Raw genomic sequence first — 66,829 nt, forward strand, 5'->3', positions numbered from 1 at the left:
TAAGCTAGTTTTCTTTCCTAGCTTATCAATGCAAAAACACTACTGCTTTTTTTTTTTTTAATGTTTTATTTTTTTTTGGAGACGGAGTCTCATTCTTTCACCCAGGCTGGAGTGCAGTGGAATGATCTCGGTTCACTGCAACCTCCGCCTCCTGGGTTCAAGCCATTCTCCCGCCTCAGCCTCCTGAGTAGCTGGGATTACAGATGTGCACCACCATGCCCGGCTACTGTTTGTATTTTTAGTAGAGACGAGGTTTCGCCATGTTGGCCAGGCTGGTCTTGAACTCCTAAGCTCAAGTGATCCACCCACCTGGGCCTCCCAGAGTGCTGGGATTACAGGTGTGGGCCATTGCGCCTGGCCAGTACTGCAATTTTAAACAATTGTAGTACTTTGCCATCATGCAAAATAAATTTGATATCCTGTTTCCTAACCAAAATATACATAATAGTAATGCATTATATAAAATATAATCCTAAATAGTCAAGGGATAAAGTAATATAGATCTTTCCCATAAAACACTTCTGAAATATTTAAAATTTGAGTTAAAAAAAAGCATCCACTTTATCAAACACCTTTTGGAGTCTATCTACGTATTATACTGTGTAAGTAACGCTGCTATATCTCGCTTATAACATACAGAGGTGAGACTCAGGATTGAGAAAACATACGATATAACACTAAAATAACCAAGTAATTCTGTGTGCTCTACAGTTTCATTTGAAATAGGTGGGAAAAAGCACATCTAGTCATAATAACTTTCATAAGGCAATCAGTCACTGTTAATGCAATTTAAAAACAACTGTGGCAATTTCTCTAATTTGTTTTTGACATTTCTTTTATGTTCTAGACATCGTGGCATTTTTATTCTTTCTATAAATGTAGGTCATAAAGTTATTGGTTTCATTTACACAACGGTTCACACCTCCACCTCCCTACCACCATCAAAGCAAATAAAATGGAAAGCTTGGTAGACTAGATTCAAGTTTAAAGCACTAAAAGTAAAAACAAAATCACACTTAACACTCATTTTAGGAGATGAAAGGTTTACTTAGAAATTGCAAACATTTAGCAAAGGTAAGACAAACACTATTTTCCATACTCTACAGAAATACAATAATTTATATCTGGCTTGGTACATGGTCACATAAGAATAAATCTAATGGAAAAAGAATATTTTATTCTACTTTTCTGACACTTATCACAGTGTAATAAGTGCCAGTAAGTCCTGGAAGACAGCTGCAGAGGAAGATTAGAATCCCAGGGCTGTTTGTTAATATACATGATTATATTGTAAGAATAATATAAAAACAAAATAGGTAAGATATACAATTAACATGCAATTTAAGCTATATTATTTTGAAGAAACAGGACAGAATTTAGTGAACGCAACTTGAAAATTTGTTAATAATGTATTATAATCAGCATGTCACAGTATTTTACATGGTATGGAATTATTCCTCCTTAAATAATGCTTGGCAAATTGGAACAGGTTGATCCTACTTCTAGAGCATATTAAAATGAAGATGAAGGAAAACAAGTGGATAATTCTATTAGATGCTTTTCTAACTATTTTGAATTTTTAAAGTACCACAATTACATGCCTACCTCACCATCTCCAAAGTTAAAATAAAGCCATACTTTGTACTCTATGAATCTGTACTGTCCGGTGTAGTAGCCCTTAGCCATATGTGACTATTGAGCACTTAAAATGTGGCCAGTCAGAATTGAGATGTGCTGTGAGTACAAAATACACTCAAATTGAAGACTTAGTATGGAAGAAAAAGAAGATAAGGTGTTTCATTAATAATCTTTTATATTGATTACATGTTGACATAATATTTTTAATATACTGGGTTAAATAAAATGTTATTAAAATTAATTTTGCTTGTTTCTTTTTTAATATGGCTACTAGAAAATTAAAAATTATGTTGTGGTTCACATTATATTTCTGTTGAACAGTGTGGATATAGATAATCTATAGTCATTATATTAGCCTTAGAATTTAGCATCATACTTTAAGCACTCTGGGGTACTAACTCGAACTCCCAGAAACCCATAAGCACACTGTGCATATAAATTATTGCAAAATTCACTCTTATCTCTCTGCAAGATATGCATTTTAAGTGAAAAAAGAATTCACAAAATATTGAATCCTTAACAAATGTCAATTAGTATATGGAAAGAGCTAAAGGACTTCAATGTAGACTGTTATACTGGGGAAAAATAGATCAAGAACATAGCAGTGCAACAGAGGGAAGACCGTTAGTCTCTTCAGTAAAGTAAGTTAGCCAAACTTACCTTTAATGGCCAAGGCCTGACCCTGCACTACAGATTATATACGTAACTTTTCCATTTAAACATAAACTATAAGAAAATCTTAAAACAATATTGATGGCAGCTAACTTAAATTTTCAAGCAATGTAAAATTAACAGGCGTGGTGAATTCTAATGGCAGAATATAGTAGCTGAGAACTTCTTTTAAATGAAAGCTCCTCCATGTTAAAGTATGCAATTGACTAGTGTCCAAAAAATTCCAGTAAAAAAAAAAAAATTAGACACTATTAAAAAAATCATAACTGGCCTTTGATATTTTTTCTCCCTCTCCTTTTTAAATCTTTTGTAGTGTAAAAATATTTGGCATACTTATAATACCTTGTCTTTTATTTTTTCTAACTCAAAAACAATAAGTTAATCTAAGAATGCATTCCATTATTTTCCTAAAAACAACATATGCCAAAATACAATACTCACAGTGCTCACCTCAGTCAGCAGCCAGCATCATAGTCATGCATCAAGAACCTCGCCAGGAGGCAATGCCTAATTACATTTGTACTATACACTCTGTTCCTCACAGTTCAGGTAGGAATGTTTATTTGTGTTTTATAAAACTGTTTAATCTTTTTACATTAGGTAAACTCTGTCAAAAATGCTTTGAAAACCACAGATTAACAGATGTTGAAACTACTATATCATTCATAAAAAGTTCTCCCTCATGCCAAAGATGTTGAGAAAATAAGCAGAAGTTTACTGTAACTTCACATTTTACCATTACCACTCTTAAGATGCTAGAAACAAGTAAGATTTAAGGAAAAATAAAAAGAACCTAAACCCCGACAGTACTGGATATACCAATACAGAGACTGATTGCAGAAGACTACAGTAGTTCTCTCTAGAGTTCAGCCAACTGCTTAAGACATTTAATTACATTTATTAATATGCCTTGCATAAGAAAATACTACTTTCACATCTCCTATCTTTCAACTATGTTGTGTATAAATAATATTTTTATTACATGTTACTAACTCCAGCCTAAATAAGCCTCATAAATCATGTCAAATGCTATAATTTTAAAATTCCACACATATATTACTCTACAAATATACTCCTTGGTGAAAAGATGTCAACAGTCTCCTTTCTGAAAGCTGTTAAGTTTGATGTTAGATCAATCACTGACTAAGCATTTATTGAGCATCTACTATAACTGTACCCAGTCTTCAACTAATAAGAAAAAAATACCTGCTCCAAATGCAAGATGATATTTGTAAGGGAGGATAATTTACAAACTTTTCTAATAGAATGCTCTTTGAATCAACATCTGAACATATGAAATTATGTGACAAATAAACCTAAATTTATTACGTATCACCTTATAAAGATAAATAAGCAATCTAAAGTGTGCTGCATAGTACCTTGAGGAAAGTGACTGCCATACATAAAATTAAGGCTGATTCCTTAAAGGTATGGAAGAAAAGCCAGAATGTTATTGTTTGTAAACGACTAAAGACTTAATATGAAAAGTTTACATAACTATCTGGTTAATTTGGGCGAATGAGCACTTATGTTAGGTTTCTACCTTTGCTGGAAGATGTTGCTCTAATAAAGAAAACTGCTTTAAATAGGAGCACTTTTAGCATACACAAAAATAAAAATCCTTTGTAAATTTCACTTGCAATGTTGTGCAACTGTATATCTTTGCCTTGTGCATTTCAAACTGATTATGTATTTTATGCAAAATGGTATATTTTTCCCAAAGCTGAGAATATGGACAATGATGATAAGACAGTTAAGCTACTTTTATCTTTCTAGCTTTTATCAACTCTGACTTGTTGAATTCCTACAATGTGCAAGGCAGTATGCAATGTGTTGAACATATATGACGTCTACACATACAACAGAGGGAAACTGAAGTCTTTGGAAGCAAAATAGTTGTCAATTTGAAAACCAACGGTAATCATTTTCCTCAACAGTATTTCTAAAAGTTGAGAATGATGTCAACTGAAACAAAATATAATTATTCCCACCTCTACCAAAGATGGAACTGTAATACAGAAATCATTTCCTCAGAAGAAACAAGAATGTTCATACTAGAGCCATAGGGACCAAAGCAGCAAGATGAACAATGAGGCAGTCACAGAATATCTACTAGCTACTGTACTGGTAATAGTTTATAAAAAATACAATCTATACTAAAATTTAAGAGCTAATAATATATTTAGCATATTTTTGCCTTTGCTTTTTGCCACTGAATATAAAATTTGTCCTAAATTTACTAAATCTTCTACACCCTGAGGAATAACAACAGACTAATAAAAGTAATGTCAGGGTTAGCTTTCTGGACCATTCTATTGTCCAGAAAGCACAAATTATATATAGCTGATATTCTTGGAAGCACAAGGTTTCATCAGCAGACTAAACTACTGCCCTGTATTGTTCTTAGCAAAGAGTTTGGTTTTACAGTGTTAACATGGCCTGGTGAGAGTAGAGAAGTCAAAGTTGGGAGCCTGAGGTTTCCTCTCCCACCTAAGATCCACAACTGATACACTGGTTTTCTGTCTTCACCATGAACATGGCGTATTGCTGCCCTTTAGGAATATATTATTCAACAGTTCTCTGTAAAAGCACTTTGGAATCTTTAGCTATATATTTCTATGAAATTATACTTGCTATCTTGAAATATGGAATTCCTATCCCTCCCTTCTCCAGATACAAACAGATAAAATGATACATCTAAAATTTCATCTATGCATTTACTTCTTTTCCTCCAATATCTGAAAGCAAGTACTGTTTTCACCCTTTCAACTATATTACATTATGCCTGAATTTGAGAGGGTAGGAAGGTCCTAAAGTAAGGCAAAGGATTCATTTAGGACAATGTTCTAGCCTTTATTTTAGGGCAGAGTGCCACTGTTTCCCGTTGGACGCAGGTTTCAGGCTATCTATTTGTGCACACACCATCCTCTAAATGGGATGCCTCCAACCCCCAAAACGTTAGTTGCCAGAAAGAAAGAACTAAATCTTGGTAGGGTGCTTAAAATGATAACTAATGGAATAATCAAAGCATCCTGCCTGCTTATATCAGTCTCTCACTGAAAGATAAAATACTCTATGGGGCCATGCCTAGCGATGGGAATAAAGAAAACAACGGGCCACAATCAACTGTTTGATAAAACTTCCATCCTGTTTTCTTAAACATTAAATATAATCTTGCTCCCAAAAAAGTAAGAAAGGCACTCAAATTAACACAGTCCTATAGTTATTTTTTAAAAGACACTATGTGACAATAAGGAATTCTTGGGGTTGATTTTTCTTCTTCATTAACTTCCCAGTGCCTCTACACATCTCTCCATTAACTGGGAGCTTATTACAGAGCATACCTCGGTGTGGGGAGGCAGCAACACATAAAGTGCTAGGGTTTGCACAGTTCTATTTGAGAAATTTATTCAAGACAAAAGGTTCAGTTGTTATCAGGTTCAAATTTTCTAGCACACTTTAAATATCTTTAAGTTTTAAAATATAATTTTCCAATAGCAAAATAATAGTTAGCTTAAAATAGCTTTTTAGAAAAAAAAATCATGTTACTTCCCCTTACAACTAAATCTTTAGCATCTTCTATAACTCAGGGGAACTAGGGTAGGGATTATTAGATTGTTATACAGTAGGTGGTATCTGCCATCTTGTGCTGTATAAGAGAAAATTATTAAACTGATAATTTGTTTGCTTCAATATTAAAAATTCTTTTTACATGCACATACATGTGTGTGTGGCCCAACAAGAATAAATTGGCATGACCTGAACATACCTAAGTGGCATATGATCTACTATGTAGTTGCTTTCCTGCAAACTACTGCATAAAAATCCAAAAACTTTTGTTTCCATATCTTGTATCACATAAGCCCTTATTTGAAAACTTAAGTACTTTTTAGAGATAAGCTGTATGTATTTAACCCAACTAATAATTAAGCCTTTAAGTGAGAACTGTACCATAGGAATAAGAAATATGACTGAAAGTCTGGGCCCAGAGTTTCTTAAGACGTAATAAAATGCTAAAACCTAGAGAAGACAAAGGGGACATTAATATGTATCAAATCCCTAAGCTTACAAAGTGACTCACACAGATTTAAGAAATATCTGAAAGAGTCACAGTTCAAGTTGCGGGGAAAAAAGGAGAAGCATAAAATGATGATAAGTGCACAGGTACAGATCAGTAAGTCACTGAAATCAAAGAATTTCTTCAGATGACCAAAAGCAGTTCTGCCTCTGTATGCAGGATCTGTCCTCTAATACCACAAATGAACAGAAAGTGGTGTTCTTAATGCAAGTGGGTTCTTCAGCTCTACAATTTTTAGTATATGTTATAGTACAGTTAATTGACAATTACAGAGCTGCATTTCTTGGCTGGGATTTAACAAGTTTAAACAAGGTAATGAAATGAAGAAAAAAAAAGTCTAAATCAACTTATTCTATAGGCGATAGCGCTTCCCACGTATTACGAAACTAGAAAGCATCATTCATTCACAATCCATTGCACTAATCCATCAATTTCTCAATCATCACTCATTCTTATCACTCCCAAACAATCTTTCTCTTCTTCTGTTAGTCATTCATTAATTTAATAAATATTTAATGAGTCCTCACAATGTGCAGGGCACAAGTAGAATCTGAAAAACACCGTATTGCCAAAACAGGTACACTAAAGTACACTAAGGTACACTAAAAGTGGGGTGAAGGTGGTGGTGGAGACAGTTACAGAGCTTAATGCTTTTTGCTTGTCAGTAGTATTCTTCATCCACAGTATGGTACGATGACCCACTGTTCTTTCAGTGAAAGTTTAATGAAATACATGTCAATAAGCCATCTTTTCCTTTTAACAATTAGTTATACAAAAATAAGTGAAGACCAACAAGTCCCAGAAAATAGACACATCCTTTCTACTACATGAGCTCAGTCAAAGACATTATCATGCCACAGCTAGCGGTTTTAAATATTAACCACTTAGGAAAAAAAACAACCATATAGGGCAATATTACGATTTTCTGTGAATGAACAATTAAAAAAGGCAAACTCTAGAAATAAAGCAGCACACAAAAGTTACATACTAACAGTATCCTTTGGATATTTGTATTTTTGCTCTCTACTTAAAACTTTTAGGAAGAAACCAAGACATATTAAAGGACTGCACGGCTTCAAAAAAGAGTGGGTTAAGAGCCTTAGAAGATATGAAAATAGTTAACACCAAAGATGGGCAAGATCATTGGTGGAAGGTACACAAAGGCATGAAGCACTATAAAAATTCAGCTAGTGTTTCACAGGGTACTGTCATTCATTTCCTGACATTTTTTCACATCAAAGCATAATAAGCCCTATCACTCAAAATGTGAAAAATGATTTTTAGGAAAAAAGGTAATACTGAGTTCGGCCAGAATCTGGCGACATATTTTAGTGGAATGGGTTTAACCACCCATGTCTTCTCTGTGTAGTTTGCCCCCAAACCCTCACAGGAGCTAAAAATCATAAACTTATGATTTTATCCATAGAGGTCTAGGTGGACCTTGAGGTATTTGATTCAAAATATGCTTTGTACACAAAGGGCCATGGAATTATGTTCTTAATGGTATTTTTTCATCTAAATAATATAAAAGCTACAAAAAGGTAATTTTTGACTTGAGAGAAGAACATATTTTGTCTACTGGGGCCAGGCTAGACAACGTTTCTGGCATTCTTAAGTCTTACTCACTTAAACAGTCTGCCACTCAACAAAACCATGATGCCCAACAAAAGGACATATTTCTGCTTCTTTAAGGCAATGTACCTAACTCAAGTCCAGGCTTTCTGTAACAGTGAGACAGAGAGGTTTACTTTCCCTACATCTTTATCCCCACTTTACAAATTACCTAGCAAGTAAAAAGCACAACAGGCAAAGCATGGTTGTCACACTCATTTCTGCCACTATTACTCACATTCTGCACAGAGATAGGACAACTGACAGCTTCTATCATTAGGGAAACTTTTAGAAGGGCCACTCTTGTTGATATTTCTGGTATATGAATGTATTTTAGATGAGGTATGAAATTTATTGCAAATAGGGGGTAGAAATCTTGAAGACACACTCCTGAAGTAAGAAAGGAAAGATATACAAAAATGACACATGAAAGTGACAAAAAATATGTAATGGATTGGCAAAACAGAAAGTATATGAAAAGAAGAAACACAGACCATTTACAAAAGGGCAAATATAAGAAAGCAGACATTACGTGGCCCATTCCCCACCCTCACCCCACCTACCTGAAAAACTCAGCCCTTGTTATTGAAAACATAAGATACAGCTATAATGTGGATACTTTGGTACCTCATCCCTGATTAAGTTCAGTATAAAAGTGTTTTGTTTTGCACATACTATTCCTTCCCCTGGCATTTGCCAGTAAACTTTAATAGTCACTTCATGATAATTTTGTAGTTTCCATAGTGTATCCTCAATAATTTAGATTTTTAAAAAGGAAGATTTTTATGGATATATTTCTTTATATATTTCTCCCATTTGTCATAAGTAAATGTGAAATTAAAAAGTAGTAATAGCTAAAAACAGCATTCCAGGTTTTTAGAAGAAAAAAAAATCAACTTTATAAGGAATGACATGTTTTGGCATATACCAAATTTGAGGTAAAAATAAGCTCTCAAAACTAGCAATAAAAATAATTTTTCTTTACTGCAATTACATAAACTCTTAAATTAGTTTTTTTTTTTTTTTAAATAACCACTTAAAAAACGGATTACATTGGAAGCATTTTTTTCATATAAATTCCAATACTTCTGACTTTGGTAATTGGGTAGAACAGGCTAGAGAAAGAGAACTAGTTTATATTTTTACACATTCACCCATCTAGCCATTTGATTCTCAAAACAATTACATCAAGTTATTCAGCATTCATACCAACATTCTTAAGTTGAACTGCAACATAAATGTTTATTTTCAACTTGTTTTAGAGACAGGGTCTCAACTCTGTTGCCCAGGCTGAGTACAGTGGTGCAATCATGGCTCACTACAGCACAAACACCTGGGGCTCAAGCAATCCTTCTGCCTCGGCTTCCTGCGCAGTTAGGAACACAGGTGCATAGCACCATGCTTAGCTATTTTTTTTTTTTTTTTTTTTACTTTTTGTAGAGATGGGGTCTTGCTATGTTGCCCAGGTTGGTCTCAAAGTCCTGGGCTCAGGCAATCCTCCTGCCTAGGCCTTAAATTTTTAATTTTTAAAAGAATTTGCCTATGCAGCAATTGGACTGAGGTGGGTAGAAGTGTGTATGTGAACCAATCAGGAAAACCAAATGAGAAGCCCCACTTACAGAAATACAAAGGGTGAGAAGTTCAACAGAAAATTTAAGACACGTTGTTTAGCACGAAGGAACTATACAACTATTTTATCCCCACAGGAATGCCAGTTATTAACAAAATAAATAAAATGAAAGATTTACTATGGACTTTCAACCTAAAGATGAAGAACATATGGTTAGCCAATAATAGTAAACAGTTCATGCAACTATGTAAATAATAAAAGAAAGCAATATTGCACTAAAAGGGGAACTTTGTAGGACTAATTCACCTCTTTCATTGACTCAAAGTAACCAGCCATTTCCTGTATGCACTGGCAAACCTGGCTTGCTCCACGTTCCGACAGGTGGACAATACTTGATCAATGAACCTGTGCTCCATTTCTAGGCCTAGAGAGTCTGAAGCTGGTGTCCGCTTCAGGCGTTTGGTTTCCTGGGAATAGCCTTGCTTGCTAGGGTCATTCAGTCCATCCACTTCCATTGCCTGAGACAGTTGGGAGCCTGCTGGGATAAGGTGCAAGTCACTCAAAGTCCCCCCAGAGCTGTCTGCAGGTGACAACTGGGTCATGCTGTGAGGAAACCTACCATTTAAGTGATGCTGAAGGTAGAAAATATGCCGCCTGCGATAGAGAGGGGAAGGAAGAGAAAAAGAAAATCACATTTTTTTCACATTCCAGAAAAAAAAGTTTGCAATTTCAAAACATACAGTATTCAGTTCACTGTCCACTTCATAACCCAGTTATACAGGGGAAGGAGGAAAAACAGTAGCAATGATGTTCCAGGATATTTGGACAAAGAAAGTCTTATAACCCCAGCTTACAGGTTTGTTTGTGAGAAAGAATACGGTCCTAAGATTTTTCATAAGCATTTACTGAGATGACAATGACTTGGAGATGGTACTCTATGGTAACTATAACATAAAACTAGAAATATGTGATAGTCTTATTTCTGCTACAAATTATAAATATAAAACAAAACCAAAAACGAACCTCACTGATATCCTGGAAGACAAGTGATTCAGAAATAAGGGGATTGAACAGTTCCTTTAGAGGCTGAATCTGTGGCCTCTATCAAATACTTTAATAAAAATAACGTATCTGTTATAGTGGGTCTTATTCCCTAAAAGTCAACGAACTTTACCCTAAATCCATCACCAACTACAGTTTTAAACATCCACATGCACTGGGGATGTGCTGGGCTCTGAGCAAAACATGTTAAAAGATACAGTTCCTGTTCTCCCTTTGAGAAGACCAATTCTCCTGCCCTTAGAACCACCTAGAATTATTTGTTAAAAATGAAGATTCCTGTGCCTAATCTCCAAAAACTTCAATTCAGTGGGGGCACATCTATGTACAATGAACTGTATAAGCTCTAGGTTGTTATATCTCATCATTCACATTAGCAACTCTAAGCCCTTAAAAGAGAATTCTATTCATTTTCCTTGCATATTCTGAAGCAGACAGGGAGCATATAATGTACCAGTTTTACAAGGGGTAAAACATAAAGGCTAGATAAGCTGCCTAATGACAATGAGTCAGCAGTAGAAAACTGGCCTATGTAATACAGGCACAACTAGTTTATATTATGCTTTGCTCTAATGTGCTTTGCAGATACTTTTTTTTTTTTTTTTTTTTTGAGACAGTCTCGCTCTGTCACCCAGGCTGGAGGGCAGTATGGCACAATCTTGACTCACTGCAAGCTCTGCCTCCCGGGTTCACACCATTCTTCTGCCTCAGCCTCCCAAGTAGCTGACTACAGGCGCGCACCACCACGCCCAGCTAATTTTTTGTATTTTTACTAGAGACGGGGTTTCACTGTGTTAACCAGGATGGTCTCGATCTCCTGACCTTGTGATCCACCCTCCTGGGCCTCCCAAAGTGCTGAGATTACAGGCCAGATACTGTATTTTTTACAAACTGAAGGTTTGGCAATCTTGTGTCAAGCAAGTCTATCAGCACAATTTTTCCAACTAAATGTGGTCACTTTTTGTCTGTGTCACATTTTGGTAACATTCCTAATATTTCAAACTTTTTCAAGATTATTGTATCTGTTATGTGATCTGTGATCAGCGATCTTTGATGTTACTACTATAACTATTTTGGGGTGTCACAAACACACCCATATAAGATGGTAAACTGAACCAATAAATGTGTGTGTTCTGACTGCTCCACCAACCGGCTCTTCTCCCGTCTCTCTACCTCACCCTAGGCCTCCCTGTTCCCTGAGATACAACAATATTGAAATTAGGCCAATGAATAACCCTACAATGAACTCTAAGTGTTCAAGTGAAAGGAAGAGTCACAGATCTCTCACTTTAAATCAAAAGCTAGAAATGATTAAGCTAAATGAGGAAGGCATGTCCAAAGCTGAGACAGGCTGAAAGGTAGGCCTATTGTGCCAGTTAGCCAAGTTGTCAATGCAAAGGAAAGTTTTTGAAGGAAATTAAAAGTGGTACGCCAGTGAACACACAAATGATAAGCAAAACACAGTCTTACTGCTGATATGGAGAACGTTTTAGTGTTCTGGATAGAAGAGCAGATCAGCCACAACATTCCCTTAAGCCAAAACCTAATCCAGACTAAGGCTCTAATGCTCTTTAATTCTAAGGCTGAGAGAGGTGAGGAAGTTAGAGAAAAAGAGTTTGGAGTTAGCAGAGATTGGATCATGAGGTTTAAGGAAAGAAGTCGTCTCTATAACATAAAAGTACAAAATGAAGTAGCAAATGCTGATGTAGAAGCTATAGCAAGGTATCCAGAAGACCTAGTTAGATCCCTGATGAGGGCAGCTATACTGACAAGAGATTTTCAATGTAGATGAAATACGCTTCTATTGAAAGATGCCATCTAGGACTTTCATAGCTAGAGAGAAATCCATGCCTAGCTTCAAAGTTTCAAAGGACAGTCTGACTCTTGGTAAGGGCTAATGTAGCTGGTGACTTTAAGTTGAAGCCAAGGCTCATTTACTATTCCAATAATCTTAGGGCCCTTAAGAATTATGCTAAGTCTACTCTGCCTGTGTTCTATCAACAGAATAATGAAGCCTGGATGAAAGGACATATGTTGACAGCACGTTCATTTAAAGAATGGTTAACTGAATATTATGAGCCCACTGTTGAGACCTACTGCTCAGAAAAAAAGGATTCCTTCCAAAATATTACTGCACACTGACTATGCACCTAGTCATGTGGGAGCTCTGATTGAGATGTACAGAAAGATTCATGTTGCTTTCATGACTGCTAACACAGCATTCATTCTGTAGCCCATGGATCAAGGAAAAACTTCCACTTTCAAGTCTTGTTAAGAAATATATTTCATAAGGCTATAGCTGCCACAGATAGTGTTTCCTCTGATGGATCTGGGCAAAGTAAATTGAAAACCTTCTGAAAACAGTTCACCATTTTAGATACCAATAAGAACGTTTGTGATTCATGGGAGAAAGTCAAAATATCAACATGAACAAAACTCTGAGAGAAGGTGATTCCAACCCTCATGGATGACTTTGAGGAGTTCAAGACTTCATTGTAGTAAGTCACTGCAAATGTGGTAGAAATTACAAGAGAACTAGAATTGGAAGTGGGGCCTGAAGATGTGACTGAATTGCTTACTCATGAATTTCTCATGAGAAAACTTGGATGGATGAGGAGTTGCTTTTTATGGATGAACCAAAATAAAAAGTGTTTTGTTGAGATAGAATCTACTCCTGGTGAAGATGCTGTGAAATGAACATTGTTGAAATGACAACAAAGGATTTAGAATATGACACAAACTTATTTGATAAAGCAGCAGCAAGGTTTAAGAGGACTCCAATTTTGAAAGAAGTTCTACTGTGGGCAAAATGTTGTCAAACAGCATCACATACTACAGAGAAATCTTTCATAAAAGAAGAGTCAAACTTCACTGCAATCTTATTTTAGGAAATTGCCACAGCCACCCCAACCTTCAGCAACCACCACTCTGATCAATCAGCAGCCACCAACACTGAGGCAATACCTTTCACCAGGAAAATACTGCAACTTGCCAAAGGGTTGGATGATCATGAGCATTTTTTAGCAATCTAGTATTTAATTAAGATACATACTTTTTTTTTTTAGACATACTGCTGTTGCACACTTCTTAGACTACAGTGTAATGTAAAAGTAACTTGTATATGCACTGGGAAACAAAAAAATTGTGTGGCTTACTTTATTTTTTTATTCACTTTATTGCAGTGGTCTGGAACTGAACCTGTAATATCTCTGAGGTATGCCAGTAGCTTAAAAGATCTATCTTCTCTCTTGAAAACGTGAAATAAGTGACTTGGTTTTAAGAGAAAAAGAGCATTCTCTACTAATGAAGGTGCCAAAGAGGGCAGATAATCTTTTGTTCTGAATATATTTAGTAAGGAAAAGCAGCTGACCAGGTCTCCTCAAATAACCTGTAAGACAGACTGGACCGGAGAAAGAAAGAAATCTCAATAACTTTAGAAATAGGCAATTTTAAAGAATGCCTACCTCCTTCCTGCCAAGTGCAGGCAAGTCTTTCATTTACAAATACAATGCTATGGCCTAAAGTAGAATCTGTATTTATGAAGATGAAGATGTCTCCAAATAAAGGAAGATCCAAAAGAAATGAAGCTGGGAAGGGGTCACATACGTGACTTCATTCCAACATACTGTCAAATGTACTCACAACTGAAGTTGATAGGTTGCTAACCCTTTTTCACTCTTTGCTACCAGACTTTTCCCTCTCTCAAAGATAAATTCTCTTACACTTTAAACAAAAAGTGTCAAGAGATTATACTTCAGGTAAGTTAATTTGCAGACCATCAGGGTTGGAAAAATGATGAAGCATACTTTATTCTCGGGGTCTAATCAAATCTCAATCCTGACTGTGCATCAATATTATGTGTTGAGCATTTTCTCAAAAAAAAAAAAAAAAATGCCAGGCATGGTGGCTCACGCCTGTAATCCCAGCACTTTGGGAGGCTGAGGCAGGTGGATCACCTGAGGTCAGAAGTTCAAGACCAGCCTGGCCAACATGGTGAAACTCCAACTCTATTAAAAATACAAAACTAGCCAGGTGTGGTGGTGAGCGCCTATAATCCTGGCTACTCGGGAGGCTGAGGCCGGAGAATCTCTTGAACCTGGGAGGCAGAGATTGCAGTGAGCCGAGATTGTGCTATTGCACTCCAGCCTGGGCAAGAAGAGCGAAACTCTGTCTCAAAAAAAAAAAGAGAGAGAGAGAGATGGCAGCAATTCATCCTAGATATGATAAGTATTAGTATCTCCAAGGAAGGAGTCCAAAAACTTTTGATTCTGTTTTATTTTGGAACACAAGTTATTCTACTGCACAGTCAAGGCTGAATATCACCATCCTAAGCTGCAGGGAGAGATCTACATGAGGAATCTCTTATTAATGATGATGATGATGATGATGAGATAGTAACACAAAACCTCTTGTATTCACTCAGGCAAAGCTCCACAGTCAGATGACCATGTTTACCCAAGCAGGCAGGAATCAGGTGTAACAAACACCTTCTGCAGCTCTCATGAGGACACGCATAGTTTTGTGTAGAAAATAGATTTTCCCTTTTCTTACCTATGACACCAAAGGGTTTCATGTCCTGGGTAGGAATCAATAAGATCAGTGCTGAATTCAACTTCTTCTTCTAGAAGATGGTAAAGATTAATCCTTGGTTCCTCTGTTGAAACTGCTGCTTCTTCATCTTTTGGAAGAACTAGCGCTGGCTCACTTTTCAAAGGATTTTGCTCCGTCACAGAACTGTCTATCACAGTTTGGCTAATCAAAGACTTTAGCAAAAACTGGCGGTAGTGAAATCCACTGTGGTCTGAAACGTGCATAGATGCCCAATGTTTAGTAGAAGACAGTTCATCAAGAAGAATCTTGTAAGAAGAAAAAAGGGAAGTAAGAAGAAGAGTTCCCAAAGGTTCTTCTTTCTCCATTATTGCCTCTGATTTCTCTTTGATTTGTTCCTTTTTTGACAAGACCATCTTACCAATATTTTGTACGCAATGTCCAGCACAGTGCTCTCACTTAGTGGAAGCTTAATACATGCAAATTTTCTCTTCCCCATATAATAAGTGATAGATTTTTTTTTAAGATTAAAGAATTTAAGAACTCATTTGTCATCCTTCCCTTAGACCTTGACTACTCACATTCTGATTGATACACACAGAGAAGGAAAGACAAATTCTAAAATAATGATGAGCATTAGGGTATTCATTTACAATGCTGACGTTAAAGGAAAAATATAAACTCAGATTATTTTCATATAAACTTTATTTTACATTTAATAAATGTGTATAATATCTAACTTATTATGTCTTCAACAATAGGCTCAGTGAAATTATTTGTCCTTCAGTATAAGTGCCATAAGGGCAGAGACCATGTTTGTCTTGTTCACTACTTAATTATAAGGGATTAGTAGAAAAACATGATGCACTAATAAGATTTTTTCAAGAGCTCGTGACTTTAACTATTTGTCTCAAACTTATTTAACATTAATAATAAATGAGTTTTAAAAGAAATGAAATAAAATTCAGCAGTAAATTGTTTAAATCTTTGTGATACCAATATCTTGCAAACTGAAGAATTTCAAATGAAATGCTTTTTTAAAAAGCAGCACTTATGCAAAAATAATTTATTTGAGAGTGTCTTGGACAGGTAGCAAACATATATCAGTGAAAGGTATATCAAGTGCCTACCACATTCCATCAGAGGATTTTCAGACCAGCTAAGGAAAAAAGATATACATTTGTGAACAGTTAACAATATAGACAGCATAATGCTAAATGTCACCTTCACCTGTCTGTCAAAGGTCCCAGACAAATGCCTTCTCCTGTACCATGATCTTTTTTCCATTTCTTACACCATTTTTCTTCCCCGGGAATATTTCCTTTTCCTGAACCCCCATAGTACTTATGTATGGCATCACATTTATTAAAGAATTTCAGTGCATCTCTTCATTCCCATTAAACTCAGTGAGTGAGGGCTTTAAGGTATTTATTCATTCCTATTTGATACTTCAATCCTCCTATACCTACTGACATCAGGGTGGATAAATAAATAGTTTATGAAATGAATGAATGAACAATTTAATAAATAAGGTGAATAGTATAAAGGAGTAAGATTACTTCCAGCCAAGATAGTCAAGTTGTATCAGTGATATGTTTTAAACATCTCCTTTAAGTTCCAATGAGTTTATTCACAGCCACCTAAATTTATTACAGAGGTTAGAGCTGGCAAGTCTCTGAGAAATGGAAAACAATATCTTTATTTGATTTTCAAAGGTGAGCAAAAAATAGCACCAGATAAACTCCTACCTGAAATAAAAACTAATCTTACGTTTATTACATTTTTGAAAAATAAACCTGTAGAAGAACATTCTGGCTGTAATATAGCAGCTTTTTTATTTTGGCACGGCTTCTTAATATGGATTGAAAAGAGTCCTCTACTTATTTAAAGTGAACTTATATAATATGAAAAACATTTAGTTATTTCTAACTGGATATTTCTATGTATAAAATTGCAGTTTATTATTTAATTTTGAGGCAAAAATGGCACATATATAAAAGATGTTCTGGCTGGACGCGGTGGCTCATGCCTGTAATCCCAGCACTTTGGGAGGCTGGCGGATTACCTGAGGTCAGGAGTTGGAGACCAGCCTGGCCAACATGGTGAAACCCTGTCTCTACTAAAAATACAAAAATTAGCAGGGCGCAGTGGTGCGTGCCTGTAGTCCCAGTTACTTGGGAGGCTGAGGCAGGAGAATAACTCGAACCTGGGAGGCAGAGGTTGCAGTGAGCCGAGATTGCTCGACTATACTCCAGCCTGGGTGACAAAACGAGACTCCATCTCAAAAAGGAAAAAAATATACATATATTTTCAACAAAATCACTTTCTTAAAAAAATTATTAGGCTTTTAAAGAGAAAATCCACTATATTCTTTTCCCTAAGATATAAAGATGCATATTAAATGAAAGAAGAAGCTTTAACTGGAATTTCAGGGCATTTTCTTGTTAGAATAAAAAGATATAAAGATACAGGGAATGATTTTTTTTAAAAAGATAGCATTACTTTTAAGTGATCCAATTAACTTTTAAGTGATCTAAAGACACTATATAAAGATATGGCTTTAATGTACGGTACTGATGGGATAAATGACCTTTATGTGATATACCTTAAATATCCTCCTTTTCCTATTTCCATATGAAAACATGAGTAAGTGAATAAATAAACCACAAGAAAACTGCAGATGCAGGACTATGAAAAAGAGGGATAACATGTTAAAAATGAAAGACTACTAAAAATACATATGCTGTAGGTCCTGTAAACCTTTAAAAATAACATTTGGGCTTTCTTCTGATTATAAAAGTGATACAAAATGATCAATATAGAAAATTCCAATAATATGGAAAAATATAAAAAAGCAAACAAAAATCTATTATTTTGTTGGCCAGAGATCACTACTTGTAACATTCTGGCATAAAACAAATCTTTCAGGTTTTTTTCTATGTACGCACATGCAGAGAGTTTATTTTTAACAAAAATCTGGGATATTCTTTTGTACTAATTTTATTCCACTTCAATTATAAATATATTCCGATGGTATTAAATATTATTTTATAATTTTTAACTCGTAAAATATTTCACCCTCAAGATTATCAGAATTTAACCATTCCCCTGTTTCTTTCTACTCTTGTATAAGTAACACTCATATATAAATCTATGTACACATCTAATTATTTAGGAGAAATTTCTAGAAATATACTTGCTGGAACAAAGAAAAAAACTTTATAAGGTTCTTAATACAATACTGTAAAAGTGCCCTGCAGAAAGGCTGTATAATTTATATTCCTATTGGAAGTACATGTTAATGCTTATTTCCTAAATTCATCAATACTTTAATCTTCACTAATTTAATAAGAATCACGTTTCATTTTAATTTACATTTCCTTAATTATCATTAAGGCTAAATATCTTTTCTCATGTGATTACTTTTCCTTTGTTTCTTCATTTATGAACTGCCTATTTTGCCTAATTCCCTACTTTCATGAATTGTCTAATTTACTATTTGTGATAGTCATTATTTTTCTTATGAGTTTGTAAGAGGTCTTTACATATTAAAGATACTGTCTCTATTTGTCATATGTGTTGTAAATATTATTTTCAGTATATTACTGCAACTGATTTTTAAAATTCTTTTCTGTTTTTTAAAGATTTGGAGTCAAGTAAAATTCTTTTTTTTCTTTTCTCCCTCAGGTCTATTGAAGTGTAAATGACAAATTAAAATGGTGTGTGTGTGTGTGTGTGTATGTATGTGTGTGTGTATATATGTGTGTAACACACACATACTACACACATATATACACACACACATATACACACACACACACACACACACACATATATGATGTACGGCATACTGTTTTTATGTATACACTGTGAAATGATTACCACAATCAAGTGAATTAACATATCCATCACCTCACATAGGTATATTATTTTTTGTGATAAGAACATTTAAGATAACACTCTTAGAAATCTTTAGGTATACATTATTAACAGTAACTACCATGTTCTACCATTAGACCTCCAGAACTTACTCATCCTAACTGAAACGTTGTACTCTTTAACCAGCAACTCCCTATTCCCTACCATAACCCCTACTCCTGCAATCACCATTCTACTCTCTACTTTCATAAGTTCAACTTGTTTAGAGTCCACCTACGAGTGACACCATGCAATATTCATCCTTCTGCGCTTGGCTTATTTCACTTAGCATAATGTGAGTCTCTTTTTTCTTCATATAGGTTTTTATTCCATTTAAAGTTCAATTTGGTATTTAAGATTAAAAAAAAAAAACCTAACTTTCTATTTTCTAAAAAGTCAATCAATTTTACCAGCATCACAAATTGAACAAGGAATCCTTTCTCTAATTATGTGAAATGCCATATTCATCATTAATGAAATATGTACATATTATGTATTGGAATTTGTTTCTGGACTTTATATTCTGCTCCATTACTGAGTCTATTTTTGAAATAGCATCACAATTTTAATTACTGTCTTACTAAACATTTAAGTATCTAATGGTAGAATGTTCCTTATCATTTTTCCTAACAATTTCTCAGCTATTCTTTAAGCTTTATTCTCTCTAATGTACTTTAGAATCATTTTTGAAGTAAAAAAATAAATCAGTGTTTTTTAATATATTCACAGAATTGTGCAATCATTGCTGTTATCTAATTTCAAACGTCTTCACCACCCCCACAAAACCCCATTCCTATTAGAAGTTACACCCCATTCCCTCCTCCCCAGCCTCTGGTACCCACTAATCTGTTTTGCCTATTCTGAACATGTTATATAAATGAAATCATACAATATGTGGCCTCGAATCTGACTGCTTTCAATCAGCATGTTTTCAAGGTTCATCCACATTACAGCATGTATCAATATTTCCTTCCTTTTTTATGGCCAACATTCCATTGCATGGATATTCCACATTTTGTTTTCCATTCCTCAGGTGAGGTGTTACGTTTTGGCTATTATAAATAATGTGGCTATTAACGTTCTCATACAAGATTTGGTATGGAGTGTGTTTTCACCTCTCTTGGGTATATACCTAGGAGTAGAATTACAGTGTCATATATGGTAATGCATGTTTTTCTCCAGGAATATGATATATATTAACTGTAGTTTTATTAATATATAGTAATTCTATGTTTAATTATTTGAGGAAATGCCAAACTGCTTTCCACAGTGGCTATACCATTTTACATTCTTACCAGCCATAAATAAGGGTTTCAGTTTCTCCACATCCTAACCAACATTTATTATTGTCTGTATTTTGGTGTGAAGTGGTATCACTCCCTGTGGTTTTGATTTGCATTTCCCTAATAGTAAAGATGTTGAATATCTTTTCCTGTCCTTACTGGTGACGTGGGTATGTTTTTTTGGAGAAACGAGTATGTGTGCTTTTTTTATGTGAAGCCCTATATTAACTTGTAATTTGCCAGTAGTAATAAACTGCCTGACTGTGAATCTTTCCTGCCACACTACCCTCAAATATAAATATTTTAAAATTTACTTAAATGTCTATTTAAGCATGCAGACATCAGAGAGAACATAAAATAGAAAATTAGTGTCATAATTCCACCCCATACTACTTTTAATCAATCTTTATTCTTTCTTTTTTCTGACTAGAAAATGGTTTTATAAAAAATACAAGAAAAAAATCTATAACATTGCTGTGTGTATGTATAAATATCTGTTGAGCATTTACCATGTGCCAAGCACTGTTCCAAACACTTTAAAGTATTTGCAGTCTCATTCAATGCTAATAAATACATTAAAAATTGTATTAGGCTACTAGGTGCGGTGGCTCATGCCTGTAATCCCAGCACTTTGGGAGGCAGAGGCAGGTGGATTGCTTGAGGTTAGGAGTTCAAGACCAGCCTGACCCACATGGCAAAACCCCATCTCTGCTAAAAATAAAAAAATTAGCCGGGCGTGGTGGTGGGTGCCTGTAATCCCAACTACTTGGGAGGCTGAGGCAGGAGAAGCACTTGAACCTGGGAGGTGGAAGCTGCAGTGAGTTGAGATTGTGCCACTGCACTCTAGCCTGGGTGACAGAGCAAGACCCTATTTCAAAAATAAATAAATAATAATATTAGGCCTACCCTAATATAATCTATTGTGAATATTTTCCTTTAAATCATCTTCTAAAATATAATTTTTAGTCATAACAAAATATTCCAATGTGATGGACTGTAATGTAACAACTCCCTCATTATTGAAGGGCTACAGATTTTCTAGTTTTTCACTACTATAAATGCTACTTTTATACATCAAACTTCTATATTTAATAGCCAGTGTTTATTGAGCACTTAGTTAAGGCACTTTGATAGCCACTTTATATGAATTCTCCCATTCAATTTGCATCACTCAGTGAGATGGGAATTATCATCACCCTTTTTTTCCAGATGAGAAAACTGAAGGTGTAAGAGGCTAAGCAACTTCCTCAAGGCTGCACAGCAAATTGGTGGTAAAGCCAGAATGCAAAGCAGGTCTGCATGACCACTGAGTGAAGCCTCTAATCATTCTACCATACTTCATTTTCCATTATTTCTTTATGATGAATTCCTGGAAGCAGAACTCTAAAAATAACACCCTATTTTACAAAGTGTGATAAGTGCTGCCATGTTGCCCTTCAGTAAGATTATAACATTTGAATAATGCTCATTTTCATACTCTTACTAATACTCGAGGCCAGCACTTTAAAAAGTCATTTTCAATTTTTTAAGTTAAAAAATGCCGGCTGATTTCATATATATTTTTAAGCTGATCTAGACTACTGGTATTTTTGTGATTACCTCCTGTAATAGACAAAGCATAGCAGTAAATGTTCTAGGTGGGCCCAATGGCTTATAACAACAGAAAGGGGATTTGGTAAATTTAGGACTCCTTACTGATAACAAGAGCAAGAGATGTTGCAGTGGCAAGTGGGGAATGGAAGAATGGTAAGTCCTCCTCCAAGGGCGGGTCAAGGAAGGGTGATGACATCTGAGCCCAAGAGTGGACCCTGGCAGCTGAGCTCACCATTAATGAGTTATCCTTACCACCAGATAGTCTCAAGTAACCAAGAATTTCACTTTGGCCCCTTGTTCCTGATTTTATGGAAATGTCACTTGAAAAGGTTCACATCATGGCAGAAAAATTTCCAAAGACCTCTCAGTCAACCTGGACTGTGCCTTCCTTTTTATCTCCAAGCCTCCTCATATCTCTTTCCTCTTCCCACACACCATCAAATCATAGATCTGAGATGACCACCAAGCACTCCATATCCCTGACTACTCACCAAACAACTTGTAATCACGCCTCCCGACTCAATATATCTTCCTTCCCCTGGCAGCCATTTCCAACAAGCCCATCCTAGATGAAGAACCATTTTTCTGTGCTCCCATTGTATTCTGATGCTTTGTAATTGCTGGTCTACTTTCTCCACTAGATTTTCAATTTGTTGAGAGCAAACACTTTGTCTTACTGCCATACCCAGTATACAGGACAGTTGGTGGGTATGATAGGGTTTTATACTTTTTCATGAATAAACTGCACTGAGTTGATCAAACAAACTGGCAGCCAATTTTCTATCTCTGGAGGAACAGAGAAAGGAACTAAAATTGAGTGAACCTCTATTAGATGCCCAGTAATTTACATCCATTAACTCAATTAACTCTAACAATAATACACAGAGGCAGACAGTAGAGTCCCTATTTTATAAATGAAAACGATAAAACCTTGCTTTCCACATATAGCTAGTGGGGCCAAAATCTGAACCTAGGTTGATGTGATTTTAAGCCTTTGCTCTTTCTATTCCATTAGGCGGCCACCCCTCCTGAAACTCAAAGCCACATAAACTGGAAGTGGAAGGCTTCTCTTCCAGAATTATTGGCTTAAAATCCTCTGGAAGTAAAAAGTCTCCTATTTGTCCTCGCCAGGAAACAAAGAGGGAAATGGGAGCATGGGAAGAGGGATGTAGGAAGAAGAGGGTGCTAAGTTAAAATTATAGAACACTTCCCCACTTATCTGAAAGCACCAGCTGGGGCACTTCGATCTTCAACTTGACGTCTTTTAACTGTCTCAAGCCTGAGAAGCTTTCTAGATGAGCACCCTAGATTTTTATGGCACTGTGACACCATCAGAAAAGAAAAACCTGAGACACTGTAGTATATTAAGAAGGAGCAAAAGGGACACCTGGCTCTCATTCTGATGAATAATAAGTGGTACAACTGTAGCTAAGTCTAAGCCATTAAAATTCTCTGGAAATCTCCATCTCCTCATTTCTAAACTGAAAGGATTAGGCTGTGAGAGTTTGCAAACTGGCTCTGCATTCAAATAACCCTGAGTCAGTGGAAAATACTGATCTCTAGATCGACCTTCATTCTGTCTTAGTAGGCTTGGAGTGGGACTTAGGAATCCCCAGGTAATTTACAGACTCAGCCAATTTTAAAAACACCTGGGTGAGATCGTCTATTCCCTGCCCTCCTCTCCCTCTTTTCAGAGGACGAAAGTGTGAAAAGACAGCCAGCTGACTTGGTATATTGTCACATAACCAAACACCACCAAGAAATAGCAATTCCAGTTCTATAAGGCTTAATAATCCCTTCCTGTTTCAGGATAAAGTGAGTTATGCTCAATCTTCCTCAATTGGTTAAACCTGCCTTTGCTTTACCACTGCACTAGCCTTAAGACTGCCAAAAACAGCACTGGTGGGGAATGCAAGATTTTCATTTAATTACAGGGTTTCTCCAGAGGTAGCAGCTGTCACGATTCTCTCAAGTTGCCAGACCATCAGTTTCTCTACTCCTTCAAAGCTCTTCTGAGGATGAACTACTACCAGAAGATTTTAAGGGCAGATAGGCAGTCTGCCCAGGAAACAATAATATCCCTACCTTGACATCTAGCTTGGCCAAGTGCTGTAAAACCCAGATGCGATGGGACCAAGCATTATAGTTGCTTGGGTATCTCCCTGCTGCTTCACCACAGACCTCCATCTCTTCTTGTATGAGTCGCTGTGCCCTTTCTGTGGGAATTGTTCCCAAGTTTCCTTTGGTCATAAAGGAAGGCAAGGAGGTTTCCTGAATTAGCTGTTGTAGCACCCATCGCCTGTTAAGGTAGCATGTGGGAAAGAGAACACAGAAAGAACATAAACCAGAGAGAAAAATAACCAGTTTTCATTGTCCCTAATTTAATTTCCATTCAGAGACAATGCAAAATAATACCTATTTATAAGTCCAGTTTTTTGGAGATGGGGAGGGGTTGTTTTGTTTACGATGATATTAAATTTAGCAGTATGGATGAAGGGTGGAAAATGGATAAACAGGAAAATAAAAAAAAAACTTTAAAATCTGTAATACAGAGAATGTCATTACTTCTATGTCATTACTTCTAAAATGACAATCCCAAAACTCCACTTGACCAGGACATGTAAAGGCAATTGGTGTGTGTGTGTGGTGGTGGTGGTAAGAGGTTATAAATTAATGGCTGATAAATATTACAAGGAGTCGTGATTCACATCTTTATATATGCATGCCTCACCCTATGTGCATTTGTTTGCAAACAAGAAGTTGCATTCTGATAGCTTTCATTCAACCAAATTCTGTATTTATAGCATAAAATCTGGAAAGTAACAAATACAATTCATTAAACCATTAAGGAGGTGTCAAAATATCCTTAACCACAAATTCTCCCTTTGTCTATTTAAGATTTGCATTAGCATGTATTTACATAAAAAACACTAAATAGTGTTTCAAGCTACTTAATGGGTTTCGTTTGTACCAATAATTTACTCATATAAAAGCATTTTTTAGACTAAAGTATTCAAACCCAAAGGTACAAGAAACTGAGTAAGAAAACTCATTTTGTCATTTTAAAATAATGGAATTTCTTATTTAACAAAATATTGCTTGATAAAAAAATTAGACAAGCCAATAAACTGATGGATGCATATTTAACAGTTCCTTTCCCCTGCCACCATCCCTTTCCAAACCCCCATACACACAGTCATACACCTTTCTGTGGTATACTACCTCAATTTCTAGTCATGAAGAAAATACAACTGACTATGTGGTTTGGAAGAAGCTGACCTACAATGTTAACTAAAGGCATGATTACCAAGACACCTTGCACTGACATAAGATCCTAAAAATGCCCAGGATTTAAGAAAAATCAGAGTGGCTTAATAAACTGAGAATTTCAGAGTAACTTCTTTATTGGTCCTGACCAGCAAGCCCACACCATCCCACTTTGATCAAGTAAGAGTAGTTACACAGGATTCATCAGGAAGATGCTTCCAGGTGGCCAGGATTTTGAGAGTCCTAAATTGCATTCTGGTTATCTGTCCCAGGCTTTTAACCTAAAAATGTTCTTTGCATGTATGGTTTTTAGCAACTTTAGCTCAGCGTACACAGCATTCATCTCAGTTACCCTTAGCTTTCTCTGTAAGTTAATTTTAATAACCACAACCATCACCACCACCATCTTTACCAGGAAAATAACTAAATGCTTTTAAAATCCATGTTGCTCATTACAGTTGAGTATCTATAAATGCAATCTCCACAACTGCTTCAAAGAGTTAATAATAGCTAACATTTATTATGTAATATGTGCCAGGCACTGTGGGAGTGTTACACGCATTAACTCATGTAAACTTGACTGTTAACTATATGAGACAGGTGTAACTATTATTCTCATTTTACACATGAGAAAACTGAGGCTTGGTGAGTTAAGTAATTTCCCATGAACACTTAGGTAGCAAGTTATATAGCGCCTAGATTTAAACTTAGGTAACCTGACTTCAGAATTCATGCTCTGGAACCGATATGTAACCTTGCCTCTCACATGTCATGTTTCTTTCTCCAGCCATTCTGAATCCTAAGTAAGAGTACTATGTTGTAAAATAACCACACCTGTGAATCCATGTTTCTGGACTCTTTGGAAACTTAGTTAAGGCGAGTTTTCCCAGATGTAAATCCTTAATTGGATTTAAAGTGCCAGAGAGGATTAGTTCTTTCCTGTTAAAAAAAAAAAAAAAAATTAAACATTACTTTATTCTTATAGCCAAAGGTTCTACACGGCTTTTAATATAGCCTCATTGTGAAGTGAATGTCTAAGAATTTAAAAAAAAGAAAAAAAGCCCAAGCCACTCTGGGATACAAAACACTCAAAAATGTGACATGCAGTAATCAAGAATGTATTCTCATAATCCCAATATAACAAATTAATAAGCAGAAAGAGAAGGTCTTAAATCAACAGGTGAAATGTTAGCTATTTGTGTGAGGGCAAAGGGGTTTTCTGGCCTATCTCATTTCCAAAAGTTATGAGACCTGATAGTCGTATCTACAGGGCCAATCCAATACCAATCAAGAATTGGTCTAGTTTCCTAAATAGGACTTGACATCATCTATTTCATTACAAAACCACACATACAACAAACACAATATGGTTGGGGAAAAAATCATTCATGGAATCACTATTCTAACCAAATTACCATTTTTTATTTTTGAATTTTCCCTATCACATATACATTTTAACATATAATTGTATATCCTGCTCTCATTATATCTTAAGAATTTTCCCATGATTCTATATAACTTTTGTAATGAACATTTTAAATGATCGAATAGTTTTCATTCAGTAGCTATGCTTTTCCCTTATTGTTAGACGTTCAGGTTGCTTCAAACTTTTTGTTTTTTTTTTTGAGACGGAGTCTCGCTCTGTCGCCCAGGCTGGAGTGCAGTGGCCGGATCTCAGCTCACTGCAAGCTCCGCCTCCCAGGTTTACGCCATTCTCCTGCCTCAGCCTCCCGAGTAGCTGGGACTACAGGCGCCCGCCACCTCGCCCAGCTAGTTTTTTTGTGTTTTTTAGTAGAGACGGGGTTTCACTGTGTTAGCCAGGGTAGTCTCGATCTCCTGACCTCGTGATCCGCCCATCTCGGCCTCCCAAAGTGCTGGGATTACAGGCTTGAGCCACCGCGCCCGGCCTAACTTTTTGTTATTTTAAAACTAATCTGGGGGGTGGGGGGAAAAAGCTTTGTGCTTATGACTTCTTTCTTTTGTATTCTTACTTTGGATAAGTTTCCAAAAGAGCTAATAACAAGGTAAAATACTTACATGGCCCTTGATATACTAGGCCATTCCTTTTAAAAATATTAATATAAGCAGAAGTAAAAGCAATGTAATGTTTTGGTTGTTTTTAAAACTGTTCAAGCCCAACCAAAGTTTCAATGCAATCAGTTATCCCTTGATATCTTTTGGGGCTTGGTTCCAGGACCTCCCACGGATACCAAAATCTGCGAATGCTCAAGTCCTTGATATAAAATGTGTTGCTATATAACCTACGTATATCCTCCCATATACTTCATATCATCTCTAGGTTATTTATTAATACCTAACACAATGTAAATGCTATATAAATAGTTCTTATATTGTTCAGGGACTAATGACAGAAAAACAAAGTCTGAATATGTTCACTACAGAAAGCAATAGTTTTCTCAAATATTTTCTATCTGCAGTTGGTTGAATCTAGGGATGCAGAACCTATGGATACAGAGGGCCAACTACATAAAGAATGTCATACAAGAGCTTTCCATACCTGTTTCTCAGGTAAATACAATTTACGTTTAATTTCTCAGGTAAGTTTTTGATAAGTGCTGATATTATACTCTCACTGAATTCTCAATATATCTACAATTTTATAATAAAATCAGATCATTTGTTATTATTTATTAATCTTAAAATGTCCTTCCTGTGGTAGGGCTGATAATTCGTTTACTTTAGAGAAGTTTAAGCCAGAGAAAACCAGAATCCAGCTCTTATACCATATCTACTTAGATGGATTTAATTTCTAAATACCACAATACATTTTCTTTCCAACAGAGACATGCTATTTATAAAGTTTTATTTGATAAAGAAAACAACTATTTTCCTTTCAACGTTCAGGAAACCAATTTGTCATTATATATATGTAATATATATATATATATAATATTTTTTTTTCTTGCAACAGCCAATTGCTTTTGCAGTCTTGGATTCTTTTCCTTCTGAAATCAGTAACATTTTGTTCATACAGTAAGTCAGGATATCTATAAAGTAAAAGGAGGAAAATATTGCTCTATGTAATTTTAACCACTTTTGAGAGTAACGTTTCTCAAAGTGAACCCTGACTGCAACATCAGCATCATCTGGAACTTACTTGAAATGCAGAACTCAGGCCTCAGCCCAGATCCCACTGAGTCAGAAACTCAGGTGGGCACAGCAATACGTGTTTTAAAACAAGCTCTTTAGATGATGCCCATTGGCTGGGCATGGTGGCTCACGCCTGTAATCCCAGCACTTTGGGAGGCCGAAGCGGGCGGATCACGAGGTCAAGAGATTGAGGCCATTCTGGCCAACATGGTGAAACCTTGTCTGTACTAAAAATAAAAAAATTAGCTGGGCATGGTGGCGTGCACCTGTAGTCCCAACTACTTGGGAGGCTGAGGCAGGAGAATCACTCAAACCCAGGAGGAAGAGGTTGCAGTGAGCCGAGATCGTGACACTGCACTCCAGCCTGGTGATAAGAGTGCCACTCCATCTCAAAAAAAAAAAAAAAAAAAAAAAAAAAAAAAGATGCCCATTAAAGTTTAAAAAACAACTACTATAATGAATTGATTGTATTAGGCTTAATTTCCATTTGCTAAATTTAAGACCTCTTATTATTTATAACTGTCTACCTTTATTCCCATATATATCCATATATAAAGGGAGATAATCAAAATTTTCTTCAAAAAAGAGGCACTTACCCTATAACTGAGTTTTGATAAAGTTTCTTAAGTTATGGGCACTCCCTTGGGCGACCACTGAGGTACAGAATTTAAAAAAAAGAAAAAGAAAAAAAATATGGGCACTCTGGTAATATCTTTATTTTGAATTAAGCAGCATTTTTGGGAAGACATCTTAGCTTGAAACAACCTCAATCAATGTTAATATATGGACACTGAAAAAGATCACCTGATGGCATCAAGCAAAATTTTTATATCAATGTAATAAACATTGCTAGGGGTAGTACTGAACATTTGTAGGTGTTGGATATTGATGAAACAAGTTTTTCAAAAACAATTTAATTCTAGCACCCACATTTTGGTTTCTAATACCATTCTTTAATGATGTTAGAAATGGCTGATTCTAGGACCAGGACAGGAAGTACACAAGATGAGCCTGGAGCATCTTATAGAGCCAGAAAGTAAGGAAGTGCTCAAAAATATATAGTGGGATGTGAAAAAGGGACATGGGGCGCAACCGAAAGAGCTTCCAGTGGCCACAGCTGGAATGATTTCAGCAACAAAATAACATAGTATTGGATTATACCCCAGAGTATCAAATGGCTATCCATCAGCCCACTGAAATGAATGAATATATAAATAGGAGACAATAGACAAATATAATAGGTAGTAAAGTTAATAGCAATCACATAATTGTTTTTTATCTATAAAAAAACATTTCTCTAATACCTCAATTTTTTTTTTTTTTTTTTTTTTGAGATGGAGTCTTGCTCTGTTGCCAGGCTGGAGTACAGTGGCACGATCTTGGCTCACTGCAACTTCTGCCTCCTGGGTTCAAGTGATTCCCCTTCCTCAGCCTCCCGAGTGGCTGGGACTACACGTGTGCGCCACCACACATGGCTAATTTTTTGTGTTTTAATAGAGATGGGGTTTCCCTATGTTGGCCAGGATGGTCTTGATCTCCTGACCTTGTGATCTGCCCGCCTCAGCCTCCTAAAGTGCTGGGATTACAGGTGTGAGCCACCATGCCTGGCCAAATACCTCAATTTTACAGACGAGGAAACTGAATCCTGGAGAAGTTCAGTAACTTGCTCAGGTTTCTTAGCTCAAAATGTCAGAACCAAACATCACATCTGCATAAAATAAAGTTACCAATTTAAACCAATAGGCTATGAGTACAGAATCTGAATCACTGGAGTTTGGCATCAACTATTCTAGTTGCTCAAAGGTGTTTTGCTTACTCTAAGTACATAGACTGAAGAAGAAAATAGGACATTATTACTAAGTCAACCTCTTTCATCAGGTAAATCACCAATTTTCAAAGCAAAAAAAAAAAAAAAAGTAGCAGTCTTCTTTCTTTAAAAAAAAAAACCAGCTGAAATTTTAAATTATGTGTATCACTCACTGTAATCACAGGAGATTAGTTCAGAAACTTATTTTTGCCTCTATTTCCTTCCCCTAAGATTGCAATATCCACAAATTGAACTAGACATCTATTGCATTATCCTTTAGCAGTTTGAAAAATGTAGTCAAAAATCACTCAATGCCTTCCAGGGTTAATATAGAAGAGATCCACTAACAATTAAAAATAAAGTTCTGTGTATTTGATATGCAATAGAGACCTTACAGGGTTAGAGAAGTTTACTATGAAGTTAGCAGTTTGTTGCTCAAAATGTACCTATGATTCGATGTCTTTATATGTCAATCAATCTTACTAATACATATTAAAATTTACTAGAACACATATCCACAAAGGATTTTTTAAAAATCAAGATTCCCTTTCTACAAAACCTTACTAGTCATCTAACTAGAATAATTTTCAAGATGAACCATCATAAACACCCCTCAAGTTAGATTTATGGAGCAACTTCCCTTTATAAGAACAAACCACACATATATTTTTTTTAAGTTTAATAGAATCATAAAAAAATTCACCTAATTCAAATCTTTTATTTCACAGATAAAAAAACAAAACTCTTGAGAATCAAAAGTTATACTCAAAGTCAGCTGCTAGTTAACTGCTGAAACAGGACTAAGTTCCATGAATCTTAAGACCAGGTTTTTTCCTCCTATGCTCAACTGGTTTATAGGATATACAATGAATAACATGTGTGTATACATATATGTGTGTGTATGTATGTATGTATATATACTATGCTAGTGAGAATTTTTTGTTGAAGCATTTTTGAATTCCTCTCTATTGGTGATGATGATGAAACAGGACTAAGTTCCATGAATCTTAAGCCTAGATTTTTTTCTCCAATGCTCAACTGGCTTATAGAATATACAATGAATAACATGTGTGTATACACATATGTATACAGGTGTGTGTGTATGTACCTATCTATGCATATATGCTATGCTAGTGAGAAATTTTGTTGAAGGATTTTTGAATTCCTCTCTATAGGTGAGGAATATAAGAACATGAATAAAAACGGCATTCCTACTTCCCTATTACTCTGATTTCTTTTTCACTGAATTTGATTTCTGTGCCCAATTTGCAAATTGCATATCTATTATGTACAGGCACTAGAGTTAGATGCTAAGGAAACAAAGGGGAAAAAAAAAAAAAAGACATGGACCCTACCCTTAAAAAAGCTCTGAATTTTAAGTTCATGGTACCTTCCTAAAAGTCTCCTTTGCTGATTCTTCCTCATCTTGCAAATGCTAGAACGGTGCTGTCCAATAGAAATATAATGTGAGTCACAAATGCGAGTCATATATGATTTAAAATGTTCTAACAGCTATATTAAACACAAGTATAAATATATTTAATTCAATATATCCAAAATATTATAATTTCAACAAGTAATCAATATAAAAATTATTAATGAGATATTTCCATTTTTTGCTAGTCTTCAAAACATGATGCGCAGTTTATCACTTGTGGCACATCTCAGTTGAGACTAATCACATTTCAAGGGCTCAATAGCCACATATGGCTTTTGTGGCTACTGTCCTGGATTGTGCAACCCTAGAAAACTAGAATGTCTCAGGGCTCAGTCTTTGAACTGGTTCTTGTCTCTAGCTATGCCCACTCTTTTAGGGATCTTAAAACAGTTTCATGGCTTTAAAACCATCTATATGTTAGTAACTGCCAAGTTTACATCTGGCCCAGACCTTTTTCCTGAACTTTAAATTAATATACAACTACTTGGACACAAATCTAACATGTCCCAATCTGAACTCCTGACCTACAACAAGCACCCCCTACCTAAATCTGCTTCTCTTCCAGACATTGCCATTTCAGTAAAGGGCAATTCCATCCTTTCAGCTGCTCAGGGAAAAAGCCAGAGTTAAGCATGACTCCCTTCTTTCTCATCCCATACACTTTGCACTATACTGCAGTGCTTCTCAAATACCAGCGATATAATGTTATATGCCTCACAAGCCAACCAGTTATGCCGATTGCCCATTACTCGCCCACCCCAAAAAATGAAGGAAAAATAAAAGCATGTATCAAACAGTATACTGTAACTCAACATGACAATTTATATTTCAGGCAAGAAAGTTTATGAAGACATCACCATGCAAAAAGGGGCAAAATGCATATTTAGAATTGTCACAGATATAAAGAACAGGTAGAAGAAATAGGTGTAAGATGGTTTATATTTCGTTTTCAAAAGCTAACAACTTATGGGGCTAATATGTCTTCAGAAATTTGGACAAACTTTATCATATCACTAATAAAAATGACATACCTCACGTTCCATGCAGTGGTAAAGTCTGGGTTTAGAAGCAGCAGGGTACATGTGACATCTATCAATTCTAAAATAAAGAGAAGTCATATTAAAAACAAATAGTCCTACCTTTGAAAGCTTGGCTTCTCATTCTTTTAAGGTTCTCTTTCTCTCTATCACATTATACTAATATATATCTCATGTCCTACTAACTTTAATGATAAATACCCTCTTCCAAGCTGTCAGTGATACGAAGATTACCCTCAAGATCCTCTCCTACTTTTGGTAAGTGTAACTCTCTTAAAAGCTGACACAAACAATTTTACAATATGCCTATAAGGAATAATCTAATTAACCTCTTCCTTTTTTGGGTGCTTTTCGGTACTAATTTAATATTTACCAAGGAAGGAAACAAAATTTCTATGCCACTACTCATTTAACTTCACAAATATCACAAGTATTGACGGTGTGCGTGAATTTTCAAAAGGAAAAAAAAAATCACTAAGAATCCAACCCACTTAACATAATTCATTTACAATCTCCTGCAAAAATTATCCTTTCTTGCACGTATTTTTACATAGGTATAGCAACGATAAATGTACAACTTTGTTCTATATTTTTCACAAAGTATTATTCCATATGTATTCTCCTATATTACTACAGTATGTGTTTTTAACAGTTGCGTAACAATCCCTTAGTCCAATATACTATCAATTACCTTACTCTTTAGGCTGTTTCCTGTTTGTTTTTAATGTTATAAATAATACTACTATAAACATTTTTAAACAAACTTTTTGTCTTGTAGGCTATTTTCTTGGGATATATTTCCTGAAGCAGAACTACTATGTCAAAACAATATAAAACTCAGTATGACTCCTACTAAGCATTTCCAGATTGTCTTTAAAATGGACTGTATCTATTTATACTGCCAAAAGGAACATGAGTGTACTTATGTCCCTACAACTGATCTATATATATTTTTAAAAATGAATGTGACATAAAAAATTACAATTCATTTATTTTAATTTACATTTGTTAATAGGAACATTTTCATTGTTTATTACATATAGTTCATCTTATGAACTGGCTATTCACATTCATTAGCTATTTATTTACCATGGTCTTGACAGAATTCCTATATATTCAAATAAGCACCTTAAGCCTGTATTTGAAAGAACAAAATTAGCAAAGTTTAGACATATTGTCTTTGTCTTACTAAAACTGAAAAGAATTCTAGGATTAAGGTTATCTATCTAGGGGCACAGTACTAAATTAAGGCAACCCTATCAAGCTCTTATTAAATGCCATGTAATAAAATAATAAAAAATAATTATTACCATTTACTTAGCATTACTGTGTATGAGGCATGGTAGTAAGCACTTCATTTTATATTATTTCACTAAATCCTCATAATCACAATCCAAAATATTCTTATCCCACTTTACAGATAGGGAAACTGAAATTCTGCAATTTAAGCAATTTGCCCGTTGTCACCCAATTAGCATGTGGCAAAGTCAACATCAAAATTGTTTCCAACAAGTCAATTATGCTGCAAACAAAATGTCTGCCCATAATAATTGGGACATTTTCAGTGTTTAAGTAAAATACAAACTTTTTAATATCTAAGAGCAAATACACATAAACACATCCAATAGTCATTTAAAAATACTCTCATTAACAATAAAATCAATTATTTTATTCTATCTTAATAGGAGATTAACATTTATTTGGGGCCCATGATTTCATTCCTAGTGAGCATATGAAATATTCAATTCCAATGAGCAACAAACAGTAGGATCAGCACACATTTATTTTGACCTCTAAGGTAAAATAATTAACCTCTTCATTTTTTTACTTTTAGTAGTTTTTGGCACTAAATGTTTATCAAGAAAAGGAAATAAAATATTCTATGTCACTATTCAGTTTAAATCCACAAATATTCCAAGTATTGACTATGGACAAAGATTAAAGTAGGCCCTTAGGACTGAGTGCTTGAATGTAATGATAAATAAGACCTAATTTTGCCTCTAGGTTATCCTCAAGTTGGAGAGACTATATAAACAAATAATTATATAAGGCAAAATAATTATGAAGTAGAAACATAAACCACATTTTGGGGCCCACCAAAAAAGCTGCAATTAATTCTTAGTGGAATTATACATGGAAGACTAAATAAATAAAGTGGTCACGGCACCACCTTACCATACTGGAAAAAGTATGAGCAAAGATAAAAATGCATGGAACTTCACACATAGTTTGCTCTCCAAGAGATTATGGATAACAGAGCATGACTACAACACGAGGTAGTGGTAAAATGTACCAGGAAATGAAGCCTTCTGAAACCTGATCTCAATCTCTTGATCAGCTTGGCCTTCCATTACTTTCCCTCACATGTTACATTTCACCTGAGTCAAACCCCACTATCCTATGAACACACCTCCTACCCGCCTACCTTCTTTTCTCTGAACAGAATTCAGAGTTACCTGCTTGCTATTCTTTCTGCCTCATGTCTTCCCATCTCCTAATATTTAACGAAAAAAAAAAATGTTTAAAGCCTTTCCTAACCTACCTAGTTGGAAAAAATCTTTCATCTTTTTTTTTTTTTTTTTCCTTAGAGATGGAGGCTCACTTTGTAGCACAAGTTGGAGTGCAGTGGTACAATCTTGGCTCACTGCAACCTCTGCCTCCCACGCTCAAGCGATTCTCATGCCTCAGCCTCCCCAGTAGCTGGGACTACAGGCACGTGCTACCACATTCAGATAATTTTTTGTATTTTAGTAAAGACCGGGTTTCACCATGTTGCCCAGGGTGGTCTTGAACTCCTGAGCTCAGGTGATCCGCCTGCGTCAGTCTCCCAAAGTGCTGGCATTACAGGTGTGAGCCACTGCGCCTGGCCTCATCTCTGCTTTGTGTCTATCTTACTTTTGTTACTTACATAAATATTGTCCTCTTAATTGGACCATAAATTTTTTGCAGGCAGGTCCTCTCTAATACATCTTCAAATTATTCATTCACTCAACAAATTTTGTAAGCATCTATAATAAGCCAGGTATTGAGCTGGCTGAAGATGAGTAAGCACAGTCCCTGGTCAAAAGCAGCTCCATGTCTGACCACAGCACTAAGGAGTGGTAAGAGGATAAGCCTTCCTTAAAGCCATACTACCTGGGTTTGAATCCCAGCTTCTCCACTTACTACCTACATAACCTAACCTCTTGGAACCTCAGTGAAACAAGGATGATAACATCAACCTCATGGTGTTGAGAGCAATGAAATTCATTCCACTTCTCCACAGCTTTTTGACACATAGTGGGTATTCGATAAATATTGTTCACTTAAACGCCATCACTAACTGACCAAGAAATGAGTATTTTCAACATAAGTAAGGAAGTCTGGAATAATGAGGAGGTTGTTCCCTTAGTAAAACTGTCTAAATTTCCAAACTTGTAAAATAGGCAGCAATAACAAAAAAACCCTTCATAGTCAAGTAGTTATATGGAAAGGTTTGTAAATGACGGGAAAGCCTCTGGAATTTCTTCTGACATCTACGATTTTCTAAAAAGTGATTATTCTACCTAGGTAAATTGGCATAGTTCCTTGGAATCTCCCTTTTTACATTAAAGAAAATATGTCTGACCAATGGTAGTTGCTATTTGTTTGTACTTCTAACACAATTCCCCTCCTCCCTCCATCACAAGACAAGAACTTCATCCTCCATGAGAGACTTCTGTACAGCAGCACAAGGCAAAAACTGACACAGCAAGTACTTAAGTCTCCGCTTTTCATTTTATGGTTATGTGAAGATACAGGAAGACTTATCAAAGTAACATTTCCTCTACTGGCAGGTCCCTCCCTAATAGAACAACAGCAGCTACCGGGTTCAGCCACAGCCCAGCTCCATCACTTACTGGGAATTCTTGAGCAAATCACTTAATCTCTCTAGGCCTTACTGTCCTTCTCATATGTAAGATGGAGCTATCATGGGGATATTAGATGACTAAACCCTTGAAGTGTTAGTACAGTCTCTAACATACAGTAAGGACTGAATGGTAATTCCTGTTACAAAGACTGTATTTCCTAATCCAGCTCCACAAATGATATTGGGAGTGGATGCCTCCAGAGGGAGCAAAAGAACCTCCTAAGCTGGTTAAGCAGTGACTGCTGAGCAGAGGGATACTTTTTGACTTTAAGAGTCTTGGAATTTAAAACATCAACAGCCTTAACCACCATCAGTGGTACCTAGTAACATATACAACCACAGGCCATTCTCTTCTCCTCTTTCACAAACTGCTAAAACTTCCTCATTCAGGACTCAGGTTCAGACAAGACTTCCTTCAGTAAAGATTCCAGTCTGATATAAAAGATAGGGGTAAAGTGCAATGACAGGAATGAGAAAGGACTAGGAGAAGTAACTAGATTAGAAGTATCAGACATAATTAAAGAATGAGATCCTCGCAACCCTCTGAGGTCTTGATTAGTATTTCCTTCTTTTGGTGTGCAAATAGGAAGAAAGAGGTTAAGTAATTTGCTAGGTCATTGCTAAGTGACTTCAGTGTGCTGATGAGTTCAATTTAAATCCAGGTCTGCTGTCCTGCAAAGCAGATGCTCTTTCACTCTACCACACTACAGGCAATTACTTTGCCTTCTGCAGGTCAGGACTGAAACAAAGACCTGAAAAAGAACATGTATAATCAACGGTTGTAACTATTTCACTCTCTCAATTTCATCAACAATATACCATTTCCTCTGCAGTTTCACCAAAAAGATATGAGCTACTGAAATCTCTACAGCCTCTTGAAATTAAACATGTCTCTCTCCAAACACTAGAACATATACCAGCAAATAAATGTTTCTTTGTTACACACACTACAATATATGCCTAACCCATCGTCACGTCACAGGGAGAAAAAGAATCAGGGCACATTATACATAGAAAAGTAGCTAAATTTCAGCTATAACAGGGAGAAGAGAAAAGGATGCTACAGAAGTTGGAGAAAAATCAACATGCTTTTCTTGCTCACTGCATTCTAGAAATGGCCCAAGGCCAGTAGTCACCTGGTAATGGTCACTGGTCACTGAATTTGACAACTGTCTCTAACAGAGAAAGGTTTTCGTGCATCTAGAAATAAATTCAAGGCCAACTTAAATCACTAATTCTTTTCCTCCAAAATACATTCAGGTTACCACAAGAAGTGAAGCTTGAAGTAAAGCTATATGGTAAACACCAGAGCGGCCTTGTTTATTATAGTACACAGTCACAGAATCAATAGCTAGATTAAGCTAAAACCTCTTGCTTACAAACTCTTATTACTCATTTGACAAATGTCTGTTGAACACGTAAAGGTTCTGAATAAACAAAAATGATCCACAATCCCTTTTCCTATAAACTCACATTCCAGCCAGGAAAAAGGTTGTTTAAATAATCAGCTAAAATACAGTGTGACAAGTGATACTATTATGCGAGCCATCTGAAAAAAGGGCTCCCATAAGAGAGCAGGGAATAATTTTTGCTTCCTGAAGCAGTCAAAAAGGCTTCACAGTGTTAAGTGTGTGCATGTACATGCACGTGCATGTGCTGGCAACCACACTGATAATGCCAACATTAAGACATGAGCCTGGCCTCAGCAAAGGCATGGAAGTAAGGCAGTAGTACACACAGAGTCAAAGAATGGAAGAATGCTGCTTGTGGCTGCAATGAACATATGTATCAAATAGCTGCTAACATAAATGCTTCTAGGGTTCAAATGAATGTCAAAAAAGCACCAAAGGAAATCTGACAAGAAGTGTCAACTAACACTCTGCCACAGTGTCTCAAGAGCTTGAAAAGGCTGTGATAAACTGGAACAGACGTGCCCAGTTAAGAAGAGTAGAGGCTATATGTGCCAGCCAATTGTTGCCAGGTAGAAAGTTGTATACTCAACCAAGCCTTATGATTTTTCAAGTGAAGACAGAAATCAGATTTATCCAACTAATAAAAAGTAATTTTTAAGACATTATACAAGCCACACCAAAATGTATCTAGATTAGTTTCAACCTGCGTGCTGAGAATCTGCAACCTCTGATGCTGAATATAAACTGGAGGAAAGACTGGGGACAGACTGTGAAGGGCCTTGAATACCATGCTAAGGAGTTTCAACTCTACATTGATCCTGTGTGTATCATGAAATAAGATGAGCATATAATGTATTCCAGAAAAGCGTCAAACTGTTTTTAAGAAACGCTGTTCAAGCGTGTCTGAAATGACTGGCTACTGGCATGATGGACATGGGTCACAAAAGAGCCTGGAAATTGGGTAGACCAGTTATGAGGTAATAAAATTTGTCTGGATGAGAAATAACGAAGGCCTGGTCAGCCAAAGAAATGGAGCGCAGAAGATAGCTTTTAAAGAGAGACCTCAGATACAGACTAAGTGGGGGCTGTGGAAAAGAGAGAGGAGCAAGAAAAGACAGCAGGAGGGCACATCTGAAGAGCTACACCAGAGAGCTCTGTCCAGAAAGAACTCCAATGCTGTGGTCTTCCCTCCTGCTTCTTATTTCTGTTATGGATTTCTCAAACATCAGAATTACAGAATCAGTCCTCTCCCAAACTGAATGTGGGTATTACTACCGCAGACTTAAAAAACAAACAAACAAAAGTCAATCTCTAACTAACTAAACGGATAATTCCTAAACATCTAAGGAATTCAGCAGGTTAATGAAAACAAGAATTCAGTTTGGTTAGGAAGAAAAAAATCTATCCCAGGAGTAAAGGTCACCTTCATTTACAGAATACATTTTTAGGTAGATGCCTAGGATTCTGGCATGATTGATCACACAGACAGATATTCAGAAACTGTTACTGAAATTGTCAGCTTTCTTCACTTGGGTCTTCATATATGTATATTCTCTATAACAGTTTTAAAGGTGTAGCATTTTAATGAAATAATTGGTTTTTCCTAACATTTTTGACATGTTTTTCTTAGCAAGATTTACCTCTGTGCTCTAATTGCTTCAGTTCATAAGTTTGGCAGAATACTCTTTTATTTTCAGCATTTTCGGATATATTTTTCTGTCAAACCCAAAATTCACTTCCTTATATTTACTGATAATACAATATATAACCTGAGTAGTATGTGATACCATACTATCCACCCCCCTCAAAATAGTGAAATCAAAAACTGTTTCCATGAGGATATAGGTTAGGATCAAATCAAAAGCTGCTTCCGTACACATGCACAGTTGCATCTGAATTCAAAGTTTAGATGCCAGCTATTTGTGTGAGTGAGCTTAACCAGTTGATCTTCCGCACGGTTCATCTTGAGCCTATTAAAACTAAAACTATGTGGTAAGAAGACACAGCAAAGCCTGCAATACAGCGTCCAGAATGACAAAAACAAGAGAAATGAAGAGGACTTGGAAGACCACACAAAGAGGGTAGGTTGAGCTAGCATACATAAATGGGCAACTATAGCCTCTCAGTTTTTAAAATTCAGTTTCTTTTCTATAAGATAATCATTCTATCCCCCAACTAAAGTTAGTTATACATTGGTTCGATTATGCATTTCTGTGCACCAGAACATAAACAATACAGCTTTGTTTGACAAAAAGTAACTTGATGGCGCCATATGGTGTTACTTTTTACCTTAGTGTCATTGAAAACTACAGCACGGTGATGGAATGCAGAATTAAAGAGGGTCTAACAACAGATAAACTTGCTTACCTTTAAGTTTATCCCTAAACCCATGCCTTAAAAGTTTATGCCATAAATTTGGCCTATGACTAAACTTAGGCACGGCCTTCTAATAAGAAAATATATAACAAAGGATTGAGTGAAACAGTCACACAGAAAATAGAAACCACTGCTCATTAAACCTTGAGAGTCCTTTTCTATGGTCTAAAAAGGGAAAAGTGTTATTAACCAATTAATGATAGTATGTTACAGATAGTGCTGAGAGAAATTCAAGGAAATCAGTATGTCATACAATAGGCAACACTCTTCTCTACATCTCTCACCCCCAAAGAGATTGTTTGTCACTCAACCGTAAGCTTCTTGAATAAAGGGACCATGTATTTATTCATCTTTTTATCCCCCACAGTACTCAGGACACCATCTGGTATAAGTAGACCCTTGGTAATGGCTACCAAACTGGCAACTAAAATTCTCTAGGAAACAAAGTTCTTATTCAAAATCAGCCTCCAGGCATACTGAGAGCTTTTGAAGGTACTGTCATACGAGGGAAGGGGAAGAAGCTTTAAAAAAACAGTAAAGGATGTGGTGTTAAATGAGTCTTCTCCCAAAAAGTGAGACCTGAGGTGGGCATACAACGATAAACAGAATTTGTACACATGGAGGCTTAATATGGCAGAACACCAAGAAAAGAGACCAGATGGAATGATTAGGGATTGTCTGATGCAGTGGGGGAAAAAAAAAAAACTGTCTGAGAGAAATGGAAGAAGCGAATGCTGGATAGTTTTGTTTTGCTCATTTCAGCACAGGAACAGGACACAAAGGGCCAGAGCTCAGTTGGAACTTGCAGTGGAATGGCACATCCATAAATCACTGGGCTGGTTCACAATATCACTACCACCATCATGCCTGTATTATCTCATTTGGACTGCTATGAAAATGAGTTTTGCTGCCTATAAAATACTAAAGGATAGAAACCAGAGACTGAGCCTATAGGGACTGGAGTCTTCTTCAGTGACATTCAGATTATTTTCCTTCAAATTAAATCTTACAAATGACCCCAATAAATAAACAGATAAAATCTGAACTGCTCTTGTTACAGGAGGTGCCCTGAAATTCTGCTTGAGGGCTTCCATATAATCACTATGGTTGTAAAATTTGTACAGGTGAGTCCAAACTACTCACTTGACAGAAAGGTTAGCACCCACCGAGACAGTGAACAGAAGAGCCAGAACTAGAATCCAGGAATGCCAACCCTCAGACAAGGGCTCTTCCTAGTATATTCCATGTCGCTTTTAAAAACCAAAGGAAGAAAATATGATTCATACTTACCGTCTCTGTTCAGCCATTGCTTTCTTGTTCTGTACAAAAGGAGCTTGTTGTGGACATATGGTAAAAGGAACTTGACACACCAGCTCTCCACACCCAGTTTGTTTTCAACCAGGACTATGGGACTCCGGTTATACCTAGCTTCAGGACATGGGATCAGGCCAATTTCATCTCTTAATATGTAAAACATAAAAAAGAATTAAAAACAAGAATACTAACCTTTTCAACATTTTTCTAATTTCAGAGTACTTTAAAAACCCCACATATTTCCCCCTTCCTTAAAGATATTATTTAGCTCACTTACTGGGATTGGTAGAGGTTAATAGTGGCAAGGGCATGGGAAAACAAGTATGCTGTACTCTCTGTAGACAGGAGTGAAAACCGGTCTTGCCTTTGGATGGTAACTTAAAAAAAAAAGTCTTTCAAAATTTTGAATGAACATACCTTTGATCCAGCAATTCAACTGCTCAGAAATTATCCCATACCAAAATATATGAATCAGATGTTCACTGCAATGTTGCAACAAAACTAGAAACAATCTAAATGTTTATCAATATAAGACTAGTAAAATAAATATGGCCCATCCACATAATCAAGTCATTAAAAAAACAATGAGGTAGATCTGCATATGCTGATATAAAAAAAGTTGCCAAGATATATTAAATGAAAAACAAAAAAGCAAAATGCTGAACACAGTGTACAGCACAAATCCTTTTGTATAATTTCTTTAGAAGATACATAAATGCATTAAAAATTTTTTTGGAAGGATAACAAGACATTTTTGGAGAGAGAAAGGTGTTAAGGAAGGATTTTATTTTTATACAGTTTCAATTATCTAATAACTTGTATGTATTTCTATTTTTTTAATGTTAACAAATGTGTTTATGCTTGCTTGCTAATAAATGCATATGGACCAGAAACAAAGGATCAAAAAAAGTTATTTTATCAGTGAGATTTTGGGCCATTTTTTCTTCTTTATACTTTCCTGAATTAAAAAATCACCCAAATGTTAAAACACAAAATACATTTCAGAATTCAATCATTTTCATCTGTGGTAGCATCTACATCCCTCAATCCACCTCAACTTAAGCTGAAAATCTGCATTAAAGACAGAGATTTAATAAACAACATGTGGGGCATTTGACTTACTTAGTAAATGAACCAGCAAACATAAAAAATTTGTGCAAAACACAGTCACATGCCTTTCAACTCTAAAGGAAGTTATAATTCTTGCCTATACAAAGGATCCTTTCTCAATCAGAATGTCCTCTGTTTAATTAATGAATAACAGGAAACTTTTTAACAATAAGAGTAGTTGAAATAAATGTTTTTAGAGTGTCTATATAGATATTTTAAGCATGTCTTTCAAAAGCAGAATAATGAACTGGTTTTCGGAGTTTGTGTGTGACATTATGTATTATGCCCCTGGCATCCCCTTACCAAAAACACAGTGGCTTGATAGACCCAAAAAGAGGGAAACTGGTTCAATTACAAAGTAGGAGAAACACCCTGTCTTTTTGTTCGGCCACTATCACAAATTGGTAGGAGGCTGTGGATTTAAAATCAAACCCCTCCTGGAAACTAAACTGGATACCTTAGAGGTAATCTACTTTCTACTGATCACTTCATTAGTGACACAGGGATTTATCAATAAAAAGGATATCTTAGGGGCTGCAAGACACTAACAATTCTTTCAAGCTAATTTAACTCTCAAGAAGGCTGTGGGATCTATGGGTTTTTATCCTTACAATTGGCTCAGTTGACTCAAAAGTGTTTTGATATACTGTATCAATACTATCATAAGTTTTCTGATTAACTACAATGTACTGGGTACTTTGTTAGGTTCTAAAATTCAAAAAGAATAAAGCAAAGTGGTCTCAGACTTCAAAGAGCTAAAGTCTTGCTGGGGAGCTGTGTCAATATCCATAATAAAATGTTACCACTTTACCACTCCAATAATATAAACAAAGTCCTATAGGAAGAATATGGACAAAGCTGAAAGAGCACCTGAGGTCAATGCCCAGTATTTCAAAATATATTTTTACATCTCTATTTGGTGGTATCCTGAAATCTAATTCATTATTATGACCCCTAGCCATATCTGGCTATATTTGACTAATATATGACTGAATCTCTGGTATATTCTGATGTTTGTGTTTTACTACATGAAGAATATTAAAAAATAAAGTAAAAGTAAGTAAGTAAATAAACTCAATGTGATTATTTCAGGAAATTCTGTTCTCTGAGATATAATAATCTACTTACAGCACTTCAAAGAACTGCAAGATTCAACAATATAAATGTTATAGTAACAAGAATAAAAGAATCCTGTTTCCGGGTATGGTTTGTTTTTTGGGGGGATCTTTTTTTTTTTAACTTAAATTCACAATATAAAAACCTATCTTGCTCACTAATTAAACTAGGATTAAAATGCCCAACTAATAATTTGGTATCTAAACTACAGGAAAGAGCCATCTGGCACAATTAAAAAACACACTGCTTTGACTGGCTGTTCTTTCAAGAAATACTTTATAAAATAAGAATGGCTTGGATATAGCAGGTACCCAATAACTGCTTCCTGAAAAGCTGACTATCCTTGTACTTTAGTGATAATATTCAAATTAATAGTTTTCACTTCTTGACCCTCTAAAAGAACATTATCTCTGACTTTCTCCTAATAAAGTATACTGAAAACAGCATGTGTCCAAGTCCTGGATGGAAATAGATATATATATATACATACACACACATATACATACATATCAGTATCATGTCATTTTGGCTTCTATAGACTTCAGTGTCCTCATCTGTAAAATGGTAGAACTGTATTATATCTCCAGTAAGGGAAATGGGCTAGATTTCATACAGCTTTCAAATTTTATGTCTGAGAAACCTAGCAGCTGTTTTCATGTAAGGAGAATAAAAACAGTCTTAACAGATAATGTAGAGCACTAGGGGGGAAAAACACATGAAAAGAGGTGGTAGGGTGTAAAGACAAAAGTACTTGATTGAAGTCCAGAGTTCTAGTTAGTTCCCATTCTATCTACTGACAAGCAATGAGAATTTGGCAAGTCACTTGCCATCAGTATCCTCATCTGAAATACAGGAATAGTATCTTCCCTGCCTGTTATGGAAACCAAATAATGTCATGTGAAGAAAGTGGCAAACTACAAAGTGCTAGGCAAAGATGAAATACAGTGCCATTAATCCATTTAAGAGCCTTTAGTCCACCAGCAGAGTGTGTTGGTTAATAGATAAGGGAAAGCCGAGGCAAAGAATTTAAGCCTTTGTCAAGTTATGCGACCCTAAGATACAGTGTTATGCTGCTTCCTAAAACACATTACATGTACTTTGTAAAGACAAATAGGTCAGTAAGCTTCCAAATAATAGTGTGTTTGACTTCAGACTTCTGTGTCTCACCCTGTAAGTCACAGTCCACTTTGTCTAGCCAATTGCAAATAGGATTCCTTCCAGAATCATTTTAAAGTTGGAAGGGACTGCGTTCCTCTGTCATTTAATCTAATGAGGAAACTGAGGTCCAGTGAGGTTTATGAGGATTACCTAAGGTCATATTGCTAGTGGCTAAGTTAAGAATCAGGGCCTCCTAATTCTTAGCCTAAACCCGTGAAACTAGAATGAAGAGCAAAACAGGATTTAGATCAATTCCTTCTATTTTTCTGGAAATTTAAGTTCCAATTCTATACTCAAGAAACACTGGAAAACTCAGGGAAAAACAAAAACAAAAAAACTAAAAGTCACTTGCAATCCCTCTTTAGCTATTAACATGTTTGGATATATATCTTTTTTTTTCTTTTTGGGACAGGATCTTGCTCTGTCGTCCAGGCTGGAGTGACGTGGTGCAATCCTCACTCACTGCAGCCTCCAACTCCTGGGCTCAAGAAGTCCATATATATATATTTTATATATATACACATATATATGGGGGGGGGAGAGAGAGAGAGAGAGGTAGAGAGAGAGAGGTAGTCCCACTATGTTAACCAGGCTGGTCTCAAACTCCTGGCCTCAAGTGATCCTCCCACCTCAGCCTCCCAAAGTGTTAGGATTACAGGTGTGAGTCACTGTGCCCAGCTGGGTATACATCCTTTTTTCCTAAGTATTTTCAAAAACTGGGATCATATTGAACATATTCTATAATCCTTTAGGGAAAAAACTGAGCAATCCACATTAAATATTTTCCCACATAATCAATTTTGATATTTTTAATGGTTGCAATGAATGTGCCATACATATCACACGTATCTCTAGTTATTTCTTTACAAAATAGTCTTATGAGAGGAATGTTTGCACTCTTTCACTACCAATAAATTTCACTCTTTTACATTGTTAGGTTTCTGGCCATTTATATTCCTGGTATTTAACAAGGTATTCGATTACCTGCATAACTAAGAAGATTGTAGGATTTTTAAAGATATAATGGTTTGGGATGGCAATCAAGTTCTAATGGTGCTCATTTTTTAGGTTACCTTCATCACAGGCTGCTCCAAAGGCAGAGCAATGTGGAATAAACCAGCACATTTACTTAAGATCACACTATGATACATCTCTCTGAGTGCCTCACTTCACAATGGGGATCCATTCACTGGCTTCCAGATGATGTTCACAGTTCACTTAACACTGATACTGACTTTGTTCCTCATGTTTAGATAGCTTCTCCTATCTATACTTCTCAGAAACACCATCAACTAGAATACAGCCACTTATCCACAAAAGTTGTATCAACCAGCTTACCTTCTGGGAGAGATGGATGGTACCCAAATACTAAAACTGAATCCTGTAATGTGGAGCAAGCAAACAGAAAACAGTCCCAGGATTCAGGAAATGGTAAAAACCTTTTAAATCTAAATAGTAGTTATTTTGGTTTTGTTCTGCTCCCACCCCCCAAAAGAACTGGAATTCTTTCCAGCATGACCAAAAAGGAAAGCTAGTAAAATATCTAAATGAACCGACCCTTGCATATTGATAGTTAAAATTCTCCTGGTGATTTAGATACTTCAGAAACCTTATAGGCTTTCTCATTAATTCCAAAGATTATCAACTTAATGTTTCACTGAAATTATATTACTGACCTTATTTAGAAAAAGCTACACAAATTACTACTGTTTATTGTTTGTTATTTGCCAGGCACGGTTAGGTTTTACATATACTATTTTATTCTGCACAATAATCTCATAAAGTAGGAATTCTGACCCCATTTTACAGACGAAGAGTCTTGTCTGTCTACTCAGTTAATAAATGACAAGCAAAAATTCAAATCCAGTTTGACAACGTAGACTGTCAAATTCTAAACTCAAATTTTTACACTATACTACACTATTATTTAAATAAATAAAAATCAGATACAAGAAGCCCAGTAGACTCTGGCTTTCTATTCTTCAGTTCACCTTGCAGACAATCTAAAACTGCCTTTCATTATTCTTTACTAAATAATGTTCACTGGTGCCTACCCATTGCCTTAGAAGTGTACATCCATGAGCCAGCTGTTCTTCACCCCTCATGTCTCATTCAGTTTAAATGCTATTGCCTCAGAAAGAACTATCTTGACCTCATACTCTAAATTAGGCGTCCATGTTGTTGATCTAAGTACCCTTCTTACTTTTTCTGACTCTTTTCATAATCTGTACGTTGACTGCTTAACATCCCATTAGGACAGGGACCATGTCTGGTTTGTTCATTAAGCCACCCAGCTTTGAACCCTGTATACCCAGAGACCAGCATTGTGCCTGTCAAACAGAGGTACTCTTTTGCAGAATGTATGAATGGAATGAAAGAAATTAAATGAGAGTCAAGGATTTCCATAATCTGGCCCTACTGTACCTTCTCAGTCACAGTTTGTGTCTTTAAGTCAATTCACTGCTCCCTACGGAGGTCTCTGGCTCCCGCTGAGACTACAAATCCTACCCAGACTTTAATATTCGGCTTAAAACCCATTTCCACTAAGAGCCCTATCCCAGACATAACCAGCCTCCTCTCCACTTCTATTAGACTCCCATAGCACTTGCTCACCATGCTGCTCTCCAGCTTTTACTATAAACTACTTTGGAGTGTTAATTTACTATTCATGCAGTTGGTCTTAGGTCTCATCTACACCTGCACTACCCATCACAGTAGTCACTGGGCACATGGAGCCACTACGTACAAATCAATTTAAATTACATAAAATTTAAAATTTGGTTCCTGTCCATATTAGGGACGTTTCAATTGCTCAACAGCTACCATGGCTAGTGGCTACCATAGTGAACAGCACAGACACAGAAAATTTCCACCATTACATAAATTTCTGTTAGTGCCTTGAGTTCAAGAACTGTATTTTAAACTTCTATTTCACATAGTAAAGATGGTACCCACAACACCTCATAAACAGTGAGAGTTCAATATTTAATAGAAAAAACAGTAACTTGCTGAATAAGATAATGTTAACATGACTATTTACATTGTAAACATTGTCTTCTACATTAGCACAGGGTCCATACACTAAGTTAAAGACTATCCCTAGGTCAAGTTTACAGTTTGAGAGAATCTGATATGATTACCTAAGGGTCAACCATACAAACAGCATTTATATAGTATTATCCAGTTTATAAAGTGCTTCATATTCACCAATTATTTGGCCAATATATTTTTGGTGAGGAACACAGAGATTCAGGGAAGGTGTAATATTTATTGAGTGGCAACTAAGTACCACTGTGTGAGGTGATTTTCCTGTGTTCTCATCAGCCTCACAAGATCAAGAGGAAACTGAGGCTGAGAGAAGGTACCTATTCACATCATACAGTAACAAAACCCACATAAATATTTCTACATAAACAAACTCAGTGTATTCAATGAAGTAGATGTTGGCTAATAAAATTACAACCGACCTTAAGTTTGGAGAAGGAAACTTTTAACTTTTATAATACTGAAAGTGTAATTAGATACAGTAAAGTTAGATACAAACGTCACAGATAAACAATGCTTTTTTTAAAAGAAGAAAAGAAAAGAAACACTGCCTCTTTATTTTGGGAGTAAATGGGCTAAATTAAGGGAAGAAAGTGCTGGCAATTTTCAAAAGCCCAAATTATAAAGCACTTAAAAAGATGCATAGTAATATTATTGAAAATAGTTTTACTGTGGGGAATATGTACTCAAATATAGCTAATGACTAGTATTAAACAATGAGGTAAGCTATTCAAATGTTTAAGATCCATATTACAAATCATTTCATTATTCCGAATATCCAACTTATCTCAAAGTTTTAAATCTCGAATGAGCCAAACCCTTATTACTAATAAATTATACATTGTGAATATATTAATGAGGTTTCACAGTAGAAAAAGGATTAGGGAGGGGCATTAAAGTTCTTTAAGAGTTTCCGTAAATGTGATCCACAAGAACTGGGACGTGTTCCAAACTGCACTGTGTTAAACTGCCAAGCCAATGAACATTCAATCTTGGTTTCTTCAAATATAATGATGCTCTTTTAGTCTACCTCAAAGAAGAGAACATAAGATGATTACGATATTTTTTATTAGACTTCTAATCTCTGCTGTAATTTCTTCTAGAAAAATAATACCAGTGATGAGAAAATACACTCTTCATTTGTCCAACTTTTTTTTTTTTTTTTTGAGGTTGTCTCTTACATGCACTAAGGCTCCCATTCTCAAAAAGAAATCGAAAGACTGATATATAGCAAGGCATCAAAGCATTCTTTAGAAGGCTCAGCAACCACTATGGATACTCCCAGGAAATCATTCCAAACACTCTTATTTTGAAAAGGGCAGCAGTCAATTAAGGGGGAGGGAAGTGGATGCTGTCAGAGGTGGCAGGTGTGTTTTGAGGCCAGCAGTGTTGTTTTTAATGTGGCACAGTTGCACGTCTCCAATTCTGTGCCACAAGGGAGCAAACATCCGAGGGCTTCTTAACTCTTTTACAATCATCTCCTTGGAGGAAAAGAACACTTTGGTAAGATACAAGTTTGGCAACTTTTTTAGGCAGAAAAGCTGAACCGGTTAGAATACTTAAAAAAAAAAAAATTGAGTTCCAGTCTAAAGAATAAAAGTAAAAATAAACTCCAAAAACAACTAAAGTGAAAATAATGCAGAACTGAATGCCATGTTTCTTTTCTTTGAGGAGGAAGAGGTATGGGAAAGGAGGTACACTGTTGCTTCTTCCCTACACCTTTGTATAATGGAGATCTCTCTAATAGTTTTCTTTTCACTTGTTACACAAAAGCAAAGTGTTACAAAAAGTAGACTCTTGTGGTATCTTCCAAGAGTACTTCAAGTAAAATGGAAGAGATACATGTGTCAGTTCTGCAGTGTCCCGTTAAAGAGGGCAGCAGTGCTGGGATAAAAATGAGTTAACATGCTTCTTGTAACTATGAATCCGCTTATGCTAAAAAGTATCGAGGTTTCATTTACACTATCCCAGACTCCACACTGCGCCCACAGAAGCTTCTCTTGAGAATGCTCTGTTCACCTTCAAAACACAATGTTTTATCGGAGTCACTTTACAATTTTGTGGCAAGTAAGGCGAAAGTCAAAAGCAGCCTCAAACCACCTTTAGTTAGTAAACTGAGGGGTTTAGGGCTCATTAAGACTAAGACGATCGGTTACCCCCTCTTGCCAATGACCGGGATGAATCTCAAGAGTTGTGTTTACAAGGCATGCACAGACCCACATTGTTGTGTGCGTCCGTGTACCTTAAACAGAGAAAGGATGTGGACCTACGGGGGAAGTCTTTGGAGTTTCGTGAACTCCTATGAAAAGGTGGGAAGGGAGAGAGAAAGTCGTTCCGTTTCGATTTTTCGAGGTCACTTCTAGGGACTCGTCCGCGAGCGCGTCCCGGTAGCGGAAAGCCCGGCCAGCGGCGCCCGACACGGCTCTGCCTCCTCCCTAGAAGGGCGCGTGGGCCAGGACCCGTGGTCAGCCCGCCGCCCGAGGTCGGGTGGACGTTTGGCCCCGCCCCCGCCCGCTCCCGACGACCCTCGGAGGTGGCGGAGGCGCGCGACTCACATGTGCGGGTTCCTCCTGAAGGCGTTAGTGATGTCCTTCACCACCCGCTGCACCAGCACCGCCACTTCCTCGCTGGTCTCGGCCATGTTGGCGGCGGCCGCGACTGTTCGGGCGCGCCTCCGCGTGAGCCGGGCCGCCAGCAGGAGTTTCGCGGAGATCGCGCGCGCGCGCGCGCGCCCGAGAGTGCGCCGGCTAGGCCGCGCCCCCGTCTCCGCAGCCGCCGCCGAGCACTTCCGGGTCAGCCTGTCTGCGGCCTGGGCGTGGCGTTAGGTAGGGCTGGTGGCCTCCCAGTGGGTGGAGTGGTTCGCCTCCGCGCGAGTAACGGACTTTCATAGCGTCAGAGAAGATGCAGCACGTGTGTTTGCAAAGTTCTCTCAGGCCTCCGATTTTCTTATTTTAATTTTTAGGCCACTCGGGACCGAGGAGAAAGGGAACCTCAAGACACACTCCCCGAGTGTCAGACACCTGCCTGAACACCCCTGGTCAGGTCCCCGGACACTCCCGAAGGAATGTTCAACTGAGGGTGCAGGGCCTCTTAACAGTCTAGTCCCGGGCGTTTTTCAGAGCTTGTCCGCTTTATTTTCCCTGCCGGAGAGATGAAGAGGTCCAGAGGCGTTGCGGCGGAGCGAGTCCCTATTTGACCGTGTTGGTGACCTCCTTTCTAACTGTGCCAATTTTGGTCTCTGAACCTGAAAGCAGCCCTTTTTAAAAACATTAATGAAAATTCTTAAATTTATTAAAGGAAGACAAAGGAAAGTGAAGGAAAAGTTATTTGCCATCTGGATGTAGGAAGTAGAAATGAAATCGTTTTTAAATTTTTCGATTTCATTTTCTACTACATTTGGTAGCCTTTGCGTCAATTTTGGAATTTAAAAAAAAGTATCAAGACTCTGACAGGGTTTGCTCATAACAGCAAAAATAAATTTTTGTAGGAAAAACGAGCTTTCTAGTTTATTTAGGATTTTGAAATGCCATAACTAAAATTTTTGTGTATCAGGTTTTCTTTTGCTCCTCTGTGGTAGAAAAATCTGGCTGCCTTTAGTTCAGTTTTATTCTTCCACCCGTGAAATCTGCATCTTTGGCCAGGTGCGGTGGCTCACGCCTGTAATCCCAGCACTTTGGGAGGCCATGGCGGGCGGATCACGAGGTCAGGAAATCGAGACCATCCTGGTGGGCGGATCACGAGGTCAGGAGATCGAGACCATCCTGGTTAACACGGTGAAACCCCCGTCTCTACTAAAAATACAAAAAAAAAAATTAGCCAGGCGTGGTGGCAGGCGCCTGTAGTCCCAGCTACTCGGGAGGCTGAGGCAAGAGAATGGCATGAACCCGGGAGGCGGAGCTCGCAGTGAGCCAAGATCGCGCCACTGCACTCTAGTCTGGGGGACAGAGCGAGACTCCGTCTTAAAAAAGAAAAAAAAAAAAAAAAAAACAAGAAAAAAAAAAGAAATCTGTATCTTAAAAAACTTAAAAAAAAAAAGAACAAATTCATGAAGTTCATGGTGTGTTTAATGTGAACATATGCAGAGCATTTGTGGTCGTTTTTATGATTGTAAAACTAAAAACTATCCATTGCATGTAAAGTGATTAAGAAATATAAACGAAAAATAAAAATTTACTATACTCGGTGGTCAGTATTTCCTGTGGGTATGTTTATAAAGGCTGGACTTGGCCTTCTAGTTGCAAAAGAAGTGAGATAGGATCGGGCGTGGTGGTTCACACCTGTAATCCCAGCACTTTGGGAGGCAGAGGCGGGAGGATCACGAGATCAGGAGATCGAGACCATCCTGGCCAAGATGTTGAAATCCCATCTCTGCTAAAAATACAAAATTAGCTGGGCGTGGTGGCACGTGTTTGCAATCCCAGCTACTTGGTAGGCTGAGGCCGGAGAAGCGCTTGAACCCGGAAGGAGGAGGTTGCAGTAAGTGGTGAGCCCGCCACTGCACTCCAGCCTGGCGACAGAGCAAGACTCCGTCTTAAAAAAAAAAAAAAAAAAAAAGAAGTTTCACAAAATTGTAGCCGGTGAGGTGGGACAGATTTAAGAATTAGTAAAATTGGCCGGGCACGGTGTCTCGTGCCTGTAATCCTAGCACTTTGGGAGGTCAAGGCGGGTGGATCACCTGTCAGGAGTTCGAGACCAGCCTGGCCAGCACGGTGAAACCCCGTCTCTACTAAAAATACAAAATTAGCCGGGCCTGGTGGTGCATGCCTGTAGCTCCAGCTACTTGGGAGGCTGAGGCGGGAGAATCGCTTGAACCCCAGGAGATGGAGGTTGTTGCAACAAGCCAAGATTGCGCCCTGCACTCCAGCCTGGGCAACAAAAGAGAAATTCCGTCTCAAAAAAAAAGAAAAGAAAAGAAAAAGAAAAGAGTTAATAAAACCAAACAAACTTTAACCAATAACAAGTTCCGGAGTGAAGCAGTGAAAAGAGTGGAATGTGTGTGTTTAGATTCCAAGGCAAAAGACAACTTTAAATATCCTGTTTAAGAATGTAAGACCAGTTCTTAAATTAAAATTCTTAAACTTAGTAAGTTTTCTTAATCAGGATCTTGCATCCTAATGGCAGTGGGAAATAAATCCCAATTTCTGGAGGCAGAGATCAAAGCAGCACACTCAGAAATAATGATTTTCCCCCAAAGACTTTATTTAACAGGGAAAAAATCAAACTTTGTCCCCAAATTTTGATGTAAAACAGGTATTTCAGAAACAGAATTCCTCTGTATGATTCTGTGTATGCCCTCTCCACATGCAAACTCTTTATAGTATTTTTTTTTTCCAGAACTGGAGCATAATTAGAACTCTGAGCCAACTCTCTAGTTTTACAGATAAGAAAACTGAAGTCCAAAGAAGATTTGAAATTCATGAATCCTCAATAATGATATATATGTATACAAGAATAGGGTACAATAAATTTAGCGTGATTTTGTCGAAGAACTACAAGATTTATGTTCATTTATTGATAATAAAATACAGTAAATAAATGCCCAATGAGAGGGGATTGATTAAATTATAAATTTATATGGTAAGATGCTATTTAGATAATTGAAAATCACATTATAAATAGAATATATACCAAAGTGTTAGAGGTATTTTCATAGGACAATTTGAGTATGTAATGTAAAGAGCAAAGTAACACTTGTAATTTAAGATTTTTTTTTTTTTTTTTTTTTTTTGAGATGGAGTTTCACTCTGTTATGCAGGCTGCAGTGCAGTGGTGCAGGTTCAGGCAATTCCCCTGTGCCAGCCTCCTGAGTAGCTGGGATTATAGACACACGCCACCACACCTGGCTAATTGTTCTTAGCAGAGACTGGGTTTCACCATGTTGGCCAGGCTGGTCTCGAATTCCTGACTTCAACTCCTGACCACCCACCTTGGCCTCCCAAAGTGCTGGGATTACAGGCTTGAGCTGCTGCACCTGGCCTAAGAAAAGTTTTTTAAAGTATATATTAATAAGGAGATGATATATTTGTTAATTAGCCAACTATCTCATGTGCATACTAATTTTCTTATAGTTATATTGATTTTTTTAAGTGATCATTTCTATTATTATCATTTACATGGTTGTGAATATATTTTGGCAGTCTTCCCACACACTCCCAAAAACCACACGTTTCTTATTTTAGAAGACTAATTGATAATAGAGGAAAATGTGGGTATGTAATGACCAAAACAAGTACCAAATACAAATACAATACAATATAATCCTAATTTGACATATACAGTATAATTTGTACATAATATAGATATAATTGTACATATATATAAAATAGATGGGGGGCTACAAACTAAAATGTTAACAATGATTATCTCCGTATGATAGAATTGAGATAATTAAGACCAATAAATATATATTCTTTATACTTTTCTGGATGTCCCAAACTTTTACAATGAAAAACCTAATGTATGTCTTGAGGGCCCTGGAGGGAATGAGGACAGTGAAGTAGTTTTAATGACTTTTGTGAAGAAATTAAGATGCCTTGTCATCCGTTTCCATCTTTGCTTTGTATTATTCTGCTTACATTACTGACATACCAAGTCAAAATTACCTATAGGAAATGATGAGCTTTTTTTGTTATTTGACTTATGCTCTTAACTTGCAGTATAATATTTATAGAGACTGATAGTCTGAATTTTAAGAAGGAATGTCAAAGAATAAGACTCCAAACGATGTCTTCTGACTTTAAGCACTTTAATTTCTATGATAAGTCCTCTGAGTCATCCGTGTGCAAAAAGGGCAGTACAAAAGATAATCTCTTGGGCTTATAGGAGGAACAGGCTAAACACTATCCCTGAGAAGACAAGACGCCAAATAATTTGATTTATTCCATAAATTTTAATGAGTGATACTGTGTGTTAGACATTGTGCCAGCTGCTAGATATTCAATGGCGAGAGAAACAGACATGGTTCATGCCTTCTGTGGGACTTACAGTCTGATAGAAGAGATAGACAATATTCAAGTAAACAGACAAATATATAATGAAAAATTATAATAAATGGCACAAAAGGAGAAAGCAGGGTACCATGATAGATGATAAAAGTGTCAGGGTAAGGACATAGCTTTGGAGGCTGCAGTCAGAGAAGCCTGCTCTGGGTGGTGATGTTTAAGCTGAAACCTGAAAGATGAGAAGAAACCAGCCCTGTGAAAAGCAGGGAAAGAACTCACCAGTGGTGAAACATTAGGGTGAAAGCCTAAGAACAGAAGAGCTAACTTAGCATGTCTGGGGAATTGAATGAAGGCCAAATTAATAACTTCTACCAACCTTACAACGTTTGTAAAGTGATTTCAGATTCAGGATGGTGGTTACCCAAATGACAACAATGAACACGACTGCCTAGTCACAATTTTTTTCCACTCTGTATACTCTGTGTTCTTTATTGTACTACACGAACAGTTTTTTGGGCTGAATGTTAAATATATTTGCAGAATAAAAACTTAAGTGTTACGAAGTATATCAGTTAAGGTCCTGTCAGGAAAACAAGTCACACTTTGTATTCTAAGTAAAAGGGTTTTAATATAAGTCATTCGAGGCTTACATACCTGTTGGAAGGGTGAGGTAGAAAGTCAGGGGAACTGTCATCAAATATCTCAGTCTTCAGCAATAAAACAGGTGGCTATACCTTGTCCAGAAGCTACTGCAAGTCTCAAGAACCTTTAGGAAGCTCCTACCAGCTCTTTTCATAGCATCTACTCAAGTGTTTCTCAAGAAACTCACCCAGAAGTGTGTCAAACCTCATGTTGGTTCTCTGTACATGCTTCTCCTTGAAACTGTCTCTGAAGAATAATGGTCTCTTCTTTCTGCTTTCCAAATCTTGTGTTCTTACTAGCAAACTCTGCTACACTATGAAGGAGAATTTATAAAGAGGTAATGATAATGCCTGAGTGACAATCCCAAGTTGCCAACAGACAATTCAGTACAGTTCACTTATTTTGCTTTGGTGAATGAAAAAAAACTGTGAGATTCATTAGGGGTAAAGGTAGGAGAAGCCACTTGCCCTTGGTCCCTGGATACATGTATTCTGGTTATGGAAAATATGACATAAGGCACTGGATGGTGCTTCAGATTGCATATCGATCTTGTAAGACAGCACCACAACCCACATTGTGCTGTCCAATCTAACACTGTATTTGAGACTTCAATAGTTCATTCTACTGCCTAATTAAGTAAACTGCTTTAGAATGGTGGGATATGTTATGGTCAGTGAATCCCATGGGTATGAACCCTATTCCTATGCTCCTTTTGTTTTAAAATGAGTTCATTGGTCAAAAATTAGGTATGCTAGTTATGTACTGTTGTGTAACAAACAAACTTCAAGCTTAGTGACTTAAAACATTATTATTTCTGGCAGTTCTGTGGATTGACTGGGACCAACTGGGCAGTTGTTAGTGTTATGCGGTTATAGAAAGATAATGGCTGGGACTGAAGTCATCAAAAGCCTTGACTGGCCTAGATGTCTGATTGTTTCTTTACTCACATGTCTGGTGCTGTGGTGCTTCTTGTTCTCTCTTTTCAACTGGCATCTCATGCTCCAGGGCTTTTCAGAGCATAGTGAGCTCAGGAAATGATACACAGCAGCTAGCTTCCAAAAGGCAGGAAATGAGAGCTTAGGTTGGTTAAGGGCATAGCATCAGTTTTGCAGTATTAAAATGGTCAAAGTGGTCACAGTACTTCCCCAGAATCAAGGGGATGGAGGAAGTCCCATGGGATAGTGTGAAGGTCACATTGCAGAAGAGAATATGGAATAGAAGATGGTGCTTTGCCTATCTTGAAAAGAAAAGCTATCGTGTGTTAAATGGGGTACTGTATTAAGCTGTTCTTGCATTGCTGAAAAGGAATACCTGAGGCTGGGTAATTTATAAGGGAAAGAGGTTTAATTCACTCATGATTCCACAGGCTTTACAGGAAGCATGATGTTGGCATCTGCTTGGTGTCTGCGGAGGCCCCGGGGAGCTTACAATCATGGAGAAAGCAAAAAGGGAGCAGGTGTCTCACATGGTGAGAGCAGGAGTAAGAGAGAAAAGGGGCAGGTTCCACATGCTTTTAAACAACCAGATCTCATGTGAACTCAGAGCTAGAGTTCCCTAATGAAGGGGAAAGCACCAAACCGTTCATGAGGGATCTGCCTCCCACAATCCAAATAACTCCCACCAGGCTCCACTGCCAACACTGGAGACAACATTTCTTTTTTGAAAAAACTGTTTTCATTTTTATTTTTTATGAGTACATAGTAGTTACATGTATATATTAATGGGGTAGGAAATGACATTTCAACATGAGATTTAAATGACACATATATCTAAACTATATCAGGTATCATGATAGTAAACAAGGCATTCAGTTTATCTATGGATAGTGATGAAGAAGAAACTGGGGCAGGAAAACATCAAATTGCTGTCCCGATGATGGAAGAATCCATTATAAACAACCTGCCATCAGGTAGCTTGTTGGTTCCTTTTGGTCCCTTCTGTTGAAAGCTTGGGCACCTAGCAATGACTCTAACAAGATCGGCTTTGCATGGGGGTTGGAGGGGGAATAAAACCTGCATTATTGTGCATAGTATAATCTCTATGGCCACTATTATCATGAGCCCATAAAGCAAACATTGTCGTGGCTAGGGAAAGAGGCTGAGTATTAGCCATAGAACATTTTGTACTGATTATTGAACATTTTCTGCAATGGATGGCCTTTTTTGAGCTTTCATATAGAACATAAATAACACCAGAATCTATGCCTATTCAAAGAGGTCTCTCCTCATACCTCTTCCCCAAACTTCTTTATCATCAATTACCAAATTTTGCTAATTCCTGTATAATTAGTTCATACATTGTATTAGGGTTCTTTTAGAGGGACAGAACTAATAGGATATATATATCCCATAGGATATAATACATCCTATTAATATATATATACTGAGAGAGAGACAAGAGTTTATTAAGTATTATAAGCAAGCTCCCACAATAGGCTATCTGCAAGCTGAGGAGCAAGGAAGCCAGTCCGAGTCCCAACACTGAAGAACTTGGAGTCCAATGTTCGAGGTCAGGAAGCATCTAGCACAGGAAAGAGATGTAGGCTGGGAGGCTAGGCCCATCTCGTCCTTTGAGTTTTTTTCTGCCTGCTTTGTCTTTGCTGGCAGCTGACTAGGTTCCGCCCACCAGATTAAGGGTGGGTCTGCCTTCCCTAGCCCACAGACTCAAATATTAATCTCCTTTGGCAACACCCTCACCGACACACCCAGGGGATCAATACTTTGTATCCTTCAATCCAATCAAATTGACACGCAGTATTAATGGTCACATAAATATACCAGAGTCCCTGACTATCTAAGCAAACTGTTAGCCACTGTCCGTGGATCAATGTTGATCTACTCCTCTGCCATGTCTTCTTTTAGTCTAAGTGGACTGCTAGATATACAGTCTGAAGTTCTGCCTACTTGGAGAATCTCCCTTCTCAGTTATTAAAGACTATTTCTGAGTGAGACTGTCATGCTAAAGCCATCCACTTTTGGATAGTACCAACGTATTGTGGAGAGCTGTTTAGAAACCAAATGAGGCCCAAATTTTCTCTTCCTCAGTCACATATCATAGAGAATTCTCCATGTGGCCATACATGTAAATTGAGGGAAAGATATCAATACATTAGAGGTCAGTACAGTTATTCCTCTGTATCTGTGGAGGATTATTTCCAGGATCCCTGTGGATACCAAAATCTGTACATACTCATGTCCCTTATATAAAATGGCACAATGTTTGTATATGTCCTATGCACATCTTCCTATATGCTTTGTTTTTATTTATTTATTTATTGAGATATAGTTTCGCCCTTGTTACCCAGGCTGGAGTGCAACGGGGCAATATCGGCTCACTACAACCTCTACCTCCCAGGTCCAAGCGATTCTCCTGCCTCAGCCTCCCAAGTAGCTGGGATTACAGGCATGTGCCACCACATCGGGCTAATTTTTTGTATTTTTAGTAGAGACAGGGTTTCACCATGTTGGCCAGGCTGGTCTCAAACTCCTGACCTCAGATGATCCACCCACCTCGGCCTCCCAAAGTGCTAGCATTATAGGCGTGAGCCAATGCGCCCAGCCTATACTTTAAATCATCTCTAGACTACTTAAAATACCTAATAAGATGTAAATGCTATGTAAATGGTTGTGATACTATATTGATTATTTTAATCTGTACTATGTTTTTATTTTTTTCTGAATATTTTTTATCATCATTTAGTTGAATCCAGGAATGCAGAACCCGCTGATACTGAGGGTGTCTGGGTCACTTACTCATGCAACTTGTGTCTTTGGGAACTGCTTGAGCATAATCTTGTGTATCTCATTACAGCATTGTGGTCCTGAGTCAGGTAACGCCGTAGCTCTCTATGGACAGTTCATGTCACATGACTGGTTAGTGTTTCTTAGTCAGGTATTCAGTCCTGGGGGCCCCGCAGCAACCCCAGAACTGTTTCTCAAAAGTATAATGCTTATCAACAGAAAAGAGTTGGCTTTTCCCCCAAAACCCAAGGGGTATTGCCATGGCATTTTTTATTCGCTTCTGTTAGAACATTTCAATGTGCTCTTTCAGCACCATTCAGTCTGCTGAGTCATATGGCCCAAGATCAGCTTGCATAGAAGCTTAGAGCTGCAACAGAAGCTTCTGTTGCTCTGGAATCCATTCAAATCTATGGGTTACTCAGTAAGTGACTCACAGTAGAACATTCAACTAGGGTATATGTCACAATCTGAATCCAAAGTATCCCATGTGTCTCCTTCTCAGTGGTAGAGTGCACAAGATGAGGCAACTTGCCCTTCACCTTGGTAGAAATGTTGTGCCATGCCCCAGCTAATGGACTCCTAGAAACTTCACTAAGGTGGCAGGCCCTTGAATGTTTTAAGGGTTTATCTTCCATTCACTGTGGCGCATGTGTTTAGCAAGGTATCTAGGGTACTGCTGGCTAATTCCTGCACATAAAGTTGAATCCCTCAAAGTAATAAATGAGTAAAAGCCCTCATGATACTCTCATAGACTCCTGCATATGTCGAATGCAATTAAACAGTTGTCTAATTAGTTCCATATGTTTGTCCATCTACAGAATGTAAACTTCACAAGGGCTGGAACTGTATTTGTCCTGTTTATTTTATGTACCACTGTGTATGTTGCATTGCAATATAGTGGGCTCTGAGTACTTAAATGGATGGATGGATGAAAGGAAAGGATGGGAAACATTAGGGAAGGGTAGAATAACCTACATGTATAAATGTAATAAAGAAATATTAGGGGAAGTCACTTGGAATTTAGAGGCCTAATCATGAGGAACCTTGAGGCCATATTTTGGCAGTGCCGAGGCGGGCTGATCATGAGGCCAGGAGTTCAAGACTAGCCTGGCCAACATGGTGAAACCACATCTCTACTAAAAACACAAAAGTTAGCTGGGTGTGGTGGCGCGTGTCTGTAATCCCAGCTACTTGGGAGGCTCAGGCAGAAGAATTGCTTGAACTCAGGAGGCAGAGGTTGCAGTGAGCCAAGATTGCACCACTGCACTCCAGCCTGGGTGACAGAGCAAGACTGTCTCAAAAAAAAAAAAAAAAAAAAAAAAAAAATTCTGAAGAGTTGGAGCCACTGAAAGCATTTATGCTTCTTTGTTGAAATCCACTCATTCTTCAAGAGTGTTCTTATTAACTTACACATGGTTTTAGTTATACAAAAATACATAAATACACACACACACGCATATATATGCTTCTACACTTCTGGGTTTTATCACATAACAAAATGAGATAATCCATTTCATCTTTATTGTTGTTTCCCTGGCACCTGGTACAGTTCCTGAATACAGTAAGCACTGCAAATGTAGTGCTGAGTGAGCTGAACAAACAAAGACCCAATTCCACTGTCACCTTTCCCATGAAGCCTTCATTAATCACCTCAGTTTGAAATGCTCTCCTAGAAATAGGAACGCTTTTGCACAGTTGGTGGGAGTATAAATTAGTTCAACCGTTATGGAAGACAGTGTGGTGATTCCTCAAGGATCTACAATCAGAAATAGACCCAGCAATCCCATTATTGGGTATGTACCCAAAGGTTTATAAATCATTCTACTATAAAGACACATGCACACATATGTTTATTTCAGCACTATTCACAATAGCAAAGACTTGGAACCAACCCAAATGCCCATCAACGATAGACTGAATAAAGAAAATGTAGCACATACACACCATGGATAAAGAAAATATGGCACATACACACCATGGAATACTATGCAGCCATAAAAAGAAAGAGTTCATGTCCTTTGCAGGGACATGGATGAAGCTGGAAGCCACCATTCTAAGCAAACTAACACAGGAACAGAAAACCAAGCACCTCATGTTCTCACTCATAAGTGAGAGTTGAACAATGAGAACATATGGGCACAGGGCGGGGAACATCACACACCGGGGCCTGTCACGGGGTGGACGGCAAAGGGAAGGATAGCATGAGCAGAAATACCTAATGCAGATGATGGGTTCATGGGTGCAGCAAACCACCATGGCACATGTATACCTATATAACAAACCTGCACATTCTGCATATGTATACCATAACTTAAAGTATAATAATTTTAAAAAAAGAAAAAAGAAATGCTCTCCTATAATCTTGGACTCCGCTATACTTTGTATAGCCTTTGTTTGGCACTTTTTATATATGACCTTGTTTTACAGTTATTTTTGTAAATCTCTAATATCTTTTACTAAGTTGAAGCAGTTGTCAAATTCATTTTTGTAACCCAACAACGTGGTACAGTTCCTTATATGAGGCAGATATTAAGTATATATGTATTGAATGAAAAAAATGAGACAATGTATTACTTTTTTATTGTTCATGTTACGAGTAGCAAAGAATGTAATAAGAGTCATAATTTGGCTGGGTGCAGTGGCTCAAGCCTGTAATCCCAGCACTTGGGGAGGCCGAGACAGGCGGATCCCGAGGTCAGGAGATCGAGACCATCCTGGCTAACACGGTGAAACCCCGTCTCTACCAAAAAATAGAAAAAACTAGTCGGACGAGGTGGCGGGCTCCTGTAGTCCCAGCTACTCGGGAGGCTGAGGCAGGAGAATGGTGTGAACTCGGGAGGCAGAGCTCGCAGTGAGGCGAGATTGTGCCACTGCACTCCAGCCTGGGTGACAGAGCAAGACTCCGTCTCAAAAAAAGAAAAAAAAAAAGGAATCATAATTCTTAAAATTTCTCAGTTTTCACAATTACCATAGATATATTTTATTCTATAATTTGATGTTGTTTTTCACCAATTGTGTGAGCATGGAGAATATAGGAAAACCTTCATTTTGGAAAAAGTTATAAATAATTATGTAAGTCTTTTTAAAATTATTTTCTAAATTAAGATAGCCACAAAACATAAAATTCACCCTTTGAAACATATAATTTAGTGGTTTTTAGTGTATTAACAAGGTTATACAACCATTACCACTAATTCCAGAATATTTTCTTTCCTTTTTTTTTTTTTTTTTTGAGACAGAGTCACCGTCTGTCACCCAGGCTAGAGTGCAGCAGCTTGATTTTGGCTCACTGCAGCCTCTGCCTCCTGGGTTCGAGCAATTCTCCTCGCCTCAACCTCCCGAGTAGCTGGGACTACAGGCACCTGAAAACAAGTCTGGCTAATTTTTGTATTTTTAGTAGAGACAGGGTTTCACCATGTTGGCCAGGCTGGTCTCAAACTCCTGACCTCATGTGATCCACCCGCCTTGGCCTCCCAAAGTGCTGGAATTACAGGTTTAAGCCTCTGCACCCAGCCAGAATGTTTTCATTATTCTTCTCCTCCACTCCCCCTCCCACAGGACGTGGTTTTGATGGAGGTTCTTGCTTTGTCTCTTCAGACTGCTTTTTCTTGCCCTTTAGCTTGCCTTGTAATCTTTTGCTAAAAACTGGGTATAATGTGTGGGATAATAGAGAAGTTATAATGGTCATATGGCCAGGAGCAGGGCTGTGTTTAATGTTTGCTGAAACCGTAAGTGCCAGTGGATTCAGTTTCCTCAGGTGTACTTGTATTTTTCTTCCTTGTTATCTTTAGGTTTTCCTAAGAACTTCTTAGATAGAATCTGTGTCCTGTCACTTTTTGAAATCTATTGGTATAAACTGGAGCCTTGCAGGTGATGTGGTAAGGTCCTGTGGGAGAGGAATCTATAATTTTATGATTAACTCTAAGTCATTTAGTGGGCCTGAGTCCTTGGACTTTGACTTTCAGTAGTGCTTCTTAGCCTTTTACTTCTCTTAGGTGAGATAAGGAAGCTAAGGGGGCTGGGATTGGGTAATTGCCCTTTCTTTTGTCAAAAGACTTGGTAGCATCATTTCACTTGGAGCATTGGTTCTTATTATGAAGATTGCTTGGGGTATATTTCAACATGCCCCTCCTCTTGACTAAAATGTGAGGAGGGTGTTGTTCTGGGGTCATCTCCATGAAAGCCTGGTGTGGTTCCTGGATATAAAATATCCAGGAAATATAAAAGTATGGGAGACCCCTAAGACTGGGCCCCCAGGGATTTTCTCAGTTTAGAGCAAGTCCACACTCAGACTCCAGCAGCTTGGTCAAGATTACCACTAAATGTTCATACCAGTTTATGGATTCGATGTCTTCCGCTCCAGGCAAGCTGATATCAGCTGTGATTCTCTGTATTTTCTTCTCTCTAGATTTCTGGGTGGCAGTTTGTTCTGCGACCTTAATTTTTTAACAGATCTCAGAAAAGTAATTTATTTTCAGTTTCACCTTTTGTCTTATTGTAAGGATGAGAGTGAAGACTTTGAAGCTTTTACATGTTGGAGCAGAAACCAGAATTCTTCCAAATCTTTTGTTAAAGGGCTAGATAGGACATATTTTAGACTTTGTGAGTCATATGCTCTGTTCCAATTACTCACATCTACTGTAATAGCATGAATGCAGCCCTAGCAATGCAGAATTAATAACAGGCTCTCTATTTTGCTGCTGTTTCATTTATTTCTGTTCAATCTTTACTATTCCCTTCCTTTCATTTACTTCGGATTTAGTTTCCACTACTTTTTCTAGTTTCTTCTTTTTGGCTACTTTTCATTTCAAAAATTTTTATTTCAATAGTTTTGGGGGGACAGGTGGTTGCATGGAAAGGTTCTTTAGTGGTGATTTCTGAGATTTTGGTGCACCCATCACCGGAGCAGTGTACACTATATCCAATGTGTTATCTTTTATCCATCACCCCCCTTCAACCCTTTCCCCCAGGTCCCCAAAGTTCATTGTATCATTCTTATGCTTTTGCATCCTCATAGCTTAGCTCCCACTTATAAGTGAGAACACACAATGCTTAATTTTCCATTCCTGAATTACTTCATTTAGAATTAGAATGATGGCCTCCAACTCCATCCAGATTGCTGCAAATGTCATTATTTCATTCCTTTTTATGGTTGAGTAGTATTCCATGGTGTGTGTGTGTGTGTGTGTGTGTGTGTGTGTGTGTGTATATAATACATATATATAAATATATATGGTATTTTCTTTATTTACTCATTGGTTGATGGGCATTTAGGCTGGTTCCATATTTTTGCAATTGTTAATTGTACTGCTGTAAACATGCATGTGCAAGAGTCTTTTTCATATAATGACTTATTTTCCTCTGGGTAGATACCCAGGAGTAGGATTGCTGGATCAAGTGATAGTTCTACTTTTGGTTACTTAAGGAATCTCCGTACTGTTTTGCATAGTGGTTGTACAATTTATATTCCCACCAGCAGTGTGGAAGTGTTCCCTTTTTACCACATTCATGCAATATCTGATTTTTAAAAAAAATTTTTTAAATTATGGCCATTCTTGCAGGAGTAAGGTGGTATCTCACTGTGTTTTTGGTTTGTAGTTCCCTGATAATTAGTGTGTTGAGCATTTTTTCATGTTTGTTGGCCATTTGTCTAACTTCCTTTGAGAGTTGTCTATTCATGTCCTTTGCCTACTTTTTTGATGGGATTTTTTTTTCTTGCTGTTTTGTTTGCGTTCCTTGTAGATTCTGGAATTAGTCTTTTATTGAATGCATAGTTTGCAAAGATTTTCTCCCACTCTGTGGGTTGTCTGTTTACTGTGCTTATTATTATTATCATTAATATTATTATTTTGCTGTGCAGAAGCTTTTTAGGTTAATTAGGTCCCATTTATTTATCTTTGTTTTTGTTGCATTTGCTTTTGGATTCTTGGTCATGAACTCTTTCTCCAAGCCAATGTCTAGAATAATTTTTCTGATATTATCTTCCAGAATTTTTATGGTTTCAGGTCTTAGATTTAACTTTCTGATATATCTTGAGTGGATTTTTGTTTAAGATAAGAGATGAGGATCCAGCTTCATTCTCTGCATGTGGCTTGCCAATTATTCCAGCACTATTTGTTGAATAGGGTATCCTTTCCCCACTTTATGTTTTTCTTTACTGTTGGCTGTATTTGGCTTTATTTCTGAGTTATCTGTTCTGTTCCATCGGTCTACATGCCTTGTTTTATACCAGTACCATGCTGCTTTGGTAACCATAGGCTTGTAGTATAGTTTGAAGTTGGGTAATGTGATGCCTCCAGATTTGTTCCTTTGGCTTAGTCTTACTTTGGCTTTGCAGATTCTTTTTTGGTTTCATATGAATTTTAGGATTGCTTTTTCTAGTTCCATGAAGAATGATGGTATTCTGATGGGAATTACATTGAATCTGTAGATTGCTTTTGGCAGTTGGTCATTTTCACAATATTGATTCTCACAATATTCATCCATCCCATCCACGAGCATGGAATGTGTTTACAACTGTTTGTGTCATCTATGATTTCTTTCAGCAGTGTTTTGCAATTTTTCTTGTAGAGATCTTGCACCTCCTTGGTTCCGTATATTCCTAAGCATTTTTTTTTCAACTATTGTAAAAGGAGTTGAGTTCTTGATTTGATTCTCAGCTTGGTCATTGTTGGCATATAGCTACTGATTTATGTATATCAACTTTGTATCCCGAGCTTTTACTGAATGTATTTATTAGGTCTAGAAACTTTTTGGACAAGTCTTTAGGGTTTTCTAGGTATAAAATCATATCATCAGTGAACAGCAACAGTGTGACTTCCCCTTTACCAATTTGGATGCTCTTTGTTTCTTTCTCTTGTCTGATTGCTCTGGCTAGGACTTCCAGTACTGTGTTGAATAGAAGTGGTGAAAGTGGGCATCCTTGTTCCATTTCTCAAGGGGAATGCTTTCAAATTTTTCCCGTTCAGTATAATGTTGGCAGTGGGTTTTTCACAGATGGCTTTTATATGTCCCTTCTATGCCAACTTTGCTGAGGGTTTTAATCCAAAAGGGATGCTAGATTATATCAAATGCTTTTTCTGAATCTATTAAGATGATCGTATGATTTTTGTGTTTAATTCTGTTTATGTGATGTATTACATTTATTGACTTTCGTGTGTTAAACCATCCCTTTATCCCTGGTATGAAACCCACTTGAAAATGGTGTATTATTTTTTTGACATGCTGTTGGATTTGGTTAGCTAGTATTTTGTTGAGGATTTTTGCATCTATGTTCATCAGGGATATTAGTCTGTAGTTTTCGTTTTCTTTTCTTTTCTTTTCTTTTCTTTTCTTTTCTTTTCTTTTCTTTCTTTCTTTCTTTCTTTCTTTCTTTCTTTCTTTCTTTCTTTCTTTCCTTCCTTCCTTCCTTCCTTCCTTCCTTCCTTCCTTCCTTCCTTCCTTCCTTCCTTCCTTC

General features: G+C 37.1%; 1 protein-coding gene across 3 annotated transcripts; it reads right to left on the reverse strand.

Moving 5' to 3' along the window:
• Window positions 1-1,026: 1,026 nt before the first annotated feature.
• Window positions 1,027-50,793, reverse strand: PTAR1 (protein prenyltransferase alpha subunit repeat containing 1). Of its 3 annotated transcripts, none has more exons than XM_023213250.2 (8): window positions 50,606-50,793; window positions 41,598-41,767; window positions 32,625-32,691; window positions 26,072-26,176; window positions 24,056-24,269; window positions 15,180-15,484; window positions 10,189-10,223; window positions 1,027-10,104 (listed from the first exon to the last, which is right to left on the reverse strand). In XM_023213250.2, the coding sequence occupies exons 1-8, from the start codon at window positions 50,689-50,691 to the stop codon at window positions 9,881-9,883; spliced, it is 1,206 nt and encodes a 401-aa protein (XP_023069018.2). In that variant the 5' UTR covers window positions 50,692-50,793; the 3' UTR covers window positions 1,027-9,880. The 3 variants fall into 3 exon arrangements, with proteins under 3 accessions (XP_023069018.2, XP_023069017.2, XP_023069016.2); XM_023213249.2 differs by having other exon boundaries at window positions 1,027-10,107; XM_023213248.2 differs by having other exon boundaries at window positions 1,027-10,223.
• Between the last annotated feature and the right edge of the window lie 16,036 nt (window positions 50,794-66,829).

Source organism: Piliocolobus tephrosceles, chromosome 14, assembly GCF_002776525.5.
Source record: "Piliocolobus tephrosceles isolate RC106 chromosome 14, ASM277652v3, whole genome shotgun sequence".
Classification (NCBI taxonomy): domain Eukaryota; kingdom Metazoa; phylum Chordata; class Mammalia; order Primates; family Cercopithecidae; genus Piliocolobus; species Piliocolobus tephrosceles.

Excerpts from the sequence above, each read along its gene's own strand:
- PTAR1 (XM_023213248.2), bottom strand. The coding sequence starts at position 50,691 with ATGGCCGAGACCAGCGAGGAAGTGGCGGTGCTGGTGCAGCGGGTGGTG. Across the intron at positions 32,692-41,597 it reads GCAATGGCTGAACAGAGACG|AATTGATAGATGTCACATGT; the intron begins GTAAGTATGAAT and ends TCTTTATTTTAG. Across the intron at positions 15,485-24,055 it reads TGGCCAAGCTAGATGTCAAG|ATTCTTCTTGATGAACTGTC; the intron begins GTAGGGATATTA and ends TCTTCTTACAAG.